Genomic DNA, 72,089 nt, shown 5'->3' on the forward strand with positions numbered 1-72,089 from the left:
TTATCTTTTTCTATTAGCATTTAGTGAATAGAAAATTTGTTGGACCAATGAAGACCCTCCTGACTGTTGTTACTGAAACCTGTACCAAAGATTATTAAGAAAGACAATTCAAAATGTAGAATCACAGTGATTTAGCAGTTTCTAGCCAATCTGTGAAAAGGTGAAGCTTTCAATGGTTTTGTCCATTTATAATGTTAATACATACTGATGACTCTGTAACGTTCCTTGGACTCAGACAGACATGGCTCTAGCAGCAGGCTTTTCCATTTCCTACTTTTGCCTCCTTGAATTTATGCCGAATAAAACCTTTCTTTTTGCTTTAAAAAAATAAAATATAAAAAATTTAAATAGCCACATGTGGCTAGTTTCAACCATATTAGACAAAGCAGACTCAGATGGTCACATAGGTATTTTCTTTAGTAATATAAGATATAGCAATAATAGATTTTTTTAATGCTAAATATCTTTACCTTTCTAGAACAAAGCCTACTTGGTAATGCCAGATTGGACTTGCTAATATATTATTAATGTAAAAGATGAAGAAAATTGCATTCACCAGAATTCGTATTAGAGAAAGCACTTACTTGTCCAGAAGAAATGTTTGATATATCTCTTAGGGTGGTTTATGAGACCTCAAAGGGATGTTTGAATAACAAGGACAATGGCATTTGCTCTTCATAACAAAGGGGAATGAAATTTTAAGCCCCAAAAGGAAAAACTGTGAGGGGCAAACTGGAGCCAGGAGGGCTGCGTGCTACATGAGGGAAGGAGAGAAAAATGAAGCATTAGTGACACCATAGAAAAGTGACGAGACAGAAATTTCAGATGATTACTTTTCTAGCAAAATTCTGTATACCATGTGATATAATTCCTCCTCCTTTCAGCTCTACAAATTTTCAGTAAAGTCCACAAAGGTCATTATTTTGTCGGTATGTGTATGTGAGGTAACCTTCGGATGAAGTTACAGGTATTCCATTTCTCTCTTCTTCCAGATACCTGGTAGAATTTCACTTCCTCAACCCTTTAAAATTAGTTGTAACTTGTACTGACCAATCAATGTGAGTGAAAGAGATATGGGTCATTTCTAGGCAGAAGTTTTAAGTTCCTGTGTATGGTTTTCCACATTCCCTTTCCCATTAATGACTACTGGCCACATTCCAGAGAGTGGAATCTCTGACAGCCTGTGTTCCTAACTGAAGAGCAGATCGAGCAGAGTCCACAGGCAAACTACGATAGACATAGCACAAGTGGGAATAAACCATCGTGGTGTTGTTGTGTGCCGTCAAGTTGATTCCACTCATAGCGACCCTACAAAACAGAGTAGAACTGTCCTGTAGGGTTTCCTAGGCTGTAAACTTTATGGGAGTAGATGGTCAGGTCTTTCCTTCCATGGAGCCACTGGCAGGTTCAAACTTCTGACCTTTAGGTTAGCAGCCAAGCACTTGACCATTGTGCCACAAGGGCTCCTATCTTTGTTGTCTTAGGCCACTAAAATTTTGAGGTTGTTTGTTACCACAGCATAATTCAGTCTATCCTAACTGATATGGAAATTGATGACTTGCAGTCAGGTGCTGCTATATCAAAAACAAAATCCAAAATATGTGGCATTGGATTAAGAAGTGAGAGGTAGGTAGTGAAGAAAACATTAGAGCATGAAAAGACAAAAATCCCACATTATGCAGTGAGAAATTATTTTGCACAGGGTTAAGAAAACAAAGGCATACAGCAAGTATTAGAAAATTATGTCCAGAAAAGAATTGTGGGCACACTATTGGCACATGGAGGTGATTAGAAATAAATGGAAAGAAGCCATTAAGGTCTTTGAGATTTGTACAGCAAAAGAAACACCAACCTGTACTAAAAATGATAGTAACTATTTTAGACTTAAGATAACCCTTGGGCCCCAATCTTCTGTGGATAGTAAATAGGCTAATAAAGCTGTCTGCCCCAATAAAGGACATATTCCCCGATACCCACTTCAGATATGACCAAAAAGAATAATGGAAAAGGAAGAATCTCTTAGAGGAAGAAGCTAGGGAACATGAAGAATAATAGGCAAAGCAGCCAAATCAGGACTTGATCAAGGAATAGTCTCCATCTCCAGAAAAGGGGGTTCTTCTCCTTTCCAGCTGAAGGTGTTTACTGCAGTTATCCAGCCTGTGTGTATTGGGTGTGTGAGGAGCAGATAACATTTCAGTTCATAAGTCTCCAGATTAAAAAAAAAGCCACATCCAGGCCTGATACATATTATTAGGTATCACCTCTCTCTTGAAGAGACCACCACACACCACCCAGAGATTCTGGACTGTGAGTTTGGCCCTCTTACACTATGGAACTTTTGAGTAGTCTCCCTTGAAGAGGAAACAATTTTATTTTGAAAGTATAAGGAAATGAAGCAAATAATTGGTGACCAGCAAGGATGAATCTAGTAACCACTAGGACTGTTTGCAAATATTTCAGTTCTTTCTACTTCCAGAGCTAGGATAGGATTGTTCTTAATCAAACTTGAACCGTTAGACACAGCCATGTGGCTTGCCTTGGCCAACGACATGTGAGTAAAAATATTTCATCTTTATGATGATTCTTTAAGCCTCTGAGTATGATTCTCCATGTTTCCTTCCTCTTATAGCAGTTGCATCTAATGTTCCAGGTAGCTGAGACTCTGAAAACCTATATCCCTGAGAGAGGAAATCCCCAGCTTACCCTCAACAGAGTAAGCAAGAAATAAGCTTTCATTGTTTTAAAACACTAAGAATTCTGGGGCAATTTGTTAACACAGCAAAATCTTGTCTATCCTGAGAGACACAATGTCAGTCAAAATGAAGAGCTGAACTCTTTTATGAAAGTAAGACACCTAAATAGGACACGTTTGAAAAGAACACCTCCCTAGGACACACAAAGGTAGGTGCAGGGGGTAAGTATTTGTGGATAAGGCCAAGGTTTTTCTCAGAACAACTAAACAAAACACAAAACAGAATGAGAAGCAGAATGCTGTGAGAGCTGGAAGGAGCTAATGTGTTGTCATCAGAGGGTGTGTGCACAGCAGATGGAAAAGAAAAATGTCATACAGGTTTCACGGAGAAAGTGGCAGTTGACATGCGCATTGTAAGATGAGAGGGATTTTGATGGGCAGAAGGTACCACAAAGACACGGATTAGGTTTTTTGTGTAAACCAGGGAAGGGGGTGAGTTCTGCACTGAATGATGTAGGGCCAAATGGAGTCACACGCGGGGCCAGGGACTCAGATGTCTTCTGGGTTGCACTTAGCATATATGCATATGTATTCACTCATATTCGTTGTTTCCTTTTCTGTGCTATGGTTTTTCAGTATGTATAGCCTTATAAAATGACTGAGGAAAATTTCTGGGTTTCTTTTCTATGCTTCAGAATAGTAAAAGTAGCAAAGGAATTATCTGTTCCTGTATAAGCTCACCTATAAAACCATTTTGGTCAAAAGTATTTCACTTGCAAGTAAAAGATACTTAAACTAGCTTTACCAAAAAAAAAAAAAAAGAAATTTACTGCCACACGTGTGGGAAGGTTAGGAGTTGCACCATGGACTTCAGCAATGCTGGAATCTTTGTCTTTCTTTTATCTTTTTCTTTCTCTCTCTGCCTATGTCTGAGTTCTATGTCTGTATGTGTCTCTGCCTGTCTCAGTCTCCATCTCTTCATTAGTCAGATAGTTTCTGTCTCTGTGCCCCGCTTCTGCCACCCTGTTCTTATCTGTCTTCCCTTCCCTTCCTTTTACTTCCCCTCCCTTCCCTTCCCTTCCCTTTCTCTCTCTCTCTCCCTCTCCCTCTCATCTCTTCCTCTCTCTGCAAGTAGGTCTCATTCTTTTTCCCATGGCAGATAAGCTAAATTTATGTGGGAGGAGACAGCTGTGACCACACCTGACTCTAAGCTTTCACCATCATCCCCATTTAGCAACCTAGAATAAGAGGACTTTTCCCATAATAATAATAATTTTCCATAATAATAGGAAAGGACTCTGATGAACTGTTTGGGTCACATGTCCACCCTTTGATCAATCAGTAGAGACAGGGAAATATCCTAATATGATCCTATGTTGTGGGTTTACTCCTGTAGCTAGGGATCAGGGTACTGCAATTTTCCACTATCATAGAACCATAGGATTGGGGTATGGAACCCACCTCCAAAGGAAAGAATGGTGCTAATAATGTAAGAAAAAGAGAGAGATAGGGAAAGACACAAGAATTGCTGGACAAATAAACACAGTAGAAGGGAATAAATCTTTGGCAACGTTTTTAATTCCCTCCATTGTCATTGGTCTGTACAGGCTTTCCCAACTTTGCTAGAGTGAATTTTGATAATTTATATCTTTTTAGAAAATAATTCATCTAGATTTTCAAATTTATTAGCAAAAAGTTGAAGACTTTTTTCATAATATCCATAAAAATGAAAGCCAATGGCATAATGCTGAGGACAATTTTGTAAAAACAATTTTCTGTGGGGCTAAAACCAAAGTATTTCCAGTTGCAGCTCTCTCTCAGTTTGGATTAATCTAAACCTGAAATTGAATGTGTCTAGAGAAGGGATGGACTGTATATCCTTCAGGCAATTCTCTGTATAATTCTTCACAATTGAGCTCTTCACAGGCACTGGGCAGCAGAGATTTTGAGGTTATAACTTTTGACAAGAACTTGGAGTACAAACTATTCTACCATGCTCAATTTCATATGTTCTATTGGTCAGTCAAAATGCAGAGAGTTGACATTCTTTTATGAAAGTAAGACACCTAAATAGGACACGTGTCTGAAAAGAACACTTCCCTAGGACACACAAGGTAGATGCAGGGAGTAAGAAATCACGGATAAGGCCAAGGTTCGTCTCAGAATAACTAAAGAAAACACAAGACAGAATGACAAGAAGAATGCTGTGAGAGCCGGAAGGAGCTAATGTGTTGCCATCAGAAGATGTGGGTATGGCAGATGGAAAACAAAAATGTCATACAGTTTCCATGGAGAAAGTGGCAGTTGAGATGGACATTGTAAGATGAGAGGGATTTTGATGGGCAGAAGGTAAGCAGAGGGGCATGTCTTGAGAAACATCCTGTTTCTTTAGAACCTAGGGAAGAGGCTGGAGTAACAAAGCAAAGGTTGGACGAAAAGATGTAGCAAGCTATTGCCATAGATTCAAAACATACCCAAAACACTAGCCACATCCTTCTTTAGGTTGTTGATAGGTGATTTCCAAAACACAAAGAAATCTATGTGTGGTGCACTGAAGATGGACAAAATTCTTTGCAACTCCTCCCATCAAGAGAATCCCATCTTCTTGAATCCAGGCTGGCCCTGTGACTTGCTTTGACCAATAGAATGTGGCAGAAGCGATGCTGGGTCAGTTCTGGGCCTAGAACTTAAGAAGACCGACGGCTTCCACTTTATCCCTCTTATAATCCAGCCACTGTAATGTAAGGAGGTCCAGGCTAAGCATTGACTAATGACTTGTATATGTAATAACTTATCAAAGTCTAAAGTTAATATTTTAACTCCCTTCAAAACAATAAGAGGACTTTAGAACTTAAGTTTGATATCCTCTCTCCCAGCTTACATGGGTTATTGTCCAGAATTAGGTTCTGTCTTCTTTTTAACACCAAGTATTATAATCATTATCATAATTATTATTACAGGTATGCCAATATAATACAATTAAATGATACCCACTGTTGTTAGGTTATAATTTACAAACCAGTAAAAGAAAAAAAAATGAAATCTTGACTTTTATGTAAAATACCTAGATTGTTTAAAGTTTGCAACTAATAAAAAATAAATACAAAAAGAATACAAATTTTCAAAAATAAAATAACTTTCAGTTCTGTGTAAACCAAACAAAATATGAGTGGCAAAACTCAGCTCAGGGAACAGCAGTTTAAAGTCTGTGATACAAGCTGACACTGCCATCAGGTGTTAACTCTGCTTTACTCATACCTACATGCCGATACACTATGATACATCATTTATCTTGAATATACAAATGAGCTTCTAAACTTCTCAAATATCTCAGTTTCCTTCCCCAGTGCTTTATTTGTGGCCTAGCAGGCCAGTGGAGCCCTGGTGGCCCAACGGTTAAGCATTCTGCTACTAACCAAAAGGCTGGTGGTTCAAATCCACCTAGTGACTCTACGGGAGAAAGACCTGGTGATCTGCTCCCATAAAGATTATAGCCATAGTGGAGACCATGGTCTCTGGGGACATCTAGCTTAATTGACATAACACAGTTTATAAAGAAAATGTTCCACATTCTACTTTGGTGAGTAGTGTCTGGGGTCTTAAAAGCTTGAAAGCAGCCATCTAAGATACTCCACTGCTCACCCCATCTGGAGCAAGGGAGAATGAAGAAAACCAAAGACACGAGGGAAAGATTAGCCCAAAGTACTAATGGACCACAAGTACACAGCCTCCACCAGACTGAGTCCAGCACAACTAGATGATGCCCGGATACCACCACCAACTGCTTTAACAGGGATCACAATAGAGAGTCCCGGACAGAGCTAGACAAAAATGCAGAAGAAAATTCTAACTCAAAAAAAAAAAGACCAGGCTTACTGGTCTGACAGAGACTGGAGAAACCCCAAGAGTATGGCCCCTGGACACCCTTTCAGCTCAGTAATGAAGTCACTCCTGAAATTCACCCTTTAGCCAAAGATTAGACAGGCCCATAAAAGAAAATGAGACTAAATGGGTACACCGACCCAGGGGTAAGGACAAGAAGGCAGGAGGGGACAGGAAAGCTGGAAACAGGGAACCTAAGATTGAGAAGGGAAGAGTGTTGACATGTCATGGGGTTGGCAACCAATGTCACAAAATACATGTATTCGTTGTTTAATGAGAAGGTAGTTTGCTCTGTAAACCTTCATCTAAAGTACAAAAAAGAAAAGATTACAGTCAATAAAGCCCTATGGGACAGTGCTACTCTGTCACACAGGGTCACTATGAGTCAGAATTGACTTGATGGCACCCCACAGGCAACAACAACAAAGCAGGTCAATAAGGCTCAGTCATTAATTCAGTCAGTGTACATTTCTTGAGTGCCCACTACATGCCAGCACACTGGGGACACAACCCTCCATATACAGATAAAAGTTAAAGCCCTCAAGGAGTTTACATAGAGTGAGAAAAACAGAAAATGAACAAATAAACAAAACATGTAATATGCCAGATGGTGGTAAGTGTTTTGGAGAAAACTAAAGCACGGAAGGTATACAGAAAATGCAGGGATGAGGGCTTGGGGTGGTTGCCAGTGGTCAGAGACGACTTCAACAAGAAGGTGATGTTTGAGCAAAGCCCTGTGGCAGAGAGGGCGAGCTGTCCATAAGAAGCCCTGCTCCCCTTCCGTGGTAAGAGCTGTTGCTAAGAGGTGACTTCTGAGCCAGGACTACATTTCCCAGCCCCTCTTGCATGCAGTCATAGCCATGTAACTAATTCTCACCAGTGGTGAGAATGGCTGAAGTGCTTTGTCTTACCTCTAAGCTACAGTTTTTACGAATCTGTTGTCTTCTCCACTGTCTCTCATCCCTTCTACCAGCTGAAGCAGAGGACTCCAAGAGTTTACAACAGTGCTGTCCAATTGAAAGATAAGCCACATATGTCATTTTAACTGTTCTAGTATTCACACTAATCATAGTAAAAAGAAAAATGGGAAATTCATTTTAGTAGTACGTTTTACTGAACCCAATATTTCCGAAATATCATTTCAACATGTAATCAATATAAAAACATTAATTGGATACCTTATAGTCTTTTTTTTTTTCAAAATCCAGTACATACTTTACACTTACAACCAGTTGTTGTCAATTCCAACTCATGGCGACCCCATGTGTTACAGAGTAAAGCTGTGCTCCATACGATTTGCATGCTGTGACCTTTCAGAAGCAGTTCACCAGGCCTTTCTTCCGAGGTGCTTCTGGGTGGGTTCAAACCATCAACCTTTCAGTTAGTAGTCCAGCACTTAACCATTTGTGCCATCCAGAGGCACTTATACCCTTCTCATTTCAGACTAGCCACATTTCAAATGCTCAATAGCAACATGTGGCCCCATATTGGACAGCATGGCTCTGGAATATGGTAGATCCCTAAAATTAAAACAGATGAGTCCCTGAATCTCCATATGTGGAAAGATACCTGTCATCCAGGGATACCCACATCATATTGTTACATGAGAGAGAAAAAAAATTTACTTTGTATTAAGCTTCTAAAATTTTGAGGTCAATTTGTTACAGAAGCTGATACCTTGAAGCCCATTCCAAAGAAACGTGATCCAAAAGAATGTGGAAATTTTCAAATAAGATCATTAATATCACACACAAGTAAAATATTACTGAAGATAATTAAAAATAGTTGCAGCAGTACATCAACAGGGAACTGCCAGAAAGTCAAGCTGGATTCAGCAGAGGATGTGGAACAAGGGATATCACTGCTGATGTCAGACGGATCTTGACTGAAAGCAGAGAATACCAGAAAGACATTTACCTGTGTTAATAAAACAGGCATTTGACTGGGTGGATCATAACAAATTGTGGAAAGCATTGCAAAGAATGGGAATTCCAGAACACTTAATTGTGCTCATGAGCAATCTGTATACATACAAGGAGGCAGTTGTTCAAACAGAACAAGGGGATACTACCTGGTTTAAAGTCAGGAAAGGTGTGCATCAGGGTTGTATCCTTTCACCATATGTATTCAATCTGAGCAAATAATCCTAGAAGCTAGACTATATGAAGAAGAACTCGGCATCTGCTGTATGCAGATGACACAGCCTTGCTTGCTGAAAGTGAAGAGGACTTGAAGCACTTACTGATGAAGATCAAAGACCACAACCTTCAGTATGGATTACACCCCAACATAAAGAAAACAAAAATCCTCACAACTGCACCAATAAGCAACGTCATGACAAATGGAGTAAAGATTGAGGTTGTCAAGGATTTCATTTTACTTGGATCCACAATCAACACCCATGGAAGCAGCAGTCAAGAAACCAAACGACTACTGCATTGGGCAAATCTGCTGCAAAAGACTTCTTTAAAGAGCTAAAAAGCAAAGATGTCACCTTGAAGACTAAGGTGCTCCTCATCCAAGTCATGATATTTTCAATGGCTTCACATCCATGTGAAAGCTGGACAATGAATAAGGAAGATCAAAGAATTGACTCCCTTGATTATGGAGTTGGCGAAGAATACTGAATATACCATGGACTGTCAGAAGAATGAACAAATCTGTCTTGGAAGAAGAACAGCCAGAATGCTCCATAGAAGCGAGGATGGTTAGACTTTGTCATTATAAGTATTAATAACTGATGTGTTAAAAGTAAATAAAACTAGCCAAAGGTCTGATGAATGCTTTCTGAGTTACCTATCTCAATATATTTTTCATTGAGATTTAATGCTATTAAAATATATTCATCTTCAGTGCCATCTTTAATATTAGCCATTTGAGTGTCATTGGCCTGAGAAACAAGATTACTCTAGGTTCTTTGAAACAGCCCACTGTGATTGTTCAAAGAAGAAAAGATAGGCTAGCACTTTAAATAGGGAAACTACTGAGATGCCCTTTTCACAGTCCTGAAATTCAGCAAAGTTTGTCTCTCATCGTCCTTATAGACTGTATGGTGGTTGTGATGGTAAGATTGTGTGTCAACTTGGCTGAGCCATGATTTTCAGTGTTTTGGTAGTTGTATAATGTTGTGATCACTTCCCTGTTGAGATATGATATGTGAGCACCCACATGATGGGATCTGCTGTGAGTGGTGCCAGCAGGGGTGGGGCCTGAGGCGGCTCACCACCCCCTCAGCCTTCATCTCTCCACCCTCCGCCACCCAGTGCTTCCTGCTCTCCTAGCAGGGGCTTTTGTTTGTTCTAGATCCTGCAGCTGACTCCTGTTCGTCTGACCTCTGGTACTTGGGACTTGAGCTAGCAGTTTACCTGTGGTCTTGCCTGCCAATCTTGAGACTCGTCAATGTTCACAGCCTGCAACAGCCCTGCTCTCTGGCCTGCCAATCTCGGGTTCGCCAGCCCCTGCAGCTACATGAATCAGGAGAAGTCTCTTTCCTTCCCCACAGACTTGGGATGTTACAGTCTCAAAAACTGTGCAAGCCATTTCCTTGATATAAATCTCTCTCTCTTTCTCTCTCTGTATGTGCTTTACTGCTTTTGTTTCTCTAGAGAACCCAGCCTAAGACAGTGGTATAGTCTCTTGCCATCTAATTGCATAATTAACAAGAGAATCATTAGATAATGGTGAGAATTTTCTATTGTGCAAATTTTAATTCATCTCCTGCTTTTACTTTTTTTATTTGGGCTCTAGAGTTACAACATTGGATATCCTCCATTGGCAAAACTGTCTGCTTTCTACTCTTTATAATACATTCTCAGCTATGCCTCAGGTAAGTTTGTAATTTGATGAAAAGCTTCTAAAATTGATTGAAGTGATGGTTGTACAACTCTGTGAATATACTAAAAGCCACTGAATTTCACACTTTAAGTGGATGCACTATATGGGATATGAATTATATCTCAATAAAATGGTTCGATATCTTTTAAAAATCATTGGGAAAAGGCAAATCTTTTACATAACAGTATTATTCTTCAACTAACCACTTCCCTTGGTTTATGTTAATACTAAGTAAGGTGGAAAATTTTTAAATTTTTAATTATTAAGAAAAAATCACAAGAGTACGGAAGGTCTGGGAAAACAACAAAAACAAATTATCCTGCTGTATGTGCTAGAATTATGTCATTATAATTGCAAACATCAATAAAACATTTAATAACCACTGAGAAGTAAAGAAATTAGTAAAATGGAAAAACAAATTTCAAGAGCAAATTTCAGCAAGCTTAAGAAAATTGTAGAAGTGGTCACATGGGGAACATAATTAAAAATAAGAAATCCAGTAAAACTGGATGTTGACAACAGGAAAAAAATCCTCGAGTCAAAAGGATAGGCAGAATTTAACCTCACAAGTATCCAGTATTTTACATAGGTGTAACAGAGAGAAATTGTTTTTTGTAGTTTAAGTCTAACCCCATTTTCACCCCCAGGTATGATCTGAGGAAAGATGTCTTAATGTGTTATATGGGTAATGCTGGTTAAATAATTACTCTTCTCAGGAACAGTTTGCATTTTAACAGGGACTTCTTGCAGACAGTACCTTAACCTTTGGACAGTAACATTACCTCCTCATTGTTTAGAGAAAGCCTAGGCTAACGTATCTCCATTTAGGGTTAATACCCCACTTCTCCAGCTCTTCCAAGGCAGAAGGCCCTACATATGATAGGTGGTTTTGGGCTAGGAAAAGGCAGTATTTTTTGGAAGTAATTTAAATTTTTAGTCCCTGATCCGCTAACCCCAAGCTCTTCTTTCTACTGCACAATGAAAACATTTTCATTTGATCCTACAGTTTTATAATGAATAAATGCTATTGAGATAATGTTAATTGTTTAGTATAAAAAGATAGATTCAATAATTTAATGCTAAGCTAAGAAAAATAAAGGTCATAAACGTCTGTCTCTGGCCTGATACTTTTTAACACTCTCATTGCTAATGTATGAATGAGTAGAGATGTGTTGTTTTACCAAATATGAAAATACAAAAGTGATTTCAACAATATTCTTATATTTCCACACCAAGTAAGGAGCCGGTAGCAAATAGTTTCAAAGGAATGTCCTATGTGTCCAGTAAGTATTTAGAATGACAGAACTGGATGATTCTTCAAAGGTCTTCCAAACCAGCCAGACCATTTGACAGACAAAACTGAGGCGCAGATAACCCACTGCCATCGAGTTGATTCTTTAGGACAGAGTAGAACTCCCCATAGGGTTTCCAAGGAGGGGCTGGTAGACGTGACCTGCCAACCTTTGGCTAGCAGCCTGAGCTCTTAACCACTGAACTACCAGGACTTCCAGATAGGCAATACTTTTTGTTCCATGTCACCTAGCAAGTTTATGGCCAAACTTGGTCTAGAACCTATGTCTCTCTAAGACAGGGCTAGAGCCATAGTGCCATTTTTCTTAGCCTCAAGACAACCCCCTCACCCCGCCCATTTCCGAGAGTTCTTTCTTTTCCTCCTCAGAACCTCCTTAAAGAGAAACAGCCACCGGCTAGCTGGAATCGGCTGAAACAGATCCTGCCCTTCATCCTGGCATTCCAGATGACCTTTAGCTCATTAACTGCTTCATGCATGGTAAATACTCCACCCTAGGTGGAGAGCTGACATGCTAATGAACAAAAATGACTAAAAGTTCCTCCTGCGCATGGAATCGAATCAGGACCTTAGAAAATGCTTATTCATCTCTAAAACTCTCTGTGCCTGCACACGCGCCATTTTGTATTTTGAAACTGTTGCTGTTGTTAGGTGCCATCGAGTGAATAGCGACCCTATATACAACAGAACGAAACACTGCCTGGTCCTGCGCCATCCTCACAACCATTGTTATGCTTAAGTCCATTGCTGCAGCCACTTTGTCAATCCATCTCATTGAGGGTCTTCCTCTTTTTCACTGACCCTCTACCAAGCATAATGTCCTTCTCCAGGGATGTATCCCTCCTGATAACATGTCCAAAGTATGTGAGACATAGTCTCACCATCCTTGCTTCTAAGGAACATTCTCATCGTACCTCTTCCAACACAGATTTGTTCCAAATTTCTTGGCATAGACACACACATACACACTCATACACACATGCACACATAAATACACTATTTTTTCATTTAGTGAGGTGCATGTTGTTGTTGTTGTTAGGTCCGTCAAGTCAGTTCCGACTCATAGTGACCCTATGTACAACAGAAGGAAACACTGCCCTGTCATGCGCCATCCTCATGATCATTGTTATGCTTGAGCCCACTGTTGCAGCCACTGTGACAATCTATCTCATTAAGGGTCCTCCTCTTCTTGGCTGACCCTCTACATAGAACACAGCATTAAGGAAACTGACCTTATTCCACAGTGCTAAGGATTACAAGGATTCTAGAAAAGATAAAGAATGAATGCCCTCTGTTTCCCATGGGACACATAAGCACAGATTAGGCACTTTCTTTTGAACAGCTGGACATCTGGATGTCATTTGAGATAGGGGCCATTCTGCCCTTTGGTATTAGTATTTTATCATTATTATTATTGTTGCTAAGGTCAAGAGCAAGAGCCAATCATAGGCTCTTTCGGATATTACTTTTGGTCAGCCAAGAATAAATTTTCTGCCCTCTCTGAACTTGCTAGTAGTTAGAGAAGCAAATGTGTCACATTCCTAGACCCATGAATAGCTGAAAACAAAGGCCATTTTAAATGGCAGCCCTCAGTTTAAGAACAGATAAACTGATTCAGAGACTGAGAATTGCCAAGATGTGAAGCCACGATCTCTCTAGTACCTGCATGGTGAAAAATCAGCTTCTAACTCCCTTCTCTTACTGCACTTTTGAGAACAGATGCCTCACCAACAGGGATGTGCTTACAGCAGTGGAAGAAAAAAAAATATTTGAGGAAGTTGATCCAGTCACCGGACACCTCAGACTGTCTTGCTCTAGTGCTGACTGACATGAATTATATTTCACTACAGTGTCGTTTTTTCTGTGAAGTGTGATATATCGTTTGTTTCTGTAAAGTGTGATAAGTCTTGGGATTTGGAACCCCCAAATGGTAAAAGCCTATTCCCAGATTTGAGAAGGGGAAGAGTAAGTCTTTTGCACAGGGAATGTCCAACATCATCTGTGTATATTCTCCTGATCACAGGCTTTGCTACTCATTCTTCTGTTATACCTCCACCCTGCCACTCAGATTTCTCATTTACAACCTCAGCTCCTTCCAGATACCACTGACATAGCCACGAACCATCAAGACCCAGCCCCTTAAAGCCTCTGCCCCTACTCCAGAGGGTAGATACCTGCCCAACTCTTCCTGTTCTCACTGATGGGACCTGAGCAGCCATTTCTGAAACCGCTGAGTCAGAAGCCTCCAAAGGTGTCTGTGTATAAGGGCACAACTAGCATGATGCTAAGAGACAAGACATTAAGCATTTAAAAAATTCAAAGTCCAATTCCAGATCAAGTAAATCAGAAATCTCTGGGTATGGGGCTCAGGTATTGGTATTTTAAAAAGTCTTTCCATGTGATTCTAACGAAGAGTTGAGAACCATAAAGCGAGCACAGAACAGAACATAGGGACTGCTGACATTAGGTCCAATGATCTTTTGGGCAAAGATTACTGAGTTAGAACTATAAAATACTTTAGTTAACATGAAACCTTTTGTGGCAGTTTTAAAATATGGTCTCAAATTCTTCAAAACCTCTCCTATTGATAGGTGGAATATATGCCTCCTCTACCCCTTTTCTTGATTGTGGGTGGGCTTTTTTGACTGTTTCATCCAACAAACTACGGAAGCATTGCTATCTTACTTCATAAAAGGTAATGCAGTTTCTACTTTGCTGCTGAAACACTTACTTTTGGAGCCCTGAGCCATCATACAAGAAGTCCAACTCTGAACAGCCACCATTTGTAAGGAAGAACAGACCATGTGGAGAGAATTGCCAGGATGTGAAGCCATGCAGGGATTCTTTGGATGCTCTAGCTGAGTTCCCAGACAACAGCATCAGCAACTGAATAACTGAGAGATTGACAGATTATAATTCTGGGACTTTAAAGCATCAGTATAAGTAAGTATGTTGGAGTAAACAAAAAAACCAAACCAGTTGCCGTCTAGTTGATTCCAACTCACAGCTACCCTATAGGACAGAGTAGAACTGCCCCATAGAGTTTCCAAGGAACACCTTGTGGATTCAAACTGCTGACCTTTTGGCTAGCAGCTGTAGCTGTTAACCACTACACTACCAGGTTTCCATGTTGGAGTAATCCCTCTGAATTTGTCCATTAAGCACTCAGTTTTCAGTTTTCCCCCCAAATCTAAGATTACCATTACTTTGAACAATCGATAAAATTACTAGTTTCTGAGGCTACGTATTAACTGAGTTTTCTTTGATTTGAATGGATACAGGTTACATTCAAATTGAAATAGAAAAAAAAATGGTTTTACTCTGAAAAATGCCAGGAAAAAGTCTGTAACATAAAACTGTCTAACCTCAAAGAAACAACCACTACTAGTTTGAAACATCAGAGAAATGAATGAACGTTAATAATTTGAATATTGGTCTAGAGGACTGAATAGAAGCCTCCAAAAAAATATGTCCACATCTTAATACCCAAAACCTGTGAATGTTATCTTATTTGGAAAAATGGTCTTAGCAGATGTAATTAAGGATCTTGAGACGAGATCATCCGGGATCATTCCAGTTAGACCTAAATCTAATGACAAATGTCCTTATAAGAGATACACAAGGGAGATTTGACAGACAGAAGAAGAGAAGGCAATGTTACCACAGAGGCAGAGACTGAATTCATTTTAAGCCACCCAGTTTGTGGTAATTTGTACAGCAGGCACAGGAAACTAATACAGTTGGAAAAATTATTTCCTCATTTAAATTTCTTGCTTCCACATAAGCTCAAAATTTAATAAATTACAATTCTATTCATCATATTTCTCTCCTTATGTGTCTACCTAGAAGACAGTTTTCTGTTCAAAATGTTATTTCTAAATGGCACAAGATCAATAAACGTTGATCGTATGTGTGGCTTTGAGTGATACGACCTGGGTTTGAACCCTGGCACCTTGACTTTCCAGCAGTGTGTTCTTGGGGCAAGTTACTTGATTTTTCTAAATCTTAGTTTTCTTAACCGTAACATGGACATAATAATGGTAACTACCTCATAGATGTAGGTAGTTGAGATACTGTCTGTAGCATGCTTAGCACAGAACCCGCACATGGCAAATATTAGAAAAATATTAACTATGAAAAAATGTTATTTCTATTATTAAAATGTCCACTTTTAAAACTACTGTTATTTTTCTGTATGTTTAATGTTTTGCATGCTTTTTTGTCTTTTTAATGTATGACCTAGCAGAGATGTTTAGGCTGTATTTACCAGCAATCTAGAGCACAAATTGAACGACTTGACTGAGCATTCTTAATTCCACTGGCAGTATATATGTTGTGTGCCGTGGATTCCACCTTACAGCAACCCTATATGACTGAGTAGAAGCGCCCCACAGCGTTTCCTACGCTGTAATCTTTACCAGAGCAGATTGCCCAGGGAGTTTCTCCCGGTAGCCTCCGGTGGGTTCAAATAACCCACCTTTTGGTAGTGCTTAACCATTACACCACCAAGAGTTCTTGCAGTACATATACATATATGGCATGGGAAGTGGGGTGCCAGATGGAGAGAAGCACTTGGTACAGAAAGAACTGTTGTTGTTGCTAGTTGCTGACTATTCCACACATGGCGACTCCACGTGTGCAGAGAATGATATCCTTGCTGTGAAGTGTATGGTTTGTAGGGAAATGTTTGTAGATATGCTTTAAAAGCTGTCTCAATTCTTAGTAAAGGGGCGTCCTACAAAATACCTGACCAACACTTTTAAAAACTGCCAAGGTCATCAAAAACAAGAAAAGTCTGATGAATTCTCATAACCAAGCAGAGCCTAAGGAGATATGAAAACTAAATGTAATGTGGTATCCTGGAGCAAAAAAAAAAAGGACATTAGGTAAAAATTAAGGAAGTTTGAATAAAAGCATGGTTTTTAGTTAATATCAGCATTGGTTCATTAATTGTAATAAACGTGCTAATACTAATGTGAGATGCTAAAAAGGGAAACTGGTTCTGGGGTGTATGGGAACTCTGTACTTTCTCAATTTTTCTGTAAATCTAAAACTGTTTAAGAAAATAAAATCTGTTAAAAAAAAAAAAAACAAGGCTGACTCTACCAACACCACGTTTTAAATAAGAAACTAAAGTTGAAGGAAGTGAAACATTTAATACAAATCACTGGTGTTGAGGGAATTTTCTCGACTGTTTACCTGAATGTTGGTCCACATTGCGAAGAATTATTAATAAGGCTTATTTTCCTCTAATTATTTGAGATGTTCTGAAAAGGGAACAACATCGAGAGACATTTCCGGGCTTGCAAAAAAAAAAAAAAGGCTGGTTCTGCTTCCAGTCTACTTTCCAGGGCTAACTGGCGTGCCATCTGTTCGCAGCATAAAATGGTAACCATGGTTCACTTCTCACACCCGCGTTCGGTGTTAGGAAGTTTGCCCAAACAAGTTTGGACAACTTCGCTTCCGCGCAGGTTGCTGGGGGAGGTGGGGTGGAAAGGGGCGGCAGCAGCATCCAGACTGTATATCGTTTTTCCAAACTCCATCTGCTTTCCCCTCCCCTAGCTGCACCCGCGGTCTCCGGGCGCGGCAAGCCGTACAAACGTGAGCGGGTTTTTATGCATAACAAAAGAGCCGCCGCCTCCTCCTCTTCCTCCTCCCGCCGCCCCCACCTTGGCTTCCCGCGGGCGCCTGGGCCCGCGTCCCCGGCAGGAATTGGCCACGGGACGCGAGGTTCCCAGGTACCCGGAAGGGGGTGGGGGTCGAGGCGGCAACAATTGGGCGGGTGAAGGCGAAACGCGCGGTCGGGAGCGCCAAGACTCCGAGGGGCGGGGAGCCCCGGCCGTGCCACCGCGCGATTGGCCGAGCCGCCCCGCCGGCCGCCGCTGATTGGTGGATTCTCAAATTCGGTCTCAAGGCGCCAGACGAGGTGTTTTAGCGGGGACCGGGATCCAGGGCTAGAGTCGCGCTCGGCGGGTTGGAGCGCTGGCGCTGCCCAGAGGCCGTGGGGTCCCAGCCAGCGCAGGGCCCTCGGAGGGGGTGGTCCGCGCGCCTCGCCTTCCCTGCTCGATGTCGCTGCTCCAGCCGCCCGGCTGCTAATCGCCGCGCCCCCTTCCTCGCCGGTGCGGGTCGGTGGAGATCCCTGTAGAGGAGGAAGCCTCCTTCGCGAAGCGGGAGTAAGTAGCGTGCGGTCCCTGCACTGGTGCTGAGGCGGGAATTGGGAGGAAAAGGGGTCCTCTCTCGTTCCGGCTGCCAGCCTGCCATCCTTCCCGTCCCCCGGCTGGCGGGTGATGTAGGCGTTTCTGCCGCTGGACCTGATTCGTGGGGGCTCTCCTGGCTCCAGCTCTCTCTCCGAGGGACAGCAGAGGGGCCTTACCCTCCCTCACGATTTGGGGGTTTCATTGGAAGAGTTTATTCTTGTGGTCCGCTTCAAGGCCTGAAAGGGACTGCGCCAAGCGCTGAATGGGTTAGGTCTAGCGATCAGATTTCCTTCCCTCCCGATTCAAGCCCCCCTCGAAGCCAAATTCCTCTCAGTTCTTTGCGCCAAAATTAACTGACCTCGGAGACCCTATACCTTCTGATAGATTTACCCAACACCTTCCCCCTTGAATTGGTAATTTTATTTTGCCCTGTTGGTTTTCCAGAAGAATTCCTAGTTTTGTCAATGATTTTTCCTTCCCAGATTTTCAGGAGTTACTAAGCACACTTTACGCGTTGTGTGTGCATGTGAGTTTTAGAGAGGGTGGGGTGGGGGTGGCTACACTCCTGGAAATTCCCATGACAGATTTAGGGAGGGGAAGTTCATGTTCATGAACAAATAGTAAATAGACATTTTCATCGAAGGAGAAAATATCTAATTGTAAAATCACGTTCTAATGTAATTGTGCTTTGTAGATGGAGGTAAATTGTTTAACACTAAAAGACCTGATCAACCCCAGGCAACCCAGACTAGATTTTGCAATCGAAGACGGGGAAAATGCACAAAAGGTAAGTGCCTACACATAAATACCTTAAGCTTCACTGTATTTAGGATGGTACTATCCAAACCATTATTGTTGCATTTCTCTTCAGTCACTGCAGTGGAAAAGAAGCCAGGTTAGATGTAATGTTGAAACCAACTAATAATGGATCAAAGATATGCTGAAGTCTGCAGTCAAGAGTTTTAATACTGGAATTAACTAATGCTTTGTAGGAATGCTAAGCCTCAGTTTTCAGGTAGATGAATGGCAGTTGCTATAAATGCTGGATTACTAAATGCTGTAAAATGTCCTCAGACCAATAAATCAGCTCCTAGATATGACATGTGCCTACCATATAGGGAGATAAAGTGATTGAGCCCACCAATGTACTGTTTGAATATTTGAATGACTTTTTATCAAGTACCTTTAACAAGGGCATTTCTACTATTGTTGTTAGGTGCCATTGAGTTTGTTCCCACTCATAGAGACCCTATGTACTACAGAACGAAACACTGCCCTATCCTGTGACAGTCTCACAATCATTGTTATGCTTGAGACCATTGTTGCAGCCACTGTGTCAGTCCATCTTGTTGAGGGTCTTCCTCTTTTTCGCTGACCCTGTACTTTACCAAGCATGATGTCCTTCTCCAGGGACTGATTCCTCCTGACATGTCCAAAGTACGTTAAGACATAGTCTCGCCATCCTTCTTTCTAAGGAGCATTCTGTTGTACTTCTTCCAAGACAGATTTGTTCGTTCTTTTGGGAGTCCATGGTATATTCAGACTCTTTAAGTCCATCTTAGTCTGGAAGCTCAGCTGAAACCTGTCCACCATGGGTGACCCTGCTGGTATCTGAATACCGGTAGCATAGCTTCCAGCATCACAGCAACGCACAAGCCCCCACAGTATGACAAACTGAAAGACATATGGAGGACTTTTACTATAGTTAGATTAATAAGTGCTGTGACTATTGTGCTTTCACATTCTCACAGCGAAGAAAGACCACAAAATACTGGAAGATATTGGGAGAAGTGGTTAAGATTTTTTAAATGAGCAGGGATTATTTCACCTCTCCAAGAGAAAACAAGGAATGACAGCAGAGTGCTTCTGCAGAAATACTGGGACGGGGGTGGGGGGAGGCGTTGTCTCTTCACATTGCAGTGAAGTAAAGGAGGGAGAATCTCTAGGAATAGTGAGAGCATGGGGTTTAGAGTCAGACCTGAGTTTGATTTCCTCCTCTGCCATTTATTAGCTTTGTGATCTCAAACAAGTCTGTTCATTCAGTCTTTCAACAAATATTTATGTTCCAGACACTGGGGCAACAGTGGTTTAATTAGCTGCCTTAATCGCTCTGAGTCTGTTTTTTCCTTCCATAAATTGAGGCTAATAAACAGCACCTCCTCCAATGGGTTTTTGTAAAGCACCCAGCAACAAAGATGAATATGATATAGAACCTGGCCTCATTTACCTGACAAACTCCCAGGGAGGCCAGATGTAAAACTAACCAGCTCCACTGTGATTTGGTAAGTGCTATAAGAGGAGTAGGAACTAAGTGCTCTGGCAGAACAGAGGAGAAAGAGATGAGTTCATGAGAAGGCCAGGGAGAATTGGAAAGCTTCTCAGAGGAGATAACATTTGGGCTAAGCATCAAAGGATGAGTAAGTTCAGCCTACAAGAAAACAAGAGCGAGTGAGACAGACATTTTAGGTGGAAGAAAGTACATGAGGTATGGACATTCAAGAAATGTTGGAGAAATCCAGAGTGGCTGGAAGCTAGCAGTACTGAGTTATTCCTTAAAGGCTGGAAGCTAGTGGTACTGAGTTATTCCTTAAAATTCCTGTGAGGGATGGCTGGTGTGGTGTCCTGATGGATCAGTTGGGGCTTAGAGGATTTATCTTGCACATGGTCAAGATCTATATTATGCCTGGGTCATCTTAACCACTCATAGAAAAACTTTTCTTTAAAATATAAGAAAGGAGTTTTCGATATCATTACCGAAAATATAGAGTTCCTGGATGGGGCAAATGGTTAAATGCTTGACTGCTAGCCGAAAGGTTGGTAGTTTGAACCTACCCACAGGCAGCTTGGAATACAGGCCTGGTGATCTGCTTCCATGAGATCACAGCCTTGGAAACCCTATGGAGCAGTTCTACGCTGTACACATGGGATTGCCATGAATCAGAATTGACTTGACTGCAAATAATAACAACCGAAATTTACTATACCAAGTTGTGGGGTTTTAAAGAAAACTCTCCTCTTAAGTTGTTTACAGTAAGTTCATTTCGGTATGACAAAATAGAAAATAGATGGTTTGGTACAAAGACGTGAACACTAAGGATTGAGCTTGTGGGAGGGCTTTGTGAAGGAGGTGACACTTAAGCTACGGTTGGAGAAATAAATGCTGAAACTTAGACAAGTAGAGAGGAAGGGAACTGGTAAAGAAGTAGAAATAAGCATGGCACATTTGGGGTCGCTATGAGTTGCAATCAACTCAACAGCAATGGGTTTGCGTTTTTTTTTGTTTGTTTTGTTTTGTTTTTTAATTATTATTTTGGGTCGATGCCCAGATTTATGTGGGCATAGGTTCTCTTTGAAGGTCACTGATCTCTTTTGGGAGTGGCTGAGAAAAAACCTGAGTCCAGTTTGGAATATGTCCGTGCCTGTGTAGTATACATATAAATAAATATATACAGGAGGTAGCTGGTTGCTTGACTTTGGAATTCATGAAAGGTCCTGGCCAGATAAAAACTCGGGAATTGTCAAGGTACAGGTGGACTTTAAAGCCGTGTGTGAGAGTGGGTGAACTATTCCAGAGAGAGTGACTAGTGACAGTAGAGGGCTGAATGTGGACTACCGTGGTTTGTAAGAGTGGAAAAAGAAGAACCAATGAAGGGGACTGAGAAGCAATAGAGAAATAAGAGAACCAGGAGAGGAAGAGTCATATCTCAAGCTACAAGCTGAGAGCTTTAAAGAGCAAAGAATAGTCAGCAGTTTTAACTGCTGCAGTGAGGCCAAGTAAGACATCCAGACATTGCCAGTGATTTGGAAACTGAGCGGTGACCTCAGTGAGAGGAGTGGGACAGAACCAGAGAGATGGGCAGGGGAAGGTCTTAGTTTAAATTATTCATTCTAGAAAGTATACTCTGAAAGAGGGCTTTTAGTCAACAGCTGGAAGGAGACTCAGTTCCTAAGATGTGGTCTTTGTGATGAGCCTTAAAAAAGGATAGGATTTCAATAATCAAAGCTTGGCCAGTGGTATTAAAGAGAAAGATGGTGTGAGCAACCTAAAGTGCAGGGCAGGTTTGAAGAAAAGCAAGTGAACTATCTGAGCATAATGTGGGATATTCCAGGCATGAGTTGGAACTGAAAAAGAGGTTGGCTTAAAATATCATCAAGGATCTTAAGGCTGAAGACTGTATACATAATTTACAGTAGCATGACCAAAGCTGTACAAGACAGAGGCAGGACTAGAACACAGACCTTTTAACTACCAAGCCCTTTCTTTAGCAACGTACTGCCAATTTATTCATGGCAATGATATTAGTAGTAATAATAATAATGAACATTTGTATAGCACTTCACATGTTACAAACTGCTTTCACATTCATTGTCTGGTTTGATCCTCACAGCAACTCTATGGCAGGTAAGCCAAGGTATATGTGAGAACCCAGTGGTTGATGGGTTACATTTCCCAGGCTTTCTAATTAAGGAAGTGATTTCTGGGGTGTTACTGGTTAGATTTCCTGGCAAGCAGACTCAGACAGGGTTTAGTATGCAGGAGGTTTACTACGGAACACTCTTGGGATCAACGCCTGTGCAAGGGAAGGGAAGGATGGACAGAGGGAGAAGTGGAACTGCAATGCAATCTCACTAGAAGTCTAGTTTGACCTATGGGGAATTCTAGAATGACCCTAGAGTAGTTCTGAGTTGCGGCCTGTGGGCCAGGCCTTTACAGGTCAGTGATACTTCTATCAGCCATGGGGTACAGGCCTTCTAGGAAGGGAAGTCAGCCCTCTTCAGCCAAAGCAATTCTGCTGAGGGCTTACTGTTGGCAGCACTTCCAGCAGCTGGAAATTGAGTCATTTGTTCCTGAAGGGGATCTGGTGCATCACAGTGTCCACTACACAACTGGACACCTTGCTGGAAAGCCTTGGAAAAAGATATTTTAGTCTGAATCCCTTATTTTATTGATAAAGAAACTTGGGCCCAGACAGAATGAACAATTTGTCAAATGTCAGAAAGATACAGAGCTGACACAACTAGGTCTCCGAATTCCCTTTCCACTGCCCTATACAATGTCAGGATAGCAGGCTAAACAGGTGGAGCAGGGTGTGACTAGATTGCAGTTAACTTTCTGTCCAACAGAGGCCTCAGAAGGTAATTTGCTTGGCTTTTTTTTTCTGCTGCTGCACAGGTGTGATGTAATCGTTACCTTCTACCATACTACCTAAATCTCTTCCTACTTTAAGTATCACTTAAGCTGTAGTGAAAATACCATATCAAAGTGTTGTTAGGTGCCATCAAGTCAATTTCAACTCGTAGCAACCCTATATGATAGAGTAGAACTGCCCAATAGGGTTTTCTTGGTTCTAATCTTTACGGGAACAAATCCTGCGGAGCCACTGGGTGAGTTCCAGCTAGACCTTTCAGTTAGCAGCCAAGTTCTTAACCATTGCACCACCAGGGCTCCTTATCAAAGTATAGGAGGAAATAATCAGTTCTGAATTGCTCCTTAGGTAAGGAAAAATTAGGAGTGCATCTTCCCTGTGAGTTCATATACTATGGAGGAAGGTAAATCTCAATCCATCTCAGCAAGCCTGAGCAACACCTTCTGCCCTGCAGATACCTCTTGGGATAACCAAATAATCAAGGAACGGTGGGAGCCTGGTTGCATAGTGGTTAAGCACTTGGCTGCTAACCAGAAGGTCGGTGGTTCAAACCCACTAGCCCCTCCGTGGAAGAAAGATGTGGCAGTTTGCTTCATTAAAGATATACAGCCTTAGAAACCCTATGAGGCAGTTCTACTCTGCCATATAGAGTCACTATGAGTTGGAATTGACTTGATGGCAGTAATTTTTTTTTTTGTATTCTTCAAGCACTTGTAATGAGCAAGACGCTGTGCCAGGTGTTGTGAGGAGTAAGACGTGGAACTTGCTCTCTGACTTCCAGAAGTGCACAGTCTCACTAATGACACAAGACACACAGCCAGGAAGTTAAATAGCAATATGGTATGCTATATTATATTAGCACTAAGTACCAGAATGAATGGTAATAAAGAATGGGGAAGAGATAATAGCTAGGCTTTATTGAGTGCTCACTATATGCCAAGAACGATTCTTATAACCCTGGAGGTTGATATTTTTATTAACTTCATTTGCAGTCAGGGAATAAAAATATAGTGAAAAAAAAGTATTAGCTCACACTGCTTAGTAAGTAGCAGAGGCAGGTATCAAACCCAAATGAGCTGGCTCTTGAGCCTGCATGCATAACCACTTCTCCATACTGCCTCTCTGTAGATGCTAATGGAGATCAATATGGCCTCCGAAGGACCCTGTGCTGGAGCTGTGAAAATTTTAATTTCCCAATTTTCACCCAGGACAAGTTCATTTCTGGATGCAGAATTTGAGAAACTTTACTTTTCAGCTGTTTCATGTATACCAGTGTTTTTTACAGTAAGTGAAGTTATATTGACCTTGGAAAAGTTATTTAACCTCTCTGTGCCTCAGTTTCTTCATCTATAGAGTGGAAGAATAATAGTATCTATTTCAGGGTTGGGTAAGGAGTTAATACATGTAAGGTACATAAACAGCATGGCACACAGCAAACACTTGTTAATAATTTCACTTTAGAGTTCATTTGTAGATTTCATCAGCATTGTACTTCAAACAGGGACTTGTTAAAAGATGTAGATAGATGCAGTGCTTTCGCCTGGATGCTTACCACTGTGGAGTGAGAAATCATCATCCCCATTCCCACTCCCTCACTTCCTGTTATACTAGGACAGAACCTCAGCCATAGCTAGCTGGTAGCTTCTGCTGATCCAAGGAACAAGAATTAGGGTCCTAACACAAACTCCAGTTTCTCCCAAACAAATTTTCACCTCTTCACAAATTCCTTTATTGGAAAGCACTTTTTTTAAAATCATAAATACTCCACTGCTCAGCCAAAATCCAAGCATTCAGTAGCTGTAATGTGATACATGTACAGGAAAGGTAGTGACAAATGTTTAACTCATTCACTTTCATAATTATATAAGACCCTGATGATTGGAACTGAATTCTACTACAAGAAGAGCAGAATATTTTAGTTTTTGAATGGTAAAACTTATTTTAGGGGAAAGAAATTTGTTTTTAACACTTAGTTCTAAACATGAGTTCTGTATACTTAATCCTTTTTCATAATGGGCCCATCACTAATCTTTCTTATAATTATATATGACAGTGTTACTCAAAGTGTGGTCTAGGGACAGATGCTTGTTCATAAACTATTGTGTTGTTGTTAGCTACCATCAAGTCAGCGCCCAACTCACAGTGACCCAATACACAATGGAACAAAATGCTGCCCAATCCTGCACTATCCCCATGATTGGTTATGAATTGGACCGTTGTAATCCATAGGGTTTTTATTGGTTGATTTTCAGAAGTAGATTGCCAGGCCTTTCTTTCTAGTTTGTCTTAGTCTGTAAGTTCTGCTGAAACCTGTTAATTGTAGCAATACCCAAGCCTCCACTGACAAACGGGTGGTAGCTGCACAAGGGTGCATTGGCCAGGAATTGAACCCAAGTCTCCCACATGGAAGGTGAGAATTCTACCAATGAACCATCACCGGGCTGCAAAAACTTAAGATCAGAGATTGTGAGTTAAACACTTAGAAATTTCCATAGCAGTTTGTTATTTCCACTATAACATCCAAGTCTGTGATCCAAGGTCTCTTCTTGTTGAACAGGGTATAGACTAGTTTGATTGTTGTCAAACTCAAGTGGTAATTCACATGTGGTAGGAGCTGCATACTAGCCATACACAGTAGAACCACATGTTAGTATGTGGGAGTTTAGAAATAAAATACCTGGTCCTTCACCATGGATAGTTTGAGAAACACTGCTCTGGGAGAATAGCAGACAGCTCTCTAGGTTGATCTGAAATGTGGTATTTCCTTGGATGCTCTTCCATTAACTGGTCCTGTAATGAATTGCTACATTAGCACTCATAAGCGTTGAACTACAAAAGCATAATTGGTCTCTGCTTCGTGCAAACTTATAAATGATTCTTTAAAACATATGGCACTTATAGAAGCAATATGGACTCAATCCACATCTGCCCTTATCATCCCCAACTAAAACATCCAGCAGTGACATATACACTCATTATTGTCTCACGGAGATACCTTGAAAAACGTATTTAAAGAGTGTTATGGATTGAATCGTGTCTGCAGAAAGTTATGTTGAAGTCCTAACCCCTGTACCTGTAAATATGACCCTGTTTGGAAATAGTTGTTTTCTTTTGTTGTGTTATGAGGCCATACCAGAGTAGGAAAAAAACAAAAACCAAATCCGTTGCCGTTGAGTCCATTCCAACTCATAGCGACCCTATAGGACAGAGTAGAACTGCCCGATAGGTTTCCGAGGAGTGCCTGGTGGATCTGAACTGCTGACCTTTTGGTTAGCAGCTGAACTCTTAACCACTACGCCACCAGAGTTTCCTACCAGAGGAGGGTGGGCCCCAAACCTAATCCCTGCTACGTGGTGTTTGATAAAGGGGAGTACAGACAGAGAGAGACAGACGCACACGGGGGAAGAGGCCCCAGATGCAGCAAAGGAACGCTAACAATTGCCAGCAGTCACCAGAAAGGCCGAACAGAAGGAATTAGAACTATGAGAAAATAATTACCTGTTCTTTAAATCCACCCATTTGAGATATTTTTTGTTACAGCAGCACTAGGTAACTAAGACAAAAGGAGTAGTAGATCATATTCAGTTTTTCCTTGGCACCACTCTTAAATTCCCATGAATCCTTCTAATTTTTATTAGTCCTAGCCTAATTCTTTTTAGCCCTGAACACATGGGCCTGTTTGCATTTCCATGACTTAGTGAACGGTGGAAACAAAGTGAACTCTTAGCTAATACCTGCCCTTCCTCGTTCTTGCTAAAAAGTCTCTTTTTTTTAATAGGAAAATATATTTGTTGATCGATCAAGGATGGCTCCGAAGACTCCAATAAAAAATGAACCAATTGATTTATCGAAGCAAAAAATCTTCACTCCAGAAAGAAATCCTATTACTCCGGTTAAGCTCATCGACGGACAGCCGGTAGAACCATGGACACCCACAGCTAACCTGAAAATGCTCATTAGTGCAGCCAGCCCTGACATAAGGGACCGGGAGAAGAAAAAGGGACTGTTCAGACCCATTGAAAACAAGGATGATGCATTTACAGACTCTCTACAGGTAAACAGGCTGTGTTCCTAAGGACTTTTACTGAATTTTTTTTAAGTTACTTGATTATTAAACAGTCACTGAATTCTCAAAGAATTTTTCAGTTACTGTTGAGCCGAAAGCATTAGTAAACTTAATGTCTTTTTTTAAATTTACAGCTGTATCTCATTTTTCATAATGAATACTTTCTTTTCTTCTGTTACTCCCTTGACCAGTACACATTTTAAAATGATGAACTTTTTTATGTAATAGTGTTTAATAATTTTGATTTAAGGAAGGAATTTGGGGTTTTTTTAATGATGTTGTTAATTTTCACTTTGCTTCAATTTTAAGGGTAATAGAATCTAAGTAATTTTGACTTGGAAATTTCATTCTTGTATATCTTAACTTTGTTGGCTTGGCGCTTTATTAAAGTAAAGCCATCTTTAAATTACCTGTCTTGTGGGGGAACCAGAGCTGTTGAATAATTATCTTATCTATACTTTAAAAAAAACAAAACAAAAAACCAGTGGTCAGTTTTCACTCTCCGATCAAACTTTTCCCCAAACTTGCCAACACATAATAAAAGTTACTCGTAGATTTGAGTCTTATCTTTGCCAGTTTTCCTCCTTTTGGTATTCTTTTCTTTTTTTTTTTTTTTTTGGCAAAGAGGGGCTATAAAAATTGCCAAAATGAAGAAGTTGGGAAAGGAGAAAATAATTTAATCCATCTCTGAATTACAATTGAAATTAATATAGCAAAATGAATTTAGTCTGCTATACACTTAATTGCAGGGATAGAGCTTAAAAGATTCCTTCATGTAATTAAATACAAATCATACAATTTTGAGAATAGTTCTTACACGCTTAAAGCCAGAAAGACCAGAAAGAAATTCATAATTCTTCTGTTAAGTCCAGGCTGTTCTTTTGCTTCCTTTTCCATTTTATATTTGATGGAGAAAGTGCAAAAGACTTGGTTTCAGAGGCCTTGGGTTCGAATCATTAGCTGAGTGGCTTGGGTAAAATCACTCAGTGTCTCTGTACCTTAGTTTCCTCATCTGTACAATGGGATCATAATATTTGCCCTGATTATATTAGGGTTGTAAGAATTGAATGAAATTAGATGTGCTTTTTACTATGAAAGGCATATAAATATTAGTTGTTTTTTATTTTCTTCACAAAAAGTAGCAAAGGTAAAATCACCTAAGGAGCAACCTCTTTCACGAGGTAATGTTATTGATCTATTGCTTTGGTAGAACTAGTTGATTCATTTGCCCCTAAAACAATTAAGTTTTGGTTTCTATCCAAGCTTTGTAGGAGAATTTTCAACCTTTTAGTCATCTAAAAATGTGAATACCCTAAACTTTGAGTGGCCTGAAGAAAAACTTTTAATATATTTTTTAGTTTGTTCTTTATTACATTTCTACTGACTATTTTATGATATCTGGTTGTCATACATGTAATATCTTTAATACCCATGAATCCACATCCCAACTCAAAAACCAGCACGATACTATTTAATCAACATCTGCTTCCCCAACAGAAACCTCTTATCTTGAATATGTATTTATCATTTCCTTGCTATTTTTAAATCACTCTATCACACATGTGTGTATGCTTATATAATATGTTGCTTAGGTTTTTGTTTTGTTTGGGTTTTAAGCTTGTAGTCTTCTGGGAGTTGCTTTTTTCCATCAACATCTATCCTTAAGGTTCATCCACATTTTTGTATATAGTTAGCCATAGTTCTCTCATTTTCACTGCTGTGTGATATTCCATTGCACGAATATATCACAATGTATTTATCTGTTCTCCTGTTTATAGTCATGTGGGTTGTTTTTAGTTTGGGGCTCATATGAACTATTAAAAAAAAAACCAAACCCGCTGCCATCAAGTTGATTCTGACTCATAGCGACCCTGTAGGAAGGAGTGGAACTGCCCCATAGGATTTCCAAGGACTGGCTGGTGGATTTGAGCTGTTAACTTTTTGGTTAGCAGCCAAATGCTTAACCATTGCACCACCAGGGCTCCAGTACAAACTATGCTGCTGTGATATTCTTGTACATGACTGCTGGTGTATATATACGAGAGTTTCTCTAGGGCAGCAGTTTTCAACGTGTGGTCTTGGGACCTCAGAGTCCCTGAGACTCTTTCAGGTGGTCAACAAGGTCAAACTTATTTTCATAATAATAAGATACTTCCCTTTTGAACTCTCTTTCTCTCACAAGTGTACACTGGAGTATTCTGGTGATGACATGTGGTTATTACAACAGATTGAATGCAGAAGCAAACATGAGAATCCAGTTCTCTTCTGTTAAGCCAGACACTAAAGAGATTTGAAAAAATACATAAAATTGTGCCACTTTTCTCACTAAACATTTTTTGTCTTAGCAAATGTAGTTACTTTTCATTAAAAAATATGTCATCTCTGTTTTTTTAAATATAATTAAATGTTTTAAAGTGTCTCCATTTTAATTTCTAATGTGGTAAATACTGATAGATAAAATCCGCGTAAACAAAAAGCCCTTTGGGGTCTTCTGTCTATAATTTTTAAGAATATAAAGGGGTCCTGAGACCAGAAAGTTTCAGAACTGCTGTTCTAGGGTACACACCTCGTGGTGGGATTACTAGGTCATTGGATATGCGATAATGCTAGACTGTTTTCTAGAAAAGTGCTGTTTGTTTTCACCAGCAATGTATAAACATTTATTGATCCACATTATTTCTGGCACTTGAAATTGTCAAATTTATTAATTTCTGCCAATCTAGTGGGTTTTGTAGCTTATTATGTTCATTTGCATTCTTTGATCGCTCATGAGGTTAAGCACCTTTCCTCGTGTTTACTGACCACCATGTTTCCTCTTCTGTGAAATACCTGTTTGTGTTTTTTGCTAATTTATATTGGGTTGTTTCTCTTCTCGGATTGATTTGTAGCAGTTTATCACATATTCTTGATACTAAACGTTTATCGATTATATGTGTTGCATATATATTCTTTCAGTCTGGTGCTTGTCTTTTCACTTTATATTGTTGGTTGGTGAACACAGGTTCTTAATTTTAACATAGTCCAGTTTATCGATTCTTTCTTCTAAGGTTGGTGCTTTTTATGTCTGTTTTAAGAAAACCTTCCCTATTCCAAGGTTAGAAAAATATTCTCCGATATTTTCTTCATTTAAAAATTGCTTTATAAGTTTAAAACCTTAATCCATTTGGAATTGATGGTTTTGTATCATGTGAGTCAGGTATACAATTTGTTTTTTCTATGTGGATAGTCAATTGTCCCAACACCATTTATTCAATAGTTCTTTCTCTTCTCCCCAGTTGGCAGTATTACCTGTGTCATATATCAAAGTTTCATTTATGTGTGGGTCTGTTTCTAGACTCTTTTCTGTTCCATTGGTCAATTTATTCATCCCTACACCCATACCATGTTATAACAAGCCTGATATTAGGTAAAGCAATACTTTCACCTTTTTTTTTTTTTTTTTTAATCAGGAAGATCTTGGCTATTCTTGGCCCTTATTCTTCCATATACACTTTAGATGACATTTTAATTGGTGTTACATTCAATCTGTTAGATTAATTTGGGATTAATTAGCATCTTCATGGTACTGAGTCTTCCTCTCCATGAAGATAGTCTATTTTTCCATTATTTAGATCTAAACTTTATTATTTTATGCAAATAGTTTTGGTAGATTCCTAAGAACCTTATCATTTTTGTTGCCATTGTAAATGATGTCTTTCTCTTAAGTCATTTTCTATTTTGGTTATATAGGAATGCAGCTGATTTCTTTTAAATATTGATCTTCTACTCAGCTACCTTGCTAAATTCTCTTATTTCTAATAATTTGTCTGAGTTTCTTTTGAGTTTTTAATGTAAACAACCTTCTTTTCTGCAAAATGAAAGTTTTCTTTATTCCTTTCCAATTCCTGTGCCTCAGTTTCGTTTTCTTGTCTTCATGCACTTGTCTTCTTCATCCAGTATGGTGTAGAAGAAGTGGTGTGATAATGAGCATCCTTATTGTTTTCCTGATTAGGGAATTCTCCCAAGGTTTTCCCATTAAGACAGATGTTTGCTGTTGAGTTTTCATGGGTACACTTTTTTAATTTAAAGAAGTTCTCCTATTTAGAAAACTATCCTTTTAGTTTTCTAAGGGATTTTTGGAAATCATGAGTGAGTGTTAAATTTATTAAATGCTTTTTATGAATCTACTGAGAAAATCATATCATTTTTCTCCTTGAATTATCTTCATTGAAAAGACTTCTGCTTTCTTGGGGCTTGAACTGAGTTCTTTCACATGGAGGTTGATGAGACAAGTGCACTGGTCTGCTACACTTACGGTAAGGAAGCATAAGATTTAGCTGCCCCTATTCAGTTTCGTTAACCCTTGGTCGGTTGTAAAAAATAAACCAAAGCAGTTTGGCAATACAGTGCAGGCCAGTGCACCGCAAACTTTCACATCAATGGGAATCACCTAGGATCTAGGCAAAGACAGATTCTGATACAGCAGGTCTGGGTTGAGGCCTGAGCTTCTGGTGATGCTGATTCTACAGGTCCAGTAACCACACTGTTAACAAGGGTTTAACAGCCTGTAAATAACTGGATTTTTTTATTGTCTAAGCCTTTAACCAATAGACTCAGCCTCAAATTGCAAAGAAGAAAACATTTAATACAGAGAACAGGTAAAATGGTACGAAAATTAGATTAGACAATGTTATTTTAACCAGAATCAAAGATGGTATAGATTGGATGTCCCCCTCAACTGGCCAGTACTTGCCATTACAACTTCTCCATTAGAAAATTAACTGTTACATCTCCCCTCTTCCTTCTATCTGCCCTCTATAGCTTGATGTTGTTGGGGACAGTGCTGTGGACGAATTTGAAAAGCAAAGGCCAAGCAGAAAACAGAAAAGTTTAGGACTCCTGTGCCAGAAGTTTCTAGCTCGCTACCCAAGTTATCCCTTGTCAACTGAGAAAACTACTATCTCCCTAGATGAAGTTGCTGTCAGTCTTGGTATGTATCATCAGCTTACCTGGAGACCTGTCTCCAGTTACAATGGGAAACTGATTTCATTGGGGAGGCTGAAGGCCTTAGGTGGTAGCACTTTTTTTAAGCAAAGAGTGGGCCCTTCAAAAGGGTGAAGACAGAGGAGCAGGGAGAGCTTCCTTTGTCATCAAATTTCTCTTCATTATGCATAGAATTTCAGGGATCCTTCTAGGCCAAAGTGTTAAAAACCTTTTTTAGATTTTTTTTTTAATTTAAAAAATATTTTTATGAAATAATATTTTTATAACAGACACATTATAAACTAATGTTCTCATTTTATCTTACCTCAGACATACTAAAAAATGATTTAGAAATATCCTATTTATTTGTAATAATCTTCCAGGAGTTCAGAACTGGTTTTATTTCCTTTATAAAGCAAGATATGAGAGCAAAAGCATTACATTTGAAGCCCTATATCACAATATTGACAGCAAACCTGCCAAAGTAGAAAAAAAAAACACATCTAGATGTAACTGAAATAGTTAAACCTTATAACAAAGAGGGATTCATGTGTTCACATGGCATGCGTGTGTATAATGTGGGACAGTGTGGCTATAAATACGTATACAGCTGCTTCAGAATAGAGACGCCTTGGCATGGATTGCAGTTGGTTTCAGGATGAACATATTAATGACAATCATTAAGCAAAAATCACAGTGGTTTGAAAGTGGCTCAGGGTGTTCCTTAAAAAATAAGAGGTTTTACATACAGAACCAAAAAGAAAAACCAAGACCTGTTGCCATCGAGTCGATTCTGACTCGTAGGGACCCTTTAGGACAGTAGGGTTTCCAAGGCTGTAAATCTTTCTGGAAGCAGACTGCCACAGCTTTCTCCCACAGAGCAGCTGGTAGGTTTGAACCTCTGACCATTTGGTTCGCAGTCGAGCGTTTAACCACTGTGCCACCAGGGCTCCTAGAAGTAAAAAGTTCTGAAGAAATCAGCTAAATAAGTTTCGTGGTAGATTATATTTTTAGTTTGTTTATTAGTTTATTTCTTCCCATAGCCCAGAGAAGTATGCTGCAGTAGATAATTGTCAATCTGAATTATTCAAGCTGGTGGCTGAAAAGAAGATTTTAGTTTTCAGAAGCTAAGATAATGAGGAGGCAATAGGTTGTGATGGGAAGACTGTGAGCTGAACTTTGGGTCAGATAGGGCTGGGTTTGAAGCCCAGCTCCCCAGTTTACAGGCTGTGGGGCTTGAAAAAGTTACTTAACCTTTTCTCATCTATGAAATATGGACTGTAGCACCGACCTTGCAGAAACATTACAAGATTTGGAGACAATATCAGTAAAATACCTAACTCAGTGCCTCACATGAAGAACTCTTATTATTATGTGGAACAGTTTCTACTCAGCTCATAGTAGCTGAATCCCACCCGTGTCCTTCCGAAGCTGCCCTGTTACCCTGTATAGCTAGGAAGAGAAAGTAGGGTGCTGGGTTTGGGGAACCATTTTGGAACCCAGAAGTAGAATACAGTATTCTAAGATTGGGGCCAATGGAACAAATAGAGGAAGTGACCCTGCTAGACAGAGGCATAATGTTGAGCCAGTTAAAGAACAGGGTCCTGAAACTGGTCTTACGGTGGATGTTGTTGTTGTTGTGTGCTGTCAAGTCGATTCTGACTCATAGTGACCCTATAGGACAGAGTAGAACTGCTCCATAGGCTTTCTTAGGCTGTAAATCTTTACCGGAACAGATTGCCGGGTCTTTCTCCTGCAGAGCAGCTGGTGGGTTCGAACTGCTGACCTTTTGGTTAGTAGCCAAGCACTTAACCATTGTGCCACCAAGACTGCTTTACAATGGGTAAGGGTAAAACTATAGATCATCCAGTGTTTTTTCAATGGCATTCTGTCTTCTCAATAGAGTTCATGAAGCCAACATCTTCCATATACCCAACTTTCATCAACAGGCCTTACACTCATGTCAATGTAGAAGGCAAACAATGAAGAGTTGGAAGGCTATGTTACAGGTCCCAAGGAGGACAGAAAAGTGGAACCCTACTCTAGTATGGGTTGCAGAGGATGCTGCAAATCCCCATGTTATAGCTGCCAGGAGCAGAACTCCAGAGATTTTTTACAACAGCTTCCCATTGCCTCCTAATCACCCAGACCTGCCAAATGCACATGCCATCTCTCTCATGGCAGTGTCTCTTCTTGGAAGCTGTTTCAGAGGTACCCTTCTCTTGGAGTTAAATTCACTGCTACATCCCAGGTTACAAGGTATAAGATCATATTTTAACCACGGATATGCAGAGCATTGAGATTGCATTGTTTCCTGGATTCTGGTGCCATCAAAGTTTGAGATTGACATTATAGGTAAGAAAAAGAACTGTGACTTTGGCAAATGGAAAATAACACAGCCTAGGAAACTATTTTATTGGACTGAGAGAGGTTCTTGATAAGCTCCACTAGGGACTAAGGGAAGCGTGGTAACAACTGGTAAATCCTTGATAACAAATCCCATGACTAAGATTAATAGGATTTCTTTGGTACAAAAGAAAAAGATGGCTGAATGCCAGAGAAAACCTTCCTGATAGGAAGTCCCCAAAATAACTTACAGACCTTGAGATCTGTGAAATGGAACTTTCTAGTACAGCAGCCAACAGACAGTTAAACTCAGTCCAGATGGAAAAGGCAAGTGACTAACCAGGCAAGCGGCTGCCACATTTGCCTTTTCCAGCACCATCTTGTAAACATTCATTGGGCATATTAAGCAGCACCTTACTCTCCAAGTGGTCAGAATCTTTAATTTCCTTCTCAGGATGTCTAGCCACTAGATGGAGACTTAACAGCTTCTAGTTCTATCAAATACATAATGACAAAATGGGCAGGCATGTGGCTGGCCTTGGGGTGTCTCAGTTGCATTCACATGACATTTCTAATGGGAAGGTTTATAGAACATTATACTCTAAACAAGATGAATTAATATATGAAGATAGATAAGAAGTAGGCGGTTCTGGACAAGGGCTGCTGACTTGATCCTGCCAGCACCTTCCAGGAGGCATCTGGCACCCGAGCCTGCACTTCTGAGGGTGAAGAGCATTCAGGGTCATAAGCTGAAAACTCCCAGTTGACTGTGGAATACTTTCTCATGCATGTGACAGAACTTTCTCTGGGCTCCAAAGTTTTCATTGTCATTTGGTCTATTTCTCATGTTAAATCTTTGAAGGGCCAAAAGCTGCATTCACTGAATCTGCCCTGATTATATTACAGCTCCTGGCCAGTGAGCCAAAAGAAGGGCATCTTTGTAGCTGGGCTGGTTTTCTGGGAGATGCCTGGAGGCTTTTGTTATGGATACTTAGATGACAGCAAATGAGGCCTGTGGACACCGAAGCCTAAGGGCCTGTTGTACAACAGGATGTGCCATAGATGGGAGGTTTTAAAAATCTGTTTCTACTGTGCGCTCTTAAGCTAGTAGGGATTGCAGGTATCTCCAATGCCAAGCAAAATATGTTCACAATACAATGTATGATAGTATAGGTTGTAGATAAAATTAACACCCACCGTGGACCCTTTACATTTATTATCACATTTAAACCTCATCCTTTTATGAGATAAATATGAAGGCACAAGAATGGAAAATAACCTGCCCAGGACCACCCAACTGGTGGTTCCCACGCTTAACCACTATAAATATTGTTGGTAAACTCGATGTCAGCTCATAATCCTAGCTGTTTAAGGATGTTGGGAAAATGAGTAAGAACTTGATGAACTTCATAGTCAGCCTGTATGAGTCTCTGTGCTTCACTTCGAGCTGTCTGGCAGGATATGGTGAATAGCACAGAGAGAGTTAGTTGTCAGTAGCCATGAGAGCAAAAGGAGACACCTGTGTTGCTCCAGCCCTGCTTATGGCTTCTTCCAGCAACCTGAGAAGGGTGCCCATGCTCTTGATTCCTGAATTTCTAGTTCAAGATAGGAGACAAAATATTTACCATCTTTTTTTCCTTACTGGACCACTAAGAGAGTTAACAAGGTAGTTTTTTCACATCATTGAAACTCCAAGCAATGATACCATCCAATAATGAGGTGTCAGTTATTGAACATGTTTTATTGTATAGTCTCCATAGCGAGGAATACAAATCAAAGTCAACTATCCAGCATACATCAAGCATCCATTAAGAACACTATTACATGTATTACTCAGTGCCATCAATTTTGATTTGCTGAAATGCTTATGTGGTTTGCCTGACACGTCTAAAGAAACATGGCTGTGCTGTTTATGAAACACAGATGGAACTATCATCTGTCTCTAGATGGATGTTTTATCCTAGATCTTACTGAGTTTTGGATCCCAAGAAGAAGAAAAAATAATAATTTCTGTTGCTTGCATCCTTACAGGTTGAATTGGTTGAATATCCACACTCGCTGGGCATTGCACTGGGCATCGCACTGGGCATCATATAGTTTCCAGGCTCTCGAGGAATTTATACTCAAAAATGTTCAACTGCATGATGTCTATTGGCTTGTGTTTTTCAAACAGGCGTTGAAAGGAGACGCATCTATGACATTGTAAATGTGCTGGAGTCGCTGCAGCTGGTCAGCCGGGTGGCCAAGAATCAGTACGGCTGGCATGGACGGCACAGCCTGCCAAAAACCCTGAGGAACCTCCAGAGACTAGGAGAGGAGCAGAAATATGAAGAGCAGATGGCATACCTCCAACAGAAGGAGCTAGACCTGATGGATTATAAATTTGGAGAACGGAAAAAAGATGGCTATCCAGATTCCCAAGACCAACAGTTACTGGATTTCTCTGAACCTGACTATCCCTCTTGTGAGTCCATTATAACCACATGAGTAATGGCAGAGTGAAGAGTGGTCTCTTCTGAAGAGATTACTACTAAAATGGGAAGTGCCAGATTGACAACCCTGGAGGGAGGCGCCCTCTTATTCTCTCCTGGAGAAAGGGAGACAGATGGCTCCCCAACTGGGCTGCCCTGTCAACCTCACTTAAAGCCTGTCTAGTGGCAGTTCAGCTGATATTTCATGGTTTTGGACCATAGATCGCTAACAGTACTCCTGTTTTAGATTGACTGTCCCGTGCTGTTTTCTTTTTGTGAGCCTTTATGTAAAAATTGCTTTGAAAGTAATATTTTGAAAAATTCCATTTAAAAAAAAAAGATTATATTTTGGAGTGGATTACTTAGAAAAGAACCTTTTACCAAAAAAATGTTGATTTACAAAGACAATACCTGCTTTCATTTGATGCAGAAATTTGGGGGGGCTTATATCTGCATTGCCCCTCCTCTCCACCATCAACTCATATTTGTCAGGGCTTGCTTCTCCTGTTTTACCCATTGATCTTATCATTCTTAACCCTCCTCCCTATTGCTAAGATGATAAAGTGCAAGTATCACTCACATTTCACTTGCAAATACTAGAAAAGGAAAGAATGGTGGACCTGGTTTTCATTAGATTCACTACCTCATGCCTTTTAGTTCCACCCCATGAGCCAGTACTTATCCTAATAACCAAAGGAGACAGCCATCTGTCAGAGATGGTTTGCCTGCCATCCACATCTAATCAGTGTCTCCTTTTTACTTATAGTTTACCTATTCACCTACTTTGGAGGAGAATTGGAGGAGGTGGACACCTAGTATGTAGGGTATATTCTAGGTATTGTGGGTGCAGAGAAGTAAAAATGGAGTCCTTGCCTTTGAGGGAAGAGTTGATGTCCTGAAAACAAGTCCTGATCCCTGCCTTATCCTTTTATTCTGCATTCATCTTCCCAAAAAGTCACTTCAAGAAGACAGCATCATGGATTCTATGAAGTATGAGTATAAAGCATTAACAGAAGTTTAAAATACGTGCTTCAGAGTTTCTGCCTACTGCAGAGTAATTTTATGAGCCACAAGAAAATTAATTTTATTTCTTTATGGGCCAACTTTTGTGATGTGTGTCTAAATAGGCTCCTGCCTATAACAAGGATGGTCTTTCCATCTGCTGGTTTCAAAACTAGATAGTTCCAGCTAACTCTAAGTACATTGTTCATGGTGGTAAATTGTATGTTTGATGCTTTCATTTATTCCCTTTGCAGCATCTGCAAATAGTAGAAAAGACAAATCTTTGAGAATTATGAGCCAGAAGTTTGTCATGCTGTTCCTCGTATCCAAAACCAAGATTGTTACTCTTGATGTGGCTGCCAAAATACTGATAGAAGAAGGCCAAGATACTCCGGATCATAGTAAATTTAAAAGTAAGAGTCTCTACCTGTGTCCATTTATCAGCACCAAAAGGGTGGGATTTCACATGTTGGTATTTTCTGCCTGAGATTGATTGATTTATTTCTTTTTGGTGAAACGCACTTCTTGCTGCACTCATAAAGCTTGTTGGTGTTGTGCTGTTGTTAGCTGCCGTTGAGTCGACTCTGACTCATGGCGACTTTATGAGCAACAGGACAAAATGTTGCCTGGTCCTGCATCATCCTCCTGATCACCAGCATGTCTGAGTCCATTGTTGTGCTACTGTGCCAGTCCATCTCACCAAGGGTCTTGTGGCCTTCTACTTCACCAAACATGATGTCCTTGTCTAGCAATTGATTCCCCCCTCAACGTCTCCAAAGTCAGACAACGTTCTGTTATGATTCATAAGGTTTTCATTGGGTGATTTTTGGCGCCAGGCCTTTCTTTAGTCTCTCTTAGCCTGGAAGCTCCACTGAAACCTGTCCACTGTGGGTAACCCTGCTGATATTTGGAATATTGGTGGCGTATCTCCCAGATCATAGCAACACACAAGCCACCATAGTACAACAAAATGACGGGTGGTAGGTAGTGTTGAGAAAGCTAAGTTAATCACATGCTAGAATTCCCATTAAAGTTTGTCAGATGCTTTTCCCTGGGCAGTTACGGTGGATAGTAAGAACGCCATCACCACAAACAGCAGTCAGGAAGGATATGAGCTACTTTGCATTTTTCATTAGTATCACTGCATCCAACAAGGAATGTCTGAGTTTTCTTTCCCCTTTTTTCCCCACCCCTTGCATACTTTTCTGAAGGGTGGAGATGAAAGTTGTCTACAGGTAAGAACTGGGTATGGTAGGGAGGCGGGATACGGCTCCTAGACAAAGGAGAGACATTCTGAGTACCACACCCAATGCATCTGCCTTTTCTGTCAGAGCACGGATACTGAGCCAAATGCCTCCAGTTGCTGGTAGCCCTTTCAAGCCTTGGGAAGCCATGAGCTCAACATTCTCTAGCTTTTTCTTTTTCCAGCTGGAATTCCAGCCATCCTGTGGGGGAAATGGCTAGATAAAATTTGGCCCTGTAAGAATTGGGAAGAAAGCTGCATCTGTGACTGCTCAGTGTTTCTAAACGATAGTCAAAGCTCCTTTGCTTGATCTTAGCCCTGAAGTCAAGGAGGTTTCCTGCCTGTAGATTGATATCTTGACTAGAGAATACTTTCTGTGTATTATCCCCTTGAGTTTCTTTTCTACTACATGCATTTTCAAATATCTTTCCCAGAGCCTCTCAAGATTCAGGGAATGCTCCCCACCCCAGTTTCTACCACCTCCATCTCCCCCCATCCCGTGTGGCTGAGTTGCTAGAACGCCGGGATTTGGGGTATGGAGCTGCCTGTCTTTTGCGGTTATACCTGGTGACCTTGAGACCTGGCCATTCTGCGTGCCCCGCAGTGCAGCCTCTGCAGGAAGTTCTGGGGAATCCCTGTCATTTTCACAGGCCCACTGATGCCATGACCTCCTGCTTGGAGAAACTCAGCCAGCTTCTGACTTGCCACATATCAGAATTACATCTACTAAGACTTTAATTACAGCCCATTTCCCTCCCTTGGTGTTTTTACAATTCCAGTGCACCCTGCATGTCACCAGGTAATCTTGTAAGAGGTGTGAAGTTGTGGAAATGGAAGGACACACTGACCTTCCCTTAGTATCTGTCTTCAGATACATCAGGTACATAAGTCCTGTGAGATTTAGTGACAAAGCTATTGGTCTCTTCGTCTCACCTCACTGCTTCCCCCTTGACGTTTATATGGTGGCCTAGAAAAGTTACCTAACGCATAAACTGAAATTTACTGGTGTCCGGAATGGTATAGCCATAACTGTGCTTTTTATCTTCAAGCAAAGGTACGCCGCCTCTATGACATAGCCAATGTTCTGACCAGCTTGGCTCTGATAAAGAAAGTGCATGTAACAGAAGAACGAGGCCGTAAACCAGCCTTCAAATGGATCGGGCCTGTGGATTTCAGCACCAATGGTAAGGCAGCGTGCTTGTCCAAGAGACCTATTTATTTATGATCCCAAATTTCTCTTTCATTTCATTTTCCTTCATTTCCCCTGTTGTTAGCATCAGGCCGGCCCCCAACTCATGGTGACCCCATGCACGATGGGATCAGACCATTGTGATCCAAAGGGTTTTCACTGGCTGATTTTTGGAAGTAGATTACCAGGTCTTTCTTTTTAGTCTTAGCCTGGGAGCTCCACTGAAATCTGTTCAGCATCACAACAACATGCAAGCCTTTGCTGACAGACAGGTGGTAGCTGCTAATGAGGTGCATTGACTGGGAATCAAACCTGGGTCTCCTGCATGAAAGGCGAGGAATCTACCACTGAACCACCACTTCCCCTTCATTTCCCGTACTAAAAAAAAAACCAAACCAATTCCAACACATAGGAACTCTGTACGACGGCGTAGAACTGCCCCATAGGGTTTCCAAGGCTATACATCTTTACGGAAATAGACTGCCACATTTTTCTTCTGTGGAGCAGCTGGTGGGTTCAAACTGCTGACTTTTCAGTTAGCAGCCAAGGGCTTAAACACTGTACCACCAGGGCTTCTCCACATTTCCTATGATCCAAGTCAAATGCAAAGTTAGACTAGTGACTTCACTCTTGGAACAGTAAGCATTAGCCTACAAACTGTGTTTACTGGTCAACTGACAAAGAGTGGGGCCAGGAGGCAGGAGAGATTCTGAGAGCTTCTTACTTGGGAGTTTCTGTAATTATTAAATTATAGCTCTTTAGAAGTGTTTTTTTTTTTTTGCTCCAAAGCTTTTTGCTGGAAGTTTGGGACTAAAGATTAAAAATGGCACTTCTTTTGAAACTCTGGTTGTTTCTATATTAGCGGGATAAAACATGGTTTTTCTTTTAAATTGCAGATAATGTAGAAATTATATCAATTATATCACAAAACTAATATGTGGTAAAATTGCATCTGAATATAATGTGGAAGTAATGAGCACCTTTTTCTGTAATTTATTTAAAAGGTTACAAATGTCGTAATTTTATTAAACTGGAGTAAGAGGGTATTATCTTCTACTTATTTCAGAGGTAATATCTGAGCAATCAGGGTCTAGATCCTACCACACCAGGTATTTTATATATAGCTGGGCTGCCTAGGAAAAAAGGCAATTGAAGTTATTTTTAAATTACCCTTACAATTTTGGTGCTAGTGGTATAAATTTGTGCCACTTAACCCAAGCTTGTAAAAAACATAGCTGTCCATCTCTCTTGTCACACATTATTTACTTAGGACTGGATGAAACCACTTAAGTATAAATAATTCAACCCAGCAAGTACTTACTGAGTGTGGACTGTGCACCAATTATGCTAAATGCTGTGAGAGATTTAAAGACATGTATGACGCAGTCCCTGCGTGCATGAAATACACAACTTTGCCATTTCCTGCTTCTCTACCTTTGGTTTTTCATATTCTTTTCCCCTGTCAGGCCTCTCCTCTCCTTGGCGTCTTCTCCACAGAAAAATATTCTACTCAACCTTCAAGACCTGGCTCAAATGTCAATTCCTCCACGAAGTTTTCCCTGATTACCCAAAGAATGACTCATCTGAACTACTGCAATTTAGTATTGTACTTGGTGATGTTGATGTTATGGCATTGCCCCTGGTCTACGTGTTTGAGTGCAGAGACTTTCTTTATCCATCTTTGATTACCCAGCTCAGTGCCTTCCTCATATTAGTTGGTTAAAGAGCTTCTACTGAAGGTGGAAAATTAGCACACATTTGAAAATTACAGAGCAATTCAATGCTAGACAGGGTAGTACGCTCTGTCGGAATTCAGCAAGAATACAGGTTGAGTTCTGATGGACTTTTGGGTTTCGGAGGGATGGAGAGCCTTTTAGTTAAAGGAACAACGTAAGAAACAAATTTGGTTTGCTGGGGAGACCAGCCACCCTGATTAAAGTGGAGCGTATAGGATACAAAATACTGAGAAATCAGATTTGGTCTATTAGGACCACATTTTGGAAGGCCTCAAAACCTAAGCCAAGAAATTTGGACTAGTTGTAATAGGTAGAAGAGAACAAAAACTTAGGAGATGGTACCACTGTAGAAAATAAGATAGTTGGGGAGGTGAGCTGGTGTTTTAAGGCTAAGGAATTCATGTATTTGCATGACCAGTGGGACAGCAATTGGGAGAGCTCTGTGCTCTCTCGAGGAGAAGACTTGGAGCCAGGCCAGTGTATCTCCGAGTGGACCACCTGCATCAGAATGTCCTGGATACTTGGTTCCAGGTCCCATCCTAGGCCAACTGAACCAGAGTCTCTTGGGGAAAAGGACAGGAATCTGGATTTTTAACAAGTTCTGATATGATTCTTATGCACACTAAAGTTTAACCTCTTGATTTGTTTATAAAAAAATAAATTTAAGTAGAAATTCCAAGGTGTGTACCCCCACTCTAAGCCACCATGGAGTTACCATTTCCCATGCTCATCATTCCTTTTTGTAGAGTCCAGGTTTCCATCTGGTATCATTTTCTTCTTGATGAGCTTTTTTTTTTTAACATTTCTGCTAGTTCAGGTCTGCCAACGATGAATTATTTCAGCTTTGTGTATCTGAAAGCATCTTTATTTTTCCTTTGTTTTTAAAAGATATTTTCGCTGGGCAGTGGATTCTGGGTTAACAGGGTTTGTTTGGTTTTGTTTTTCAGTACTTTAAAGAACTTGTTCCACTGTCTTCTAACTTGCATTGTTTCCTACAAGAAATCTACTGTAATCCTGTTCTGTTTGTAACATTTTTTTTCCTCTGGTTGCTTTTAAGATTTTCTGTTTTATGGCTGGTTTTAAGCATTCTGATTATGATGGCCTTGGTGTAGGTCATGTTTTTTGTATTTGGCTTTGTTGAGCTTCTTGGATCTGTGGGTTTAACTTCATCATATTTGGCTAATTTTGGGCCATTATTTCTCAAATGTTTCTTTTCTGTTCCCTCCTCTCCCCTGTCCTTCGGGAGCTCCAGTGACACATATATTTGGCTGCTTTAAGTTATCCCACAGTTCACTGATGCTTTTTTCATTTTTTTCAGTCTTTTTTCTTGATTCATTTTAGATAGTTGCTATTGCTATGTCTTCAAGTTCCCTATTTTATTCTGTAGTTAATATTTGCTATTATTAATATTTCGTGTTACTATCTGCCGTTAGTATTTTTCATCTTAGACGCTGTAGTTTTCATCTCTACAAGTTCAGTTTGGTCCTTTATGTTTTCCATGTCTGTATGTAATATGTTCAGTCTTTTTTCTAGCTTCTTGAACATATGGAATACAATTATATAATAACTCTTTTAACATCCTTGTCTACTAATTCTATCATCTCTGTCATTTCTGGGTCAGTTTCAACTTATTTTTATCCTCATTGTGGGTTGTATTTTCCTTCTTCTTTGTGTATCTGGTAATTTTTAATTGTATGCCAAACATTGAGAATTATACATGGTTAGCAGCTGGATATTTCTGTATTCCTAAAGATGTTCTCGAGCTTTGTTCTAGGAAGCAGTGAAGTTACTTGGAAACAATCCTTTCAGGTTTTGCTTTTAAGCTTTGTGAGGCAGCTGGGGCAATCGTAGAGCTCACCTCATTTGATTCCTGTCTTGGGAATCACTGTCCTTCATTGCTTGATATCCAGTGTCTTAAGAGCTGTTGCTTTATATATTTTGTCCAATTTTCTATTTGTTTCAGAAGAAGGGTAAATATGATCCCTGTTACTGTCTTGACCCATTTTCTTCTTTTTAAGTCTGTAATTTCAGTTTTCTAAAATAACATTTATTAGGCTTTTGTTATAAGAAAGAGAAAATTATAAGGGTGATTTCCTTTTTAATTTTTAAATTTAAAAATTATGCTCTTTACATTAACGTGAAAGTTACGGTTAGATTAACGTGAAAGTGCGTGTTCTAGAAAATGTCTGTCTAAGGGGGCCTTTCAGTTTGTTAAATCAGTCTTAAATTTAAAATGTACACCCTTTGAGGTTATTTTAAAAAATAGTAGAAATGGACTGGGCAGTAATGCCAGTCTGAGCACCAGGGTCAGCTGCCTGACTGTATAGGTAAGGCTCTATTTTAACTTCACACAGACTCCCTTAAGCATAAAATGTACCTCCAAGGCCCAACCTTCTATTATCCTCACTGTTCTACAGCATTTCAACTGTGAAATTTCTGCCGACCTTATTTCTTTGGTCGCTTAGTAACTGAGCCTCCTACCATATAAGAGAGAAATAACAAAATGTAATAAATGATATAGAGATTCTTACATTCATTGCCCTAGAGCTGTGGCATAAGAGGCTGATCTCCATTAATCTTGAAAGTGAATCTCAAAATATGCATGTAGGGTTGAGCATGGTTGGATTTTCCTTTGATACTCTGCCCAAACAGAGCATCTAAAACGTCAGGTCCATTCTAATTTGGGTTGAAGAACATCTTGCTCTACTTTCGTTGTAGTTCAGATAATTTTAGAATATGTATCTATATGGATTCAATTTCACATTATAGTCATTTGCTAACTTTAAAAAAAAAAATAGTGCATCAAAAGAAATTGGGGTTTGAGACAAGGCTCATAAAATTCCTTAGTTTTTGATTTACAGAGTGATTTACAGAGTGTCTCCCTTACAATTACAAGCTCAAAGTCATGTCCTAAAAAGGCTAACATTATCCTGAATTACAGTTGTATAACAACACTACCAATTCTCTCATTTATGTAGATGAAGAACTAGTGGATATTTCTGCATCTGTCTTACCAGAATTGAAAAGAGAAACATACGGCCACATTCAAGTTTGTGCGAAACAGAGGCTGGCTCGACACAGTTCCTTTAACACAGTTCAGGCTTCTGACAGGATCAAGAGGAAAGTGAACTCAGAACCCAGCAGCCCTTACAGAGAACAAGGTATCTGCCCTTGCTTAATCCATGGGATCTATCCATCACAGTATAACTGTAGCCCTGCCTATGTGCTGGCATTTTAAAATGAGCTGACTCTCTAGGTCCTAGCTATTGTGTCCAGGGGTCTACTTTTCACTTGCCTGAAGTGAAACGATTATTGGGGGCAGAAGAAATGCTGAGTTTACAGTGTATGAACATGGCCTTATGCCCGAAATTGATCGTGGTCAGCCTTGCAGATCAGTTGGTCTGCCGTGGTTGACCTGTTTTGATCAGCCTCAGAAATTCATCAGACTTACAAAGCAACACTTGTTTTCTTTCTTTTTTTTTCTTTGTGTGTGTGTGTATGCTTACTAATTCTTGATGAGACTGAATTCACCATGAACAGCTAGTAGCTTCTTAAAATTTCTGTCTTAGAATCAAAACCAGAACAGGATTTGAGATAGTCTTGTAATCCCTAAGCTGTGAAAAATGAATTCTGCTGTATATAATTGGTGTATATAAGTCTCTTGCTATATTTGTTCAACCTCCATTTTCCCTTTCAGGATCAGGTGGTTACTCCTTAGAAATTGGAAGTCTGGCAGCTGTCTACAGACAGCAAATAGAAGAAAATTCACAGTGAGTAGTCTTTAAAACTCAGAGTGTATTCTTTTCTATTTCCCAGCGTTAACTTGAGAAAATGGAATTGTCACCCTGCAAAACAGGAAGTTCAGTAGTCCAGCTAGTACGTCAGTCATTTGTTAAGATTTTTATAAGTTTTCCCCTTTGTGCCAAGCACAATGCATAAGTAGCCTCAGAGACATAAAAAATATGAAAAATGTATGCCGTAAGTTATGACAGGTTATGGGGAGAGAAAACAAAAAGATAAATACATGGGAAAAAGGCAGTTCACTAGTAACGGGGCACTGAGAAATGATGCGAGACAGTCCGATGAATCACTTCAGCATCATCATGTCTGACTTTGCTTACTAAATGCCAGGCACTGTTCCAAGAGTTTTATGTATATTAACTTATCTAATTATAACAATACCGCTTTGAGGTTGGCGCTATTATCCTCATTTTACCAAGAGGAAACTGAAAGCCAGAGAGGTTAAATAATTTGCCCAAAGTCATATTGCCAATAAATGATAGAGCTGGATTCAAATCCAGGCCATCTGAATAAGCACATGGGCTTTGCCCTCACATGGACTTGGGTGGGAGGCCCAGATTCAGCACTTCATAACTAGATGGCCTTAGGCAAGTTGCCTAACCTCTGTTCTTTGGTTTTCCTCACTAGTAAACTGGGGAGAAATAAGAGTAGCTGTTATTGTAATACCCGTACCCATTGCCGTCCAGTCGATTCTGGCTCATACCAACCCTACAGGATAAAGTAGAACTGCCCACAGGATTCCAAGGATGTAATCTTTGTGGAAGCAGACTGCCACATCTTTCTCGTGCAGAGTGGCTGGTGTGTTCAAACCCCTGACCTTTCGCTTAGCAGCCGAGCTCTTAACCATTGTACCACCAGTATAAAATTACTACAGTATTATGCTAGTAACAGAGATAAATAGATGCCATAGAGTTGGCTTCAACTTATGATGACCTTCTGTATGACAAAACAAAACTTTGCCCAGTCCTACATCATCATCACAGTCCCCAACATCTTCAAGTCCATCGTTACAGCTGTTGTGCCAGTTCATCTCATCAAGGGTCTCCCTTGCCCTTGCTGGCCCTCTTCTTTCACCAAATATGATGTCCTCCTCCAGTGACTGAGCCCTCCCGATGACATGTCCAAAGCAAGAGAGTCAGACAATGTTTTGTTGTGATCCATAACGTTTTCATTGACTGATTTTCAGCAGTAGATCAGTAGGCCTTTCTTCCTAGTCTAAGTCTGGAAGCTCCACTGAAACCTGTCAACAATGGGTGACCCTGCTGGTATTTGATGTATCAGTGGCATCACTTCCAGCATCATAGCAACACACAGCCATCACAGTAGCACAAACTGACAGATGGGTGGTGGATGCTAATAATCTAAATGCTCAATAAGGGGTTAGTGCTCCATAATCAATAACTAGCCAGTATTAGCAATAAGCTGAGATCCCCCAGCTCTGAGCTCTTCCCACCGCAGCCCTAAAAATCCATCCAGGTTATACCTGGCCATGTGCCTCTGGGGTTAGATAATATGTGCTGGAGAGTTCATTTTAAGATTAGCATGAGCAACATTACCTCACTCCTGATTTGCTACAGTTCTCTTTAGAAAAGCAAAGATTCAGGAGTTGGTAGAATGTGATAACTTGGTGGTACTCATTATTTTTCTTCATATTGTAGGAGCAAAGCCTTTGCCAGTAAGAGAGTGGTGCCTCCATCAGAGAGCTTGGACCCTATCCCTCCTTACCCTGTCCTTCCTGTTGACTCAGAATATTCTACTAGTCCTTTAGCCCAACAAGTATTTTCTGCTCCTCAAACGGACGTGCAGGCATTCTCCATGAAGAATGGTCTGAATGGACAAGTAGGCGTCTCACTCACTCCTGCAGCCTCTGATGTGGAAACCCTGAAACCAGCTGTGCTTGCTGGTCAGCCCTTGGTGTACGTGCCCTCCACTTCACTATTCATGCTGTATGGGAGCCTTCAGGAAGGTCTGCCCCCAGGGTCAGGCTCAGAGAGGGACAGCAGAAGCACAGAAGTCTCAGCAGCAGCAGAGCTGTCATCTGTGCCCTCAGCTCAGAAGCGTGTTAGTGAGGAGAGGAAGCCTCAAGAGGAGGAAGAGCCGGCCACTAAAAGACAAAGTATGGCATACGAAGACAGCCCCCTATCCCTTGTCATGCCCAAGGTAAGGGAGTGCAGGTAGATGTATCTGGTGACCTTGCATTAACCCAGAAGTGTCTTCCTAATGAAGACACACAGATACAATAAGCTACCAAGTCTGCAATATGGGAATAGTCGCGTGTCACTTACATAGTTAAGTACTGGACTGGTTTTCCAAAAACTTGCCATAATAGTACTATAAGTAAATGATTTTTATAAAAGTTACATTTTATATAAAATGCTGAAAAGTATAAGGAAGAATAAAAACTTACCCATAATCCGACCACACGGAGGCAATCACTGTTAGCATGTTTGTGTACTTCTGTACCTTTTTTTTGTACACAAGCTAGGATCACTGAAGTAATCATCTTAATCCAGGATGCAGCTGAATTCCAGATTCAGGGATTTGGGTTCTGTCTGGCTTTCACTGCCTTCGCTTGGCCAATTCTCATCACTGCTCAGTGGTCCTGTTTCCTTAGCCACAAAATGAGCAGAACAAAAGCATGGGCTGTCCACGTCTCCTGCTTAGTAGCCATTCAGAGGTTAATGAGATATGACCTGTAAAACTCTCAGAAGGCAGAAGCACTGTCATTACAGCAGTCTGTAGTGGGTCAGCCAGGCACACTTCATGGAAATCATTCCATTAATTATGACTCTTTCTCCTCTACTCCTCTCTCTTGCCAGAATGAATTTTTCTTATTTTGTATATAGCCTGGGGTTGCAGAACAGAAATGAAAGACGGACTGGTATATATCTTAGACAACCAACCCAGATTTGGGCCAGCCCTGCAGTTCTATGTGTGCCATCAAGTCAATTCCGACTCATAACGACCCTGTAAGGACAGAGTAGAACATCCCCATAGGGTTTCCTAGGCTGTAATCCTTACAGGAGCATATCACCGGGTCTTTTCTCCTGTTGAGCGCCTGGTGGTTTCAAGGCGCTGTCCTTTTGGTAAGCAGCTAAGTGCTTTAACCATTGTGCCGCCAGTTCTATAAGGCCCCTAAAAGACTGTGGAACCAACATCCTTTATGAATTATCAGTTCAAAAATTTATTTTGCCATCTTCCTACTTATATAAAATGTCTACAATAGGCAGATGTATGTAGACCAAGGTCTATTAGTGGTTATCAGAGGTAGGAGGGGGAGCAAAAAGGGGAGTCATTGCTTGAGGGGCACTGAGCTTCTGTTAAGGGCTATGGAAGAACTTGGACAGCGATGATGGTTGCACAACATGATGAATATAATTAATGTCACTGCATTGTACATGTAAAATATGTTGAAATATATATATATATTCACCACAATTTTTTAAAATGTGTTTTACAGTCTAAACACCACAGCCAGTTTTCCATTATTAAAATCCCCATTGTTTTATATTTAGGAAACCAAGCCTACAGGTTCCCATGACTTGACATTCATTTTCAGACTATGCCTATACATACTGTTGAAACCACTGACACACACAATCAGTGTGGCACACAGCTATGTTTTAATATTTTGTTTATGGTGTAGTGAGAAAGCTGTCATTAAGATTTACTGCTTGAGTTTTCACTTGCCTTTCTGGTTCTGGTTTGGTTGTGCTTGTAGAAACCCTCAGATCTCACAGACATCACCTCTCCCAAGACTATCGATAACACGGAATCCATGCCCCTCAAAGACATCCGCGTGAATGGCCAACTGCCTGCTGCAGATGAGGTTTCAGGAAAGGCTATGGTGAACTGCTTCATTTCTCCGGAATGGGGAAATCCTTCAAGAAATGCAGAGATTGAAAAGCCTTCAAAAGAAAACGAAAGCACCAAAGAGCCTCCTTTGCTGCAGTATCTTTATGTGCAGTCTCCAGCAGGTAAGGGGTGTCATCTTGTCCCAGGGTCCCTGATGGTAGTTGGATCATAAATTAGGTTTTTAAATTTTCATCTGTCACCTGACCCAAGCGTTTCATTGATAAGCAGCTGCCAATGGCCTCTGAGTCATTTTTCTGTTAGTCCCTGTCTTAGTTATCCAGTGCTGCCGTAACAGAAATACCACAAGTGATGGCTTTAACAAAGAGAAATTTACTCTCTCACAGTCTAGCAGGCTGCAAGTCCAAATTCAGAGCATCAACTCTAGGGGAAGGCTTTCTCTCTTCTGGAGGGAAGGTCCTTGTCATCAATCATCCCCTGGTCTAGGAGCTTCTCAGTGCAAGGACCCAGGGTCCAAAGGTCACACTCTGCTCTAGGCACTTTCTTGGTGGTATGAGGTCTCCATGTCTCTCTGCTGGCTTCTTTCTTCTATATCTCGAAAGAGATTGGCTCAAGACAATCCAATCTTGTAGATTGAGTCCTGCCTTATTAACATGACTGCCGTTAATCTATCTCATCAACATCATAAAGATAGGATTTACAACACATAGGAAGATCACATCAGATGACAAAATAGTGGACAATCACACAATACTCGGAATCATGACCTAGCCAAATTGATACACATATTTTTGGGGGACACAGTTCAATCCATGATAATCCCCTTGTTTTCTCCATCTATAAAATGAAAGTAAAGGCTGTTGCTACTGTTACCAATGTCAGGCATAATGGGAACATAATTAGACAGATGGTTTTTTTTAATGCATTAAACATTTATGGTTTATATGGTGAAAAAGTACAACAAATTCAAAAGATGACTATTATTATAACTTAGCTGAATCTGACATAGGTTCATTATAACAGCACGAACCTATTGGCCATTATCTGCAATGAGCATTCTGCTCTCTTAAGAATCAAGTTCTGAGTATATCATTGTGGTCAAATAAGAGGGCGTGAGGTTTAAAAACCACTTATTATCTGTGTGAACTTAAGACAAGTTATTCAGCCATCCTCATTAGTAAAAATAGAGATGATACACCTACTTCACAGAGTTGCTTTGAATATTAAATAAGATAATATGTCTAAAGCACTTAGAACAGTGCCTGGAACTTAGTTAAGTACTCAATAAATTTTAACTGTTAGTATAGTATTTTGAATTAAAGCTAAAATACCACAGACACCTAATTTGCAAGATACGCAAAGTATACATAAATCTACTCTTGATGTCAAGATATATAATTGATTTTCCCCAACTCCTTGTTGACCTAAGTGTCTCTGCCAGGCCCGATTAGGTATTTGTAAATTATTAACTTATCTAGAAAACATTCTTTATCCTTTTAGCAAATACTTTTGCATGTTTGCTTTAAGTATGATACTCAATGTTGGTGATAACACTGATGAACAAAAAACTGACTCACCCGTGCCGAATGAAAATTACAGCCCAGCACAGGAATTTTTAACTTTTTCTGTGCCATGTCCCCGTAGGCAATCTGGTGAATCCCTCGCATTCCTCCCCAGAATGTTAACAAATGCATAGCATTAAATACATAGGATTACAAAGGAGGTAAACCATATTGAAATACAATTATAAAATAATTTTTAAATTCTTTATAGTAATAAAACAATCTGGCTGCAAATCCAGTACTATCATTTCAAAAGTGTAATGAACTTAAAGAGTGTATTCAGAAATCTGCAGTAGCTATAATGTAATATGAATATATCTGTGCTGTTTACTAGTGACAAAAGTACTATCAATACTACTGTGATTTTTTTTGCCTGTGATCATAATTGAGGGAAATGCAAAATTTCAGTTACAAGTTAGTGAAAAAAAAAATAAGGATACCATTTTTTCCCATCCACAGTCACTTCGCTCTTCAATTTCAGTTCACTGGAACTCACATTAAGAACCCCTGGCAGTCTCAAACAGATACTAGTACACCAGTGTTTACTACAGCATTGTTCCCAATAGGCAAAAGATGGACACAACACAAGGACAATGCACGGATAAATAAAATGTTGGGTGTCGTCAAGTCAGTTCCGACTTATAGCAACCCTTCGTACAACAGAAGTAAACACTGCTCTGTCCTGTTCCGCCCTCACAATCTTTGCTGTGTTTGAGCACATTGTTGCAGCCACTGTGTCAATCCATCTCGTTGAGGGTCTTCCTCTTTTTTGCTGACCCTCTACTTTACCAAGCATGATGTCCTTCTCCAGGGACCGGTCCCTCGTGAAAACATGTCCAAAGTATGCGAGACAAATCCTTGACAACTTTAGTCTTTTCTCCATTTATCATGATGTTGCTTATTGGTCCAGTTGTGAGGATTTTTATTTTCTTTATGTTGAGGTGTAATCCATTCTGAAGGCTGTAGTCTTTGCTCTTCATCAGTAAGTGCTTCAAGTTGTCTTCACTTTCAAGAAGCAAAGTTGTGTCATCTGCATATTGCAGATTGTTAATGAGTCTTCCTCCAGTCCTGATGTTCTTCTTCATGTAGTCCAACTTCTTGGATTACTTGCTCAGCATACAGATTGAATAAATATGGTGAAAGGATTTACACCTTTCCTGACTTTAAACCATGCAATGTCTCCTTGTTCTGTTTGAACGACTGCCTCTTGGGCTATGTACAGGTTCCACGTGAGCACAATTAAGTGTTCTGGAATTCCCATTCTTCACAATCTTATCCATAATTTGTTATGATCCACACAGTCAAATGTCTTTATATAGTCAGTAAAACACAAGTAAACATCTTTTTGGTATTCTCTGCTTTCAGCCAAGATCCGTCTGGTATCAGCATTGATATCCCTGATTCCACGTCCTCTTCTGAACCTGGCTTGAATTTCTGGCAGTTCCCTGTCGATGTACTGCTGCAACCATTTTTGAATTATCTTCAGCAAAATTTCACTTGCATGTAATATTAATGATATTGTTTGATAATTTCTGCAGTCTGTTGGATCACCTTTCTTTGGAATGGGCACAAATATGGATCTCTTCCAGTCTGCTGGCCAGGTAGCTGTTTTCCAAATTTCTTGGCATAGAGGAGTGAGTGCTTCCAGCGCTGCATCCATTTGTTAAAACATCTCAGTTGGTACTCCATCAATTCCTGGAGCCTTGTTTTTCACCAATGCCTTCAGTGCAGTTTGGACTTCTTCCTTCAGTACCATCAGTTCTTCATCATATGCTACCTCCTGAAATGGTTGAATGTCCACCAATTCTTTTTGGCACGGTGACTCTATGTATTCCTTCCATCTGCTTTTGGTGCTTCCTGAGTTGTTCAGTATTTTGCCCATGGAATCCTTCACAATTGCAACTCAATTTTTTTTTTCGTTTTGTTTTGTTTACAATTCCTTCAGCTTGAGAAAATGCTGAGCGTGTTCATCCCTTTTGGTTTTCTAACTCCAGGTCTTTGCATATTTTATTATAATACTTTACTTCGTCTTTTTGAGCTGGCTTTGAAATCTTCTGTTCAGCTCTTTTAATTCATCATTTCTTCCATCCCTTTAGTTACTCTGCATTCAAAGGCAAGTTTCAGAGTCTCTTCTGACATCCATTTTGGTCTTTTCTTTCTTTCCTGTCTTCTTAATGACCTGTTTTTTTCATGTATAATGTCCTTGATGTCATCCTACAACTTGTCTGGTCTTCGGTCATGAGTGTTCAATGCATCAAATCTGTTTTTGAGATGCGCTGTAAATTCAGGTGGGATATACTGAAGGTCGTACTTCGGCTCTCGTAGACTTGTTTTAATTTTCTTCAGCTTCAACTTGAACTTGCATATGAGGAATTGATGGTCTGTTCCTCAGTTGGCTCCTGGCCTTGTTCTGGCTGATGATACTGAGCTTCTTCATTGTATCTTTCCACATATGTAGTCCATTTGATTCCTGTGTCTTCCATCTGGTGAGGTCCAGGTGTATAGTTGCCATTTATGTTGTTGAAAAAGGTATTTGCAATGAAATAAGTTGTTGGTCTTGCAAAATGCCATCTCCAGCATCATTTCTGTCACCAAAGCCATACTTTCCAACTTTTGCATTTCAATCACCAGTAATTATCAATGCATCTTGTTTGCATGTTTGAGCAATTTCAGACTGCAGAAGTTGGTAAAAATCTTCAATTTCCTCATCTTTGGCCTTAGTGGTTGGTACATAAATTTGAATAATATCATATTAATTGGTCTCCCTTGTAGGTGTATGGATATTATCCTATCAGTGACAGCATTGTACTTCAGGATAGATCTTGAAATATTCTTTTTGACGACGAATGTGACACCATTCCTCAATTTGTCATTCCTGGCTTAGTAGACCATATGTTTGTCTGATTCAAAATGACCAATACCAGTCAATTTCAGCTCACTAATGCCTAGGATGGAGCCCTCGTGGCACAGTGGTTAAGAGCTATGGCTACTAACTAAAAGATCGGCAGTTTAAATCTACCAGCCGCTCCTTGGAAACTCTATGGGGCAGTTCTTCTCTGTCCTGTAGGGTCGCTATGAGTTGGAATCAACTCGACGGCAATGGGTAAGGCGTAGGATATTGATCTTTATGAGTTCCATTTTATTTTTGATGACTTCAAATTTTCCTAGATTCATACTTCATACATTCCATTGTATGGCTATACCATCCAGCCATACAATGGAATGTTATTCAAGCATAAAGAGAAATTAAATCCTAATACATGCTACAACATGGATGAACCTCAAAAACTTGTTAAGTAAAATAAATTAGACACAAGAAAGACAAATATTGTATGGCCTCACTTATATCCAGAATAGGCAAAGGCAGAGAGAAAAGTTTATTAGTGATTACCAAGGGCAGGTGGGAGGGGAAAATGGGAAGGTATGGCTTAAGGGGTGCTCAGTTTCTCTTAAGGGTGATGAAACCATTTGGAAACAGATAGTTGTGATGGTTGCACAACGTGGTGACCATAATTAATGTCACTGAATTGTATACATTAAAATGGTGGAAATGGCAAATGTTTCGTTATATGTATTTCACTACAATAAAAATTTTAAAAAAAAAAGAAGAAGAATCCCTCACAGGAGACACCGGCATCAACCAAATTATGACAGAGATTAATGTGAATTATCACCATGACCAATGCTATGAAGGAGAGGTGTGGGGCTAAGAGGACATACCCAGGGGGATTTGACACCGTTGGGCCAAGGGACGTTTCATCATTCGTTATTGATTGTGGATTGTTATTTGAAAGTGCTAGGAAGGATGTGAGCTTGAATGATCTAACATGGTGTCTTCAGGTTGTGATGGTTTTTCACCTTGTCCTGCTTCTGTTTCAGGATTAAATGGTTTCAATGTGCTCTTACCTAGCAGTCAGACCCCTCATGCTGTGGGGCCATCTTCAGGCCAGCTGCCATCCCTCAGTGTTCCTTGCATGGTCTTACCATCTCCGACGCTGGGCCCTTTTCCAGTCCTCTATTCTCCCACAATGCCTGGGCTGGGTTCTTCTGCTCCTGGAACACTTCCAAACACAGGACCCATGAATTTCGGCTTGCCTGGCCTTGGATCAACAGCTCATCTTCTCATCGGCCCTGCAACCATGGTTAATCCAAAGTCATCAACGCTCCCCTCCACAGACCCTCCACTTCAGGGTCAGCCCTCACTGAACCTGAGTCCAGAGGTATCACAGTCCTGCAGTGCCGTCCAGCCTGAATCACCTGTTTATGTGAGACATCCAGCACCAGCAGTGAAGTTACAACAGGTGAGCCCTGAACATTCATTTCAGTTTGGCACAAGGCAGCTACATTGCCCTGAGATGGGGTACACCTGTGTTTAATGAGTTTTAATTTTAGGACAGAGGCTTTAGGTCCGCCTCTACCTGACTTCCATTGTAGACCCAGAGTTACTTTATAAAGCACTGAGCCGTAAGGCGGGACATCCTGTGCTTTAAAGAAAACACATTTTTTTAATTGTCACTGTGTTTCTTAGAATTTGAGGGGACCTATGATTCGGAATTGACTCAATGGCAATGGGTATTTTAGGCATGGTTTAGGTGGATTTTTGATGGATGCTGAATATTCAGAACAGTTTCTCTAAGGTTTCATTTCATTAGGTCAGGCCACCCTAAATTTAATCATACAGCTAAAGAAACAATTGAGAGAAACAAGTCTTCTAACTAATTTTTGAATCAGTGATTTCTTAAAATGCAATGTTTAAAATGAAGCAATGCATGTATATACTCACATAAGACATATAAAATATATGTGTATATATAAATATATAATCAATATAAACTAATGAGTACTGTATTTGCTCCCCCAGACTCCATTTGTAGTTCAGTCAATAAGTAGTTGTTGAATTTCTGTTATGAATTAGGCATTGTTCAGAGTGATTACTTTCTCTCAAAGAGAAAAAGAGTTATGTGGAAGCCAAAAATATTTTAGACAAGTTATTCAGAGGCTCAAAAGTTTGCTAAACATTGAAGTAAACATGTTAGTTTTTAGACAAGACAACTATAATAACATTTACTTTCTTATCACCCGTTATATGCTGGGCAATGATGTAGGCAATAAGTCTATAACAGTGAACAGGAGAAGGTCCCTGTCCTTTTAGGGTACATTAAGAGGATAAATATAATCAAATAAACAAAAAGAGCTGACACAAAAACACCACTGGCTTAGCGTGCTCTAAAATGCTTTACAAATATCATCTTGCTTAATTCTAACAATGCCGTGAAGTTGGTGCTTTTATCATCCCCATTTTTCAGGTGAGGAAACTGAAGAACAGACTGGTTAAGTAATTTGCCCAAGGTCACACATCTAGTTATGACAACCCAGACTGTGTCTCCAGAAGCCACGCTTGTAACCTCTGTGCTAGGCTGCCTTTCTGCACACAAAATAAATAAAAAGTCACTTTCCAGTCGTGATCAGTGTATGCAGGAGATAAATGGAATGAGTGTGATAGAAAAGTAAAGAGACGGGAATACCTACATACAAGCATTAGGATGGCACTGGTCAGGAAAGGGCTTCCAGTTCAGGTCGAGAACAATTTGACTTTGCTCCTGGTGTTTCTGATTTTACTCTCTTTTTAGTCGCCAGCCCCAGTGACTCCCAAAAGCATTCGACGCACGCATCGTGAAACGTTTTTCAAGACACCTGGCAGCCTTGGAGACCCTGTTACGAGAAGAGAACGGAATCAGTTGCGAAACACCAGCTCAGCCCAGAGAAGACTAGAAATTCCCAGCGGAGGGGCTGACTAACCAGACGCTTTGCCAGGTCAGGTGGGATCAAACCACCGTGAACCTCCCTGTGTTGGCAGGTGGTACTCTTAACACTGAGCAGAAAGCAACTGCAGACCATCCGGTCGTCAGCGTGCACCTCCTTTCTCTGTTTTCCAGCCACTGGTTCTGTTAACTCCTCATCATCATGAATCATCTATTTTCCTGAAAGTAATTGTTATTAATCGTGCATTTAATCCCGGTTTGAGTCCAGACTCTGTGCATGGTGTCACAGTGAAAGCATTGACTGACTTTTGTGGTTTTGGTTCCAGAAGCATCTTGTTGCTGTAAGTAGATCTGAACAGGCTACTGGAGCCTTGTGGTTTTTCTAAAGGGGGGCTGTCTAGCACTTAAGTAGAGTAAGCATTCTTGACATGTATTCCACTTGCCCTGAGTACATCTGTGGTGAAAGAAACTTCCCTTCTGCAGTTTAAAAAAGCTACTGTGTCCTTAGGCTTCATCAGTGAAGCCATCTTCAGTTGTGAGTCCTATGATGTTATTTATTTTCTTCCTGAAATGGGATTTAGTGCAAAAAAGTTTACAACTACAGCAAAACAGAATTCTTTTCAGGGTATGACGACTTGAATGTTGATACTTTTTTTTTTCTGAAATTTGCCCTGCAGTTGTTCTACATCATAATAATAATGTGGATAAATGTATATGCGTGGCAAAATGTCAAGACCAAAATAACTGTGAAGAGTGACCCACTTTGCTATAAATGAACTGTGCTAACTCTGTCTGCGGACTTGAGAGCTAAGATGAACTCAAGCAGCCCAATTGCTGCTTCTCAAAAAACCACGTGAACAGTGAGGTTGTAGTCTTCGAGTGTAAAAATTCTCCTGTGTTCAGTTCCCTTCACTACATGCCCCTGCATTTTTTATTTAAGCGTTAACTTTAGAGTAGGCAGGTGTGGATGCCTTCTAACAATTACTGTTTATAGAATAAATCAGGATGGTATAAAGTAATTATATGGAAAATTGGGATCTGGATGGAACCATTTGGTAGGATTCTAAAGAAGAGTAACGGTGTAGAAATTGATATAGGGCAATAGGTGATTTTTTCACTTTTCTTTTTTTTCAAGTTTGGAAGGGTAAGAGGGAGAAATGGACACATTATTTTCAGTATCCAAGAGTATTCAAACCAGAGTTATATGGTACTTCTGAAAAATGAGAACAATGAGTACAGGAGTTCAATGTTCTAGCACAAATACAGTTCTGGAAGCTATTGTGAAATATCCCGTGTTAACCTACATTACTTTAGGGTTTCATTAAGCAGCCAAACTAGCTTTTCATATTCCTGGATTTAGTGATATTTACCTCACTCTGTCTTTTCAGAGTAAGTGGCTTCCTTTCTTTTTCTTTCTTCTTTCCTTCCTTTATCCTTCCCTTTTTCCTTTCTTCTTTCTTCCCTCTTGCCTTCCTTCCTTTTTTAAATTTCTGTCCTAGATTTGGAATCTTGGTGTAGTGTTTTATTTTATCTTTATTTTTGGACTCAAGAAAATGTTATATAAAAGAATAAAAATATTAAGAGACTCTGGGAGTCAAAGTAGCTTTATATTAACTGCAGGATAATATTAGCCTTATTACCCCCACAAGAATTTTGAAAAGTTTAGGCAGGTAGCCAGATTAAATAAATTTGGTACTTGTGTAAAAATGTTATCAACATTACACTTTTAATGTTTATAGGATGGTATCTACCCTCACCACACCCCCGTTTTTTTGCAATCTTCTCTGGAGTGAAACAGATAAAAAATACGGTTTTAATCATGAACAATTACACAGTAAAGATTAGCCTGAACTAATACTGAGGAGTTCCTCAGCAAAACAAAGAAAAACATGCTTTTTTTTTTTTTTTCAGGTAGATTACTCTCAAAAAAAAACTAAACCCATTGCCACTGAGTCAATTCTGATTCATAGCAACTCTTAGAACAGAGTAGAACTGCTCCATAGGGTTTCCAAGGAGCAGCTGGCTGGTGGATTTGAACTTTTGGTTAGCAGCCAAACGCTTAACCACTGCGCCACCAGGGCTCCACCTATATGAGTATATTCATCTGTCCGGGGTACATGCATTTTAAATACAGTATCTTCCACAAAACATTTTCACTGAGAGGCCTCCATTTTAGATGAAAACACAAACTAATTTTCTCCTCACTCCTGGATGCTCTCCACTTCTATTTTTACTTCTTTGCTATCACTTCTTTTATTCTGTTGGTGATGCGGCCACATTTACCTCAGAGAATTCATGATTCTTAAGGGGTATTAAGAAGCAATCCCATAAATGAGAATATTATGACGTTGTGACCAAACAGCTGTACTTAGCAAGAAGAGACTAAGAAAAAATTTTAGTTTTGTATTCAGTGCCCACCTCGTCATGTGGCTTTGTGATATGTAAATAATAATAATAGCAATAATGATGCAGCTGCCACTGTCAGAAAAGTCATTCTGTTTTTTGCAGAGCAACTGATGGTAGTGACACTGCTGAACTCGATTTGGGTATTTTGGGTAGAGAAGATGCAACAGCAGTCTTGAATCTATCATTGTACAACTTAGTGAAAGCAAATAATTGTTGATGATACTGCTAAGGAAAGGCAGCTATGAGTTGACACTGAGGAAGGTGTGTACCCTACACTGTCCAGGGTTTGTGAAGCCCTTACATTCTGGTACAAGAGTCGGGGGTATAATTTTATACTTGAATCTACCTACCAAGTTTACATTTCTCAATTCCTTTTTGTAAGGTGCTATTTCTGTATTTAAATAACTTTTTTTTTTTTTTAATGTAAAGCTGCTTTCTGCTTATTGCACTGCTAGTTTTATGTAGGTATTAATTTTATTGCTGCAACTGCTTGTTTTCATATTTAGCTCTGCTTTTTATTGTTTTTTTTTCCTTATGGCTATATTATCTATAGCTATCTTATTACTTTGCTACATGTAAATTGATTTTTTTTTTCATTTAGAAAAATATTAAGCTTTATAAAATAGCAATAAAATTTTGTTTAATAAGAAATGTTGGTTGTGGTTTTGGTGGGCTTGTTGTGTGTACCATTTTCAGTAAAACCATTAACAGCTGAAACATCGCCAATCAACTCCTCATAAACCCATCAGATCTTTTTGCTGAAACCTTCCAGTGGTTCCCAAAACCAAAACCGACTGACTGCATCAGAATTATGTGGGCACTTGAGGGGTGCAGGAGCTATGCAATTGAGTTTCTGATTTCCACTGAGTCAGAATCTCTGGAACTTCCAGCTGATTCTGATGCTTGCCCAATGCAGGAATCACAGGTGAATGCAGACCACCTCCCTGACTTCTGGTGGTATCCCTAAGGTTAAGTGCTCAGACTAGGAAATGCCCCTTTAGTTCAAAGACAAATTCCATTATTAACCTTCACTTTTAAATTAACCTCCAAGCAGAATTAATCTGACTTTCCCCAGCTGATTGTATCTCCAGGGAATCATTTATGTTGTGATACCAGCCTCCCTTGCTAAGTTGTGAGGTGCTAGAGAAAAGGACAGCTTTGAAAACCAGTACCATGCCTAGTGTTGCGTACTCATTGAAAGATAGCTGCCATCGAGCCAGCTCTGATTCAGGACAATCTTACGTACAACAGAACGAACTGCCCGGTCCTGTGTCATCCTCATGATCACCAGCATGTTTAAGTCCATTGTCGAAGCTATTGTGCTAATCCGTCTCAATGAGGGTCTCCCTCACCCTCGCTGGCTCTCCACATCATCAAATATGTCTTTTTCCAGCGATTGAAGCCCCCGTGATAACATGGCCAAAGCAAACGAGTCAGACAATCTTGTGGGTTTTCATTGGCTGATTTGCAGAAGTATATTACCAGGCCTTTCCTTCTGGTCTGGAAGCTCCGCTGAAACCTACCCACCGTGTGTGACCCTGCTGGTATCTGAAATACTTGTAGCATAGCTTCCGGTATGACAGCAACATGCAAGCCACCACAGTATGACAAACTGACAGATGGGTGGTGGAGGTACTCGTTAGGTGCTATCAAGTCGGTTCTGACTCACAGTGACCCTGTAGGACAGTAGAATTGCCCCATAAGGTTTCCAAGGAGGAGCTAGTGGATTTGAACTGCTGACCTTTTGGTTAGCAGCTGAGCTTAACTACTACGCCACCAGGGCTCTGGGGTACTCGTTAGGGCCCCCCAAAATGATGACCAGATGAACCGTAGGACCCCTCACAGCAGAGCTTGCCCCATTGCCTTCATTCAGTTGATTCAGCTTGTGCCGCCTATCCTCTACTCTGACCCCTTCCTTTTAAAATAACTTCTTTAACCCATGATGTCTAGCCAAGACAGATACCAAATAACCTAGAATAAACTTGCTTCTACACATGCCCTAGGATTGGGATTTTATTAGCGCTCTGTTTAGTGACATAACTGAGTCCTGCTGTATTGCACACTTATCTCATGCACACCATGTCTTGGTTGTCTTTAATGATGTAAACAGTGCATTGGACAAGCAGGACACCTGGGGGGTGGTAATCATGAAAGCAGCTTTATTTCGTCGCCTTGTGTCCCTTTAAGCCTGGTCAGTCGTGGGAGTCCACTTGCCTTTGTATGGAAACTAGGTCAAGTGCCATGACTTTTCTGGTTGCTGTAAATTAGAGAAGTCATATGGTCATTTTAAGTTACAAAAACCGTCTCGACTCATTATGCAGAAGCATCCATTTAAAAGCTTTCTTCTGCAGCTAGGGCTTGCTATAGCCTGGTCACTTATAGTTTGAGAGAAAAGTATGGCTGTTTTCTCTTCCTCGCCAAGCATTTCTCCTCCTCCCTCAGCATGCTTTTCTAGATTTCTAATCCCAGCAAGGTCAAAGCAAGGGCAGTCGGACAGGTAAAGTGTACCAGAAAGCAACTGTTCAGCAGGCACTCTTGTAAGCAGGGAGCCCTGTAGCATGGTGGTTAAGAACTCAGCTGCTAGCCAAAAGGTCAATGCAGATCTACCAGTCGCTCCTTGGAAACCCTACAGGCAGTTCTACTCTGTTCTGTAGGGTCGCTGTGAGTCAGAATCAACTCATCAGCAACAGATTTACTGTAAACAGGCTTCTCAAACAGTAGGACTGGCAGATGGTTAAGCCGATTTTCGATTTTCGTGGTCATTTCCTCAGAGGGCTCATCTTGGGAAGATTTCTTGAACTGCTTGTGATCAGGCAATGCATTTTCCCCTAGCAGCTATTCTCCCTCAGCCTCTGGTTTTCCTGTAGTTGGCTCCACGCAGACTTCTGAGCAGGATTTAACAGTTTCAGACTGGCTGTCTCTCCCTTAGCCCACAGCTTTGATTCTGGCAGAGACCAAACCAGTTGCTGTAGAGTCAGTTCCGACTCATGGTGACCCCACGTGTGTCCAAGTAGAATTGTGCTCCATAGGGTTTTCAAGAGTGTGACCTTTCAGAAGTAGATCACCAGGCCTTTCTCCAGAGGTGCCTCTGGGTGGACTGGAGCCTCCAACCTTTCAGTTAGCAGCTGAACATATTAACCGTTTGTACCGCCCAGGGACTCCTCTGGGAGATAAGGTCTACCCAGACTCATAGCAGTTGCAGCCTCCCTCCACTGCCGAAACTGCTGACCCACCCATCTCTCCCAGATTCCCCCCAGGCCAGAGTTAGAATCAGATACCAGAACACACTTCTAACTGTAGAAGAGTTGAGAGACAAGCAACCCAGCCCTCCCCCCAACCCCCTCGCCTCCTCTTAGTGGCTCCAGTGTGGTGAAGGTGAGGAATCACAGCATAACTTGCCAAAGAAATTCTCATAAAATCCATTTTTATTTTCATTCCCTCAATGTCTTTGTTGTGAGTGAAGGGAATTCAACAGTTATGTAATTGGTTTTTACAAAACCTCTGTCAGTTCGACAGAGAGGCCAACACCTCCTTTGGAATGCATCATTTACTGTAACTTGGTGCTGGAGCCGAACTTCCTATTTAATATCCTGTTACAATAGTTACAGGAGCCCTGGAGGTGCAGTGGTTAAAGGGATTGACTGCTAACCAAGAGGTAGGTGGTTCGAAACCATCGGCAGCTCTGTGGGAAAAAGATGTGGAAATCTCTTCCTTACAGATTTAGAGCCTTGGAAACCCTATGGAGTCGCTATGAGTTGCTACTGTCACTCGACTATGAGTCGGAATTGTCTCTACAGCAGAGGGTTTGTTTGTTTAAATAGTTATAAGCATTAATTGTCTAGGATTTGCATTTTCCTAGACTATTGTTATGGCCCTTGATATTTCAAAAGTAAGGTTTTCTTTTTCTTTTTTCTTTTCGTTGCTTTTGGATGTACCTGTGAACCTTCTATGACTTTGCTCTGGTCAAGTTGTGCTGACGTCCCCAGCAAAACCCAGCCCCGGCCCCAGCAGCAGCGGCAGCAGCCCCAGCCCGAGCCCAGCGCAGCGGAAGCCCCGTCCACGCCCCTCGCCTCAGAGTCCCCCCAAGCAGGAGGACAGCAGCTCAGTGCCGGCCCTCAGCCCTGCCGCGGCCCCACTGGCCCCCAACGGCCCGGACAACATGGAGATGGAATCGCCGCTCCTGCCGGGCTTGAGTTTCCACCAGCTCCCTCAGCAGCCGCCGCTGCCTCAGGAGCCCGCGGCCCTGGCTCCGGGAGCGTCACTGTCGCAGTCCTTCGGCAGCACCTGGTCCACCGGCACCATATCTTACCCTTCACCAAAGTTACCACTTATCTACTATCTAGTTAGAGTTTTTCCCTCCCTACCCCTTCCCTGCCTCATAACCATCAAAGATATTGTTTTTTTGTGTGTGGAAACATTTTCATGTGTTTTTATAATAGTGGTCTTATACAGTATTTGTCCTTTTGTATTTGACTTATTTCACTCAGTATAATGCCTTCCAGATTCATCCATTTTTTTCTTCTTTTAATTTTTTATTGTACGCTAGATGAAAGTTTACAGAGCAAACTAGCTTCTTATTGAAAAATTAATGTATATATTGTTTTGTGACATTGGTTGCCAACCCCATGACCTGTCAACACTCTCCCCTTCTTGATCTTAGGTTTCCAGTTACCAGCTTTCCTGTCCCCTCCTTCCTTCTCTTCCTTGTCCCTGTGCTGGTGTATCCGTTCAGTCTCATTTTGTTTTATGGGCCTGTCTAATCTTTGGCTGAAGGGTAAACCTCAGGAGTGACTTCATTATTGAACTATAAGGGTGTCTGGGGGCCATACTCCCAAGGTTTCTCCAGTCTCTGTCAGACCAGTAAGTCTGGTCTTTGTGTGTGTGTGAGTTAGAATTTTGTTCTACATTTTTCTCCAGCCCTGTCCAGGGCCCTCTATTGTAATCCCTGTCAGAGCAGTCAGTGGTGGCGGTAGCCCGGCACCATCTAGTTGTACTGGACTCAGTCTGGTGGAGGCTGTGGTAGTTGCAGTCCATTTTGCCTTTGGACTATCTTTCCCTTGTGTCTTTGGTTTTCTTCATTCTCTCTTGCTCTAGATGGGTTGAGACCAGTGGAGTATCTTAGACGGCCGCTTAGAAGCTTTTAAGACCCCAGATGGTACTCACCAAAGTAGAATGTAGAACATTTTCTTTACAAACGGTGTTATACCGATTGAGCTAGATGTTCCCCAAGACCGCGGTCCCCACAGCTCTCAGCCCAGTAATTTGGTCCCTCAGGGAGTTTGGATGTATCTATGGAGCTTCTATGACTTTGCCTTAGACAAGTTGTGCTGGCTTCCCCAGTATTGTGTACTGTCTTACCCTTCACCAAAGTTACCACTTATTTATTGTCTACTTAGTGTTTTTCTCTCCCCACCCCTCCTCTCCCTCATAACCATCAAAGATTGTTTCTTTTTATGTGTAAACCTTTTCATGACTTTTTATAGTAGTGGTCTCATATAGTATTTGACCTTCAAAAGTAAATTTTAATAGATATTAATTTATCCTTTCTGACTGGAAATGCTTCTGAAATTAAGAAATAATTAAAGCAAAAATAGTTTTGTTCTTTTCATTTTCTCTCATCTAAATCCTTTCTTGTAAATAGCCCACCGGTAGTGAGTCGGAATCAACTCAGTGGCAACTAACGACAACAAGTCTTGGCTCTCGTGTATAAGCATCTAGTCTTTCCCCAACTGTGCCCTGAAGAACTCAACTGTTAATGAATATGAAGAGTCAAATAAAAGTGGGTAACCATGGTAAAACAAAATGGAAAAAAAATTTTTTAACTACAGGATTTATCAGACCATTAAATATGCAAAAGGAAATACAGTATATATACGCTGGTTTTTAAGTTTGTTAGTTTAACAACTGCCTAACACTTTCTCACTCTTCACTGAAAAGAAGGGCAGAGGTCATATATGACTATGTACGACTTATATGTGTATTCACAGTGCCTGGCACAAAATATGCACCCAATAAACATTTGGGGGAAGAATACTGGATGGATGAGTTACCACAAACAATTTTTAAAACAACTTTAGAGGGTTTTTTCATTACACAGGCCTAAAATTAAACCAAACCCATTACTGTCGGGTCAATTCCAACTCATAGTGACCCTAAAGAACAGAGTTGAACTGCCCCAGAGAGTTGCCAAGGATTGGCTGGTGGATTCGAACTGCCGACCTTTTGGTTAGCAGCTGAATTCTTAACGACTGCATCACCAGGACTCCACACAGGTCTAGGTATATAATATTTAATAAATAATTGTTGTATAACATTTTTCTTTGTTTAGAAGAATGGCCTTCACAGTGCCACCAAGATTTATAAAACAAATTTAACCATGACAATACTAGTTTTAAACTTTCAGTGGCATCCCATGTAGCATTGCCCTAACTCCTTAGCATGCCTTTCCAGTCCCTTCAGAGTCTGGACCCATCTTCCCTTGCCAGCTATGCTAGAGATTGTCTATTGATCCTCAGCATCCATTCCTACTTTCTTATGAGTTCTTTTTAACACAGTGGCTGGAGGCTTGGGAACTACATTTCCCATATTCTCTCATTACGAGGTTCTAGATAGGATTCTGCCAGTAAGACACACTCGTGTAGGATTTAGTAGATAAAAAGGAAGCTGCGGCTGTTCTCCCTCTTAGAGTAGTAGCAACTCATGCACAGTCTGCAACTGATTGAGGTTTTGCAGCAGCCACACTATAGTCTACTGTCTAGTTAGGACAATGAGCCAATGTGATATTAGCAGAGGTTTCACACTGCTCCTAACCATCAGAAGCAGCAGCATCTTCCTGACCTCTGTCTAGGTAACAGCTGTGGTAACATGATCTAAATATTTCACAACAAACTCCTGACTTCCACTTTCCCTCCCTTCCAATTCTCTAAGCACCTAATTCCCTGAATTAAATTCCTTCCTGCTAGAAATACCTAGAGTGTTTTCTAATTTCTACACAGAACCCAGCAGTCCTATCTCCCACCACTTCACCCTCCTTCTCCTCCACTCGTCCCATCAATCACTTCACTCTCAGAGTGTTCACAGCCTCTATATTCTTTTACACATATATGCTTTTGCACCAGCCATTCCCTCTGCTTAAAATGTCCTCTCTCACCTCATTTCTCTTCCTCTGCCAGATAATCTCACGTGCATCTTCCAAAGCCCAGTTCAAGTGTTCGTCCCTCAGGAAGAATAAGTTGTTTTCCCCACCATACTGTGAGATTTTCCAAGGCAGGAATTGTTTTTTCTCATCGAGGGCCTAGCACTGTGCTCAAACATTATGTGAACAAGTGTCAACCAAGCTGAAAAAGAATACAGAATAGTACATCCTCAATTATCAGAGTAACTGTGGCTTAATATGCAATGAAAACAGTGAGTATGATAAACACCAGCTTCTCACGTAAATCAAGCATCTCATGTGTAGTCTTACCCCATCAAAGTCAAGCTAGTCATTTATTCACTCAACAAACAACTACTGTTTCTAGGTGTCATGGAATGAATTGTGTCCCCCCAAAATATGTGTCAACTTGGTTAGGTCATGATTCCCAGTATTGTGTGGTTGTCCTCCATTTTGTGATCGTAATTTTCCTATGTGTTATAAATCCTAATCTCTGCCTATGGTTAATGAGGCAAGATTAGATCATGTTAAAGAGGATTAGGGTGGGATATAACACCCTTACTTAGGTCACATCCCTAATCCAATGTAAAGGGAGTTTCCCTGGGGTGTGGCCTGCACCACCTTTTATGTTACAAGGGAAGCAAGAAGAGAGTTGGGGACCTCATACCACCAAGAAAGCAGTGCCAGGAGCAGAGGGCATCCTTTGGACCCTGGGTTCCTGTGCAGAGAAGCTACTAGTTGAGGAGAAGATTGATGACAAGGACCTTGCTCCAGAGCTGACAGAGAAAGCCTTTCTCTGGAGCTGACGCCCTGAATTTGGACTTCTAGCCTACCAGTCTGTGAGAAAATAAATTTCTTTTTGTTAAAGCCATCCACTTGTGGTATTTCTGTTACAGCAGCACTAGATGACTAAGACATTAGGCAAACCAGAGTAGTCGTGGTGATGGGAGGGCATCTGGTCCTCTTTCTCTCTCTGAATAATGATAGATAATTATAGAAATTTAGTGCCCAAAGAAACCTTGGAAACTATCTTATTCACTCACGTATTTTACAGAGGAGAAAATAGAAAAGGTGGCTAAACTACTTGCCCTGAGTGACACAGCTACTTAACCACAAAATTGTTAACACAAGATTCCTGGTATCCTAGGCCAATGCACTTGCTGCTATGCAATGCCACTTATCAAGGTAAAGCAAATCGTTCTAACAAAACATTGAAGGAGTAATCCATACAGATCTATCCAATTTTCTGCTTGTATGAACTTCATAGACCAAAAATTTGTATGTGCAAAAAGTTGTAATTTTATTATCCAAGCAATCCTCTCTTTGCACAGTAAACCAAAAAAACCAAATGTGTTGTCAGTGAGGTCAATTCTGACTCATAGCAACCTACAGAACAGAGTAGAGCTGCCCCATAGGGTTTCCAAGGCTATAAATGTTTACGGAAGCAGACTGCTGCATCTTTCTCCTGCAGAGCAACTAGTGGGTTTGAACCGTCAACCTTTAACAGCTGAATGCTTAACCACTGGGCCACCAGGATTCCTTCTTTGCACAGTAGTACAGATTATTCCATTGAGATATATCCTTGAATTGTATGTAGCACATAGGTTGCATAGGGGAGGGGTTGATACTCGAACAAAATTAGGGTTCTGTTAGGATGCAAAAAGCAGGAAATGTTAGGATGCAATTTTACTACAGCCCTATCCGCTTATCCCTGCAGTTACATGGCATCAAGTCCTGGGAAAGGGCAAACTGGTTCTCAGTCCTTATCTGTTCAAATTGTCATCAGCTGAGACGTACATGTTCCCTTCTGGTCTTTGGTCCCTATCATCCCTTTTGGCACCCGCTACGACTTCACTGGAGACCATGTCCACGACACTGGAATCCCCTGCAGGGCCTTCCTTAGCCAACAACAAGGCCTCTCCAGGTCTGTGACTCTCCGTCCCATGTTTACCATACCACTCCCAGTAGAAAACTTTCTACAATTGTTTTCAAACAACTCAGCGGCCTGGAAATGTCCTGTAAGGCTGTCTTTTGTTCTCTCTGCCAGGAAGATCGTTTTGGTGAGATGGAACCACAGTCTCATTTTCTGCTGAGTTTGTCCCTTTGGAGCTGCCGTTTACAAAGCTTCAACTTCGTACACAAAAGCAATTAGCATTTTCAACTCTACCAGACCCTCAATCATTTTGAGGGCATAAATCTTGGAGAAATTCTTTTGTTGTGCACTAAGAGACACTTGGGGTCCTGGTGGCACAGTGGTTAATATTAAGCATTTGGCTGCTAACCAAAAGGTCAGCAGTTTGAATCTACCAGCCGCTCGTTGGAAGCCCTATGGGGCAGTTCTACTCTGTTCTATAGGGTCACTGTGAGTTGGACGCAACTCGATGGCAACAGGTAAGAGACATTTATAAGAGGGTTTATCGTGCCATTGTTCATAACAGCAAAATCCACAGACAACGTTAAGTTCCAACAACAAAGATAAATTGTATGCAATATACTATATTGAATGGTATAATGAAGTAATAACTAGATCTACACGTATAAACATGGATATATCTGAAATTACATAATGAGGAATGGGGAAAGTAACTTGTGAAAAAATACATATATTATGTAAATTTTTTAAACATTTATATTGTTGTTAGATGCTGTTGAGTCGGTTCTGACTCACCCTGACCGTATGTAAAACAGAACCAAACACTGCCTGGTCCTGTGCTATCCTCACAATTGTTGCTATGTTTGAGCCCATTGTTGCAGCCACTGTGTCAATCCATCTTGTTGAAGGTATTCCTTTTTTTTAGATGACCTTCTACTTTACCAAGCATGATGTCCTTCTCCAGGGAGTGGGCCCTCTTGATAACATGTCCAAAGTTTGTGCGACAAAGTCTCACCATCCTTGCTTCTAAGGACCATTCTGGCTGTACTTCTTCCAAGACAGATTTGTTTGTTCTTCTGCCGGTCCGTGGTACATTCAATATTCTTCACCAACACCATAATTCAAAGGCATCAATTCTTCTTTGGTCTTTCTTATTCATTGTCCAGCTTTCACATGCATATGAGGCGATTGAAAATACCATGGCTTGAGTCAGGTGCACATTAGTCCTCAAAGGGACATCTTTGCTTTTTAACACTTGAAAGAGGGCTTTTACAGCAGATTTGCCCACTGCAATACGTCATTTGATTTCTTGACTGCTGTTTCCATGGGTATTTATTGTGGATCCAAGTAAAATGAAATCCTTGGCAATTTCAATATTATGTAATATTATGTAAATTATTAAATTATGTAAACTTTAAAACATTTACGTAGTAAATATATAAAAGAATACAACTAGCATCAGAATAGGCTTATTTGCAGAAAGGCAAGGGCCTAAAAAGGGAATGGAATGGAATGGGCTGGGGAAGTTTCAACTACACTTATGTTTTATTTCTTTTTTAACTAAGGGATCTGAAGTCAATATGGCAAATGTTAACAATGGTTAATTCTGGAAGATAAGTACTTGTATCTTTTTTATATTAATCTATGTACTTTTTTGTATGTTGGAAATATTTTCTAATTTTTAAATTAAAATAACTTTCTAGTATAATAATTTTAGAAAATGATAACCACCTGTTTACTATAAGTCAGTGGTTCCTAGATTTAGGGTTTTCATGGGTGCGGCAGATTGTAACATTGGTCAGAATATTTGCTGCCTCTCCCTGAAAGAAGTTTGTACATCCTCACTGAACTCAGGAGAGGCCAAGAACTTGCTTGTCGAAAGAAATGGGATGGAAGTGACATGTGTCCCTCCAGAGCAGAGTTTTGAGAGACTGCTCATGGTTTTCTACGTCTGTCTCTTTTCCTCTGCCAAGACACCAGCGATGTCCCAGATATAGGCTATTTTGTCACTGTCTTGGGCGAGAAGCAGAGCCATAGCCAACCGGCAATGAACATGTAATGTGAGTAGAAATAAAACTTGTTTCAAGTCACTGAGATATGGAGGTTGTTTACCACTCAGCATAATTTAGGCTGTCCCGACTGGCACAACTTAAAAAGCATAACAAATGGGGAGACCAACAGAGCATGGCCAATACGTGATTTTAGAAGACCGGAGCTTTCAAAATCACTATTGACATCCCCTAGCACCAGCATCTTTTTTAAATGTAAGACATTTGAGCAAAATCTGAAACTCAGAATAGTGTTGATGCTGACCCTTGTCTCAGCCTAGCTAAAATGAATATCCATCATGAATACATGAACTAAAAACCCCATCTACCTCATTAAGAGGTAGATTTTCAAATAAATCATTACTTTCTAATGTTTAATAATTATTGAGAAACATTTATATTCGTGTTATGTAATCAATTGCGTATTAAAAATATAATTAAAGACTTACAGCCACAAATACAACTTCTAATTGAAATTTCAATTTATATGTTTATTTTGCTAACAGAGAAATATGAAAGATTGATCAATAAAAGACCCTTAGGGAATGAATACACACATGCATGCACGCACACACACACATACACAAAATTAAAATACAAGTTTGTTAGGGAAGTGGAATGGAAATACAAGCTCAAGGGGAAAAAGGAACGATGTGAAAAATTGTCATTTAAAAGAGCTTGCTCATGTAATTTAAAAATGACTGATGGTAGATATCAAACCCCTATGGTATTTAGAGTCCACCGGATACTTTTAGAGGAGTACTATAACAATTTTATTTTAAAATGTCAATATGCAGAAACCAAGAGAGATAACATTCCTTATACCCTCCTAAATTTGTGATTAAAATTTTTACATACCAAGTTTAAAAATGTAGCAGGAGGTAGACAGTTTTTCAAAATTATTCTAAGGGACACATGAGCAAAAATGTCTTAAGGCCTGAGAGATCTAGGCTCTCACACCCATCTTTCATCCTTCAGCACCCGGTAAGCTCCCACATTGTCCACAAGGTGGCAGTAGTGTCCATGCAACATGACTCATTTCCAAAGCTAGACTTCTAAACCATCTTTGTATTTCATTTGCAATCAGCATATTAGATGAACAGTTTACATTTCCTTTGCATAGGACACACAAATGTCCACTGTGACTCAGCACTGCTGAATTGTAAAATATCTCATTAAGTTTTCTAGTCACGTAACAAATAAGCTTTAGCTAATAAATACCAGAGCTATATAAATCTCTTTTCACCTACTTGGGAATACCTAGACATTAAATTCATTTTTCACACTCCTTCCTGCTTTTTTCTTCTCCTCTGCTTACACAGTCTCTGCCTACCCCCCAGCTTCAGTTGCTAAGAAACTGAAAGAGCTTTGTTGTTCTTGAACACTAACCATTAACTGCCCTCATTTTCTCTAACAAGAACTTGACTGCAGCTCAAATTGCCTTCTTTTCCTGAAAAACAGAACTGGATGCTTATGACTTATGCTAATAGTGAGGTAAATCATATACCAGTAAATAAACGCAGGAAAGGGAAACCCAGAATGCCTGTGTAACTCTGAACATAGTACCCAAAGGCTATAGTAACAAGGATCCATTT

The 72,089-nt window shown here is 40.4% G+C and overlaps 1 protein-coding gene across 1 annotated transcript; it reads left to right on the plus strand.

Annotated features, from left to right (window-relative positions):
- Nucleotides 1-17,668: 17,668 nt before the first annotated feature.
- Nucleotides 17,669-57,602, plus strand: E2F7 (E2F transcription factor 7). The gene is made up of 13 exons (XM_004384619.2): nucleotides 17,669-17,890; nucleotides 18,609-18,701; nucleotides 26,840-27,115; nucleotides 31,928-32,096; nucleotides 36,609-36,899; nucleotides 38,163-38,321; nucleotides 40,201-40,335; nucleotides 45,055-45,237; nucleotides 45,774-45,846; nucleotides 47,536-48,037; nucleotides 49,599-49,854; nucleotides 55,132-55,553; nucleotides 56,883-57,602. The coding sequence occupies exons 2-13, from the start codon at nucleotides 18,609-18,611 to the stop codon at nucleotides 57,048-57,050; spliced, it is 2,727 nt and encodes a 908-aa protein (XP_004384676.1). The 5' UTR covers nucleotides 17,669-17,890; the 3' UTR covers nucleotides 57,051-57,602.
- Nucleotides 57,603-72,089: the final 14,487 nt, after the last annotated feature.

The sequence above is a fragment of the Trichechus manatus genome, unplaced genomic scaffold, assembly GCF_000243295.1.
Source record: "Trichechus manatus latirostris isolate Lorelei unplaced genomic scaffold, TriManLat1.0 scaffold00125, whole genome shotgun sequence".
Classification (NCBI taxonomy): Eukaryota; Metazoa; Chordata; class Mammalia; order Sirenia; family Trichechidae; genus Trichechus; species Trichechus manatus.

Coding starts and splice junctions, on each gene's coding strand:
- E2F7 (XM_004384619.2), top strand. CDS start 18,609: ATGGAGGTAAATTGTTTAACACTAAAAGACCTGATCAACCCCAGGCAA. Junction 32,097..36,608: donor TGAAGTTGCTGTCAGTCTTG/GTATGTATCATC, acceptor TTTTTCAAACAG/GCGTTGAAAGGAGACGCATC. Junction 40,336..45,054: donor TGTGGATTTCAGCACCAATG/GTAAGGCAGCGT, acceptor TCATTTATGTAG/ATGAAGAACTAGTGGATATT.